The following is a 60,948-nucleotide window of genomic DNA, read 5'->3' as shown; positions in this document are numbered from 1 at the left end:
GACAACATATAGCTTTGACTTACTCGTTTCCCAATTTGGAACCAACCTGTTGTTCCATGTCCAGTTCTAACTGTTGCTTCTTGACCTGCATACAGATTTCTCAGGAGGCAGGTAAGGTGGTTTAGTATTTCCATCTCTTGAAGAATTTTCCACAGTTTGTTGTGATCTACATAGTCAAAGGCTTTGGCGTAATCAATAAAGCAGAAGTAGACATTTTTCTGGAACTCTCTTGCTTTTTCAATGATCCAACGGATGTTGGCAATTTGATCTCTGGGTCATCTACCTTTTCTAAGTCCAGCTTGAACATCTGGAAGTTCACAGTTCACAAACTGCTTCATTGACTGTGCTAAAGCCTTTGGCTGTGTGGATCACAACAAGCTGTGAAGATGAAGAGTTGTGTAGCACTGTACCCCTACGTGCACAGCTGCCTCTGGGGAGTTTTCTCAGGGTTGATGGAGGGCCTTGAAGTAGCAGGTCTGTAAATGCAACTGAGAAGGGGTCCTGCTCCTTAGGAAAGAAAACAGGAACTAGTGGAAATGTAAAAGTCCCAGAGGCATTGGTGGGGAGCAGCAGGGAGACAGAAGTGTCCCTTGGGTGAGGACGTCAGCGGCCTGTGTCTCCAGTCCACTGCCATCCTGGTGTGGGAGGCAAGCGCCCGCTTCCCGCAGACCAGAGGAGGGGGCCTTGAGAGTTGGGTGTGTGTGTGTGGGTGGGACTAGGCTGGGGAGGACTCAGGAGGCTCCAGCCTCAGCCGATCTGACTGTGCTGCCTCTGGGGAGGGTCCCCAGCAAGATCCCAGAGGATCTTTGTCCATGTCCAGGGTCCAGGCCATTGCGGCTGGGAGACCAGGTTGCCCGGGTGGGAATGAGCCTGGGGCTCTCTTGGCCAACTTGTCACTTGGACCTCTTCCGTGGGGTGGCGCCCTAGAGACAGCAGAAATGAGGGATCTGCCTCCTGCCGCACTTTGGCCCTGGGAGGGAAGACAGCAGGTGGACAGCGTTTTCTGGAGTGGGAGGAGACAGGGTCCAGGGTTCACAGAGAGGAGCAGGAGGCCCATGTGGACCTCAACTGAGGTTCTCCGCCCAAGACAGGGCAGAGTCAGCCCTGCCAACATCCAGGGTGTGGCTTCTCCACAGGACGTACTCAAAACCAAGGCCCAGAGTGGGGCTGAGTCTGAACAAAGTTCATAATCATAGACTTTCACACAACAAAGTGCATTTAGTAATATAAAGCTTATGAAAGCGACGTGTGTCGGAGGAAGCAAATTACCTGACGAGAAGCACAGTTCCACCATCCACGTGCTTGCTTGCGCAACCGCTCAGTCGTGTCTGACTCTTGGTGACCCCATGGACTGTGGCCCACCAGGCTCCTCTGTCCATGGGATTTTCCAGGTAAGGATACCGGGGTGGGTAGCCCTTTCCTCCTTCAGGGGATCTCCCCAACTCAGGGATTGAACCTGCATCTCCTGTGTCTCTTGTGTGAGCAGGTGGATTCTTTACGACTGTGCCACCTGGGAAGCCCCTCTACCATCCACAGGAAAATATAAATATCAAGTATTAAACCCACTCTGCTGGTATCTTACTGCATTTTTACTTGGTTGAGATAAAAATGTATACATGTTTACAGTTATGTCTTTTTCACTTAACAGTATGAGAAGCATTTTCTTATGTTGTCCTAAACTCTGGTTTGAAAGCACCATTTTTAATGGCTGCTTAAGCAGCATGTGGATACACCATGTTTGCTCAGGTACTGCTCTACTTTTTAATGTGCTTATTACTTATCCTTCTATCTGGCTGTACCAGGTCTTAGTTGGGGCATGCAGGATCTTTCATTTTTGTGGTGGCATAAAGGATTTTTAGTTTTGACATTTGGGTCAGGGGTCTAGTTCCCTGACCAGGGACGGAACTCAGGGCCCTTGCAATCAGAGTGTGGAGTTTTAGCCACTGGACCACCAGGGAAGCCCTTTCCCTATTATTGATCATCTAAAGGGGTTCTCATGCTGCCCTGGTGGCTCAGCTGGTAAAGAATCCGCCTGCAATGCAGGAGACCTGGGTTTGATCCCTGGGTTGGGAAGATCCCCTGGATAAGGGAAAGGCAGCCCACTCCAGTATTCTGGCCTGGAGAATTCCATGGACTGTATAGTCCATGGGGTTGCAAAGAGTCGGACATGACTAAGCGACTTTCACTTTCGAGTGGTCTATACTTTTTGCTCAAAGGACATATTAATGCATATTTTCAATATTTTGGATTTTTGTTAGGATAGTTTAGAAAAAGTTAATTGATGGACCAAAATATAAACACTTTTTTAGGCTTTAGATGCTTATTGCTGGACTGCTTTCCGAAGAGCCACACTGGTTTCCTCTCCAGGCAGGACTGGAGGAGATCTGCCCTCACCCTCTGTCCTTCACTGAGAGGAACATCCGCGGTGGGCCAGGCCAGGGCTCCTCCTCCTGGCCCTCCCCCCGCAGGAGATGCTGCCTTTCCCACAGGGGCCTCAGGTGGAGGTGCCTGAGCAGCAAGGCTGCTGGATACAAGTTTCGTTTCCCCCAGACCCTTGGAAGGCGGGAATGAGAAGAGGCAGCGTCTCTGGAGTGTTGAAACTGGGAATGCCAAACGAAACCATGAGAGAGAGGGCAGCTTGCTGACGCTTGAAGTGACGTCTGAGTGGGGGACTAGTACGCTCTGACTGTCCTGAGCAGGTTGAGTCAGGGTTAGGGTCCTTCCACCTTCCTCCTAGGGCTTCCCCGGTGCCTCAGCGGTAAAGAATCCGTCTGCCAATGCAGGAGATGACGGTCCCATCCCTTGGTCGGGAAAATCCCCTGGGGAAGAAAAAATCCCCTTGCACTATTCTTGCATGGGAAATCCCACAGACAGAGGAGCCTGGTGGGCTACAGTTCAAGGTCACAAAGAGTTGGACACGACTTAGTGACTAAACAACAACGACCTCCCTCCTTAGGAAAAGTGACCACACTTCCCAGGCTTCCGTGAAGTAAGGTGTGGTGAGGTGACTAGCCAGGTGACTAACCACGGGCGGCCGGGATGCCCCTCCTTCATTTGCTCTCCTGGCTGTCTGCAATGTTGTGATGTCTGGGGCTTGAGCAGCCATTTGGAACCATGCAGTGGATCCATGTGCTTTCGGTGACCAACGCGTTACTAACCAGTCCTGGTAGCACTGCCTCCAGATGTCACTTGTGGGAGAGACAGGCATACAGGCTTGTTTAAGCTGCTACTTCGTGGGGTCTTCTGTCACACGAATAACACATTTGTCCAGACTCCTCCTCCAGTCTCACAGTTCTGTGCTGCCAGTTCCTTCTCTCGCCTTTGCCACCTCAGGGTTCGGTCCCTGCTGCCCTCACAGTCTGCCATGGGGTCCCCCAAACAGACACGTGGGCGGGGCCAGGTTATCCCGGTGGAACCGGGAGGAGCCCTCATCCGCGGGTCTGCTGCGTGGGTTCCCTGGGCTGCACAATGTGGTACTCCAACCTCCCGACCCCCGGCACACCCAAGCGGTCCCTGCTCTCCTCCAGCTGCCCCTGTGCTGCTCAGCATGTCCGCCTCTTCTCTCTCCTGACCCCCTGCCTTGCAGCTGCCAGAGCATGGACACCCTCCCTCCCTGTTGGGGGCAGTCCACTGTCCCCCAGGACAGTCTCCCTCAGGTGGCCCAGAGCTGCCTCCCGCTGCTGCCCTGACCACGGGTGGGGTACGGCCCCTCTCAGTCCTTCATTCCTGACCCCCCACCTCCTCCGGCTAGCAAGTGGCTCCAGGACCCCCGGGCTCCCCATCCTGGCCCTGGGGTGCACACAGCAGAGATTCTGGGTGGAGCAGACTGTTTTCTTTCTGGGGTCTGTCTCATCTTCCACCGTCCCGGCCCCACTTTCTCCTCCAAGGGACTGGACACTAGACTTGGAGGGTGGGAGGCTTGGTGCCCCAGAGCGGCCTGGGGACGGTGCGTCCAGGCGTCCTCAGGGAGAGTGAAGGGAGCAGGGAGCAGGGTTATTGGGAGCCGCTCCCCTCCCCCAAAGGATGCCGATCTAACACTTACGGCAGAGGAACGCCCCTCTGCAGGTGAGCTGGGAGCCTCCGGTGGGCGCCGGAGGCCCCGAAGGTGTCCCTGGCTCCGGGGCTTGGCGGAGGGGTGTGCCTTCCGGCCGGCGGGCACGGGCCGCTCCCGACGGCGGCACAGGGACCCGAGGACGAGGAGGGCGGGGAGAAGGGAGGGGTGAGTCCCACGCGGAAGTCAGGTAGGACCGCTGGGCGGCCTCCAAGCCACACTCGGGTTCCCAGCGGCGCTGGGGCTGCCTCGCCTCGGGACCCTCCGACCCTGAGCCCAGCGCGACCACCGGCATGCGGGTGAGTCCGCGCGAGGCCACGCCCGCCGGGACAGGCCCCGGCCTCCCGCCCCTCCCGCCTCCGTCCCCGTCCCCTGCAGAGCGGGAGGGGGCCGGCAGGGGGTCGTGACCCCCGCTCCCCCGGGGCTGGGGCAGGACGGAAGAAAGCGCTTGCCTCCTGCGCCGGGAGCCCCGGGGAGAGCGGGGTCAGGTGGGGGGCGTGGCCACCCCCGGGCGCTGAGCCTGGAGCCGGACCCCAGACCTCGCGGCTCCGTCCGGCGGGTAGGGGGCTGGGGAGACCCAGGGTGGCCGGCAGGGCCCTCCGCTCCTGGGGGTTCTGCCTGGGCCGGGGTGGGAGTCGCTGAAGGCTGCTGGATTCGGAATCTGGGGGCAGAGCAGGAGAGCGTCCGGGAGGACTTCCTCTCTTTCCTCCGCCAGGGACGAGGTCTCGAGGCCCGGGCAGCCGTGGGTGGCCGGGAGGAGACCCGAGCTGAGGTGGAGAGCGAAACCCGCCTCCCCGTCGCCCTCCTCCGGGCGCTCCCAGGTGTGGGCCAGGCAGGCGGCCTCGCACTCCGCCTCGGCCATTCCAGGGCTGTGGAGCCTTGGCAGCTGAGGCTGGTTCCCAGGCCAGCCCTGTGCTGGGGGGAAGGGAGCCTGGGGCTGGGGTTGGGGGGTGTGGAGGGAGCTAAGGCAAGAAAATCAGCCTTTGGGTAAAGACAGACACAGACAGCAGAGAGCTCCGCCCCGGCGGATCTGAGCATCTCCTTCCCCTGCCCAAATCCCTTCTATTTCCCACCCCCACCCCTGGCCCCAGCTGCAGTCCAAGTTCCACCGCTGCCTGTGCAGCCCTCTGGTCTCAGTTCAGTTCAGTCGTGTCCGACTCTGTGACCCCATGGACTGCAGCATGCCAGGCCTCCCTGTCCATCACCAACTCTCGGAGCTTGCTCAGACTCATGTCCTTTGAGTCGGTGATGCCATCCAACCATCTCAACTTCTGTCGTCCCCTTCTCCTCCCACCTTCAGTCTTTCCCAACATCAAGGTCTTTTCCAGTGAGTCAGTTCTTCACATCAGGTGGCCAAAGGATTGGAGTTTCAGCTTCAGCATCAGTCCTTCCAATGAATATTCAGGACTGATTTCCTTTAGGATTGACTGGTTGGATCTCCTTGCAGTCCAAGGGACTCTCAGGAGCCTTCTCCAACACCACAGTTCAAAAGGCCTCTGGTCTAGCTTCTGCTAACTGCTGATCTCACCTCCTGGTGGTTGCCCTCAAGCCCTTTATGCTTCTGCAGAGCTGAAGTGCTGAGCACCGAGGCTTTATGCTGTCAAGTCCCTGAGTCTCTGTAGCAGGTTCTTGGACACCAGCTGTGTGCTGCCCCTCAGGCCCTGTCCACACTACCAGGGCAAGCTCTGGGCTGCCTCCCCTGCCAAGCAGGTACCTGCCTCTCCAGGCCCGTGTCCACTCACGCTGGGCACTGCCCGTGACGGCTGCACTCACAGCAGGCCGCATCTGGGATGGATGGCCAGACAGACTTGTGATCTGACAAATGAGATGGATGGACAGTGGGAGGCATGGTGGGAAGGAGGGGCCCAAGGGGGGAGGGAGGCAGATGACAGGACTTGGAATCCAAGGGAGCTGGGACTTCCCTGGCGGCCCGGTGACTGGGACTTGGTGCTTCTGCTGCAGGGTGCATAGGTTTGATCCCTGGTCAGGGAGGTGAGATCCTACATGTTTCATGGTGTGGCCCCTGAACGATGAGGAACCAGAGCCAGGTTGGGGGATCGCACGTGTGGGTAGACCTCTCCACGTCTGAGCTTGGTGCTGGGGTGGGCGGTCCCTTTGCTGAGTGATGAAACCACTGCTTGCTGGTAGGGCCTAGCCAGGGGGCCGTGGGTGCTGGCTGGGCTGTGGTGTGACCCTAAGCCTGAGGCGGGCTGTGGATGGTGCGGGGAGGCCCCTGCCTGCTGCGTGTGGCTGGGGTGACGTCGTGTGCTCCAGGTAGGCTGCCCGGCCAGAAGGGTCGGGAGCTGGGGGGCAGGCACACCTGCACAGCAGTCCCTGTGCCCTGCTGGGACCTGCAAGCTGCCTGGGGATAGACAGACAGAGTGTGGATCCCCAGGCCTGGCCCCCACACCTGGGCTGGTCTCCCGGGGAGCTGCAGCCTCTAAAGAACTCAAGCAGGCAGTGGGTGGGTCGACTGGGGCTCTGGCCTGGACTCAGTCCTGGGCCTGGCCCACTGGGTGCGTGGCCTGCAGGGAGTGGGGGCTGGAAGCTCCAAGGGAGGACAACGGAGAGCCGGGTGCCTGGAACCTCCCCCATCCATGTGCACAGACTTGCTGGGAACCTGCACATGGGTGGGGCTGGGACCCCCAAGGCCAAGCGGGCCCGGGGAGCCTCTGACCCTGCCTGGGGTCTGGGAGCCTGATGGGCACACGTGGCTTCCTGGAGGTGGGGCCTGGTGGACGGGGACAGCAGAACCCCCAGATAGCTCACCTCAGGTGCACCAAGCAGTCAGGTTGGCTGGAGGTGGGGGTGACTTTAGGGGAGCCTGGTTCTAATCCGTGAAGGCCTCTCTCCCTGGAGGACAGGTGGGCAATGGACAGCCTGATCCTGGAGCCTGGGGCCCAGGCAGCTGGCCTGGGGATGGGGCCGCTGGGCACAGAGCATGCGGGCACCAGACGTCCGGACGTCGAGTGTGGGGTGGCTTGACAGGATGGGGCGGGGGACTTAGGCCTGGCTACTGCTGCTCCTGTGCCTGCCGGCCCTTTCCCTGGGGGGACCAGGTCATGACTGGGGTGGGGCTGTGTCCCAGTGATGGGGGACAGTGCCTGTGGGACCCCTCTGGTCCAGGTCACACAGCAGCCTCCTGGGAAGGCTGACTCCCCTTTTCCAAGAGGCTCTGGGTAACGCCCCAAAGTCATGTGATGTCTCTGGGGAAAGACAGCTGCCCCAGCCTCATTTCTGGGTCCACTTGAGGGTTAGCCTCCCGCTGCTGCCTTTGGGAGTCCCTCGGGGATGGTCCTCCCCAGGCTCCCTCCTCCTGTCTGGATCCCTGTGCTGTCCCTCCCCACCCGGGGACCCTGTCTCCCCACCCAGGTACCCTGTCTTCCCACCAAGGTACCCTGTCTTCCCGCCCTGGGGACCCCATCTCCTCACTCAGGTACCCCATCTCCCCACCCCAGGTACCCTATCTTCCCGCCCCCGGGACCCCGTCTCCCCAGCTGGGACCCCGTTTTTCCGCTGCTGGTCCTGCCCACTCTTCAGCCTCAGGCTCACGTGAGGTAGCCTCTCTTTTCAGCCTCTGTGGGCCTGCCGGCGAGGGACCCTCAGAGGGTCATCCTGCAGGGGGTCCAGGCCCAGCAAGCGTAGGCCTCCTCCTGGGTCCGAGGTCGAGTACGTGAGGACCCATTTCACTCACGAATTTGTCTCACATGATGCTTCGCTCCTACAGTGGGCAAGTCACAGGACTGGCTGCTGGTGACAGAAATGCGCCAGCGTCCTTCGTCCCCATCTACGTGAGACCTGACTCCCTTTGCTGAGACAGGCCCCCAGGAAAGCGGGACAGAGGGCCAGGCAGGGGCTGCACCGGGGCACAAAGACCCCGGCATCCCGTGCCCTGGAGTCGGCCATTTTGTGGCTGAGACAGAGGGGAGAGAGGGGGCAGACCCAGGCCTGGTTCTGGACCCAGTAGTTCTGGGTGTGTCTGGGGGTGGGGAGTTGGGGTCGAGTCCTGGATTTAGTGAAACAAAATAAAAAACAGGTCCTTAGTAAGCTGAATTTCACACACACAACAGTATTTTTTTTTTTTAGTATAGGTTATGTCCCGTGCAATAATTGGGACATACTTATACTGAATGGTATTTATTGTTTATCTGAAATTCAAATGTGATGGGTGGCCTCCGTTTTCTCTGGCAGCCCTCAAGAGCGGACTGGCTGGAGCAGTCCAGTGAGGCTTTCTGGAGGAGGCAGGAATGTGCAGGGAGGAGAAGGGGAGCGGCGGGGGGAGCCTCAGGGCAGGGGCTGGCCAGGACGCTGGGCAGCTGCGATGCCTGGGGGGGGGGGGGCGGATTGCAGGCTTGTGAGCCCGGCGGGGCTGCCCAGGGGCTGGCGGCGGGCCCGCGGTGGGATGGGGAGCCACCAGGCCCTTCAAGGAAGGCAGGGGGCTCCAGCTGACACAGCTCTCAGTGCCCCCAGGCCCTCATCCCAGGCTTCCTGTCAGCTCCCCGGGGAGCTGCTGACAGGGACACGGCTGGGGGCCTCTCACTGGGCACATGGGCTGGTCAGCCCTTTGCCGGGGCTGCAGGATGCTACCCGCGTTGCGTCAAGCCCCCCAAGGCTGGGAGATGTGGGTTCTTGCCTGAGGGCACAAAGCCTCAGCCCCTGCTGGGCGCTTGGCTCTGGAGGCGGTGTCTTTCCCCTGCCTCGGCCCCTGGGGCTCCCCCTGATGACCCACCTGCCTGCCTGCCCTGGTCCCCCATCTCCTGTGTCCCCCACTCTCTTCAGCCCAGTGGCTCTTCCAGAGAAGGGGCCCTGGGTCACTTTGTCTTAAGCCCTCCTAGCCTGTTGTCTGCTCTTTGGGAATCAGTGAGGCCTTAAGACACCCCTCCCACCTGGATGCCAGTCCCAGCATTTTCCACTCCCCTACTCCTGTGTGTGCTTAGCCGCTCGGACCCTGTGCGGCCCCATGGACTGCAGCCCACCAGGCTCTTCTTCCCATGGATTTCCCAGGCAAGAATACTGGAGTGGGTTGTCATTTCCTCCTCCCGGGGACCTTCCCGACCCAGGGGTGGAGCCCACGTCTCCTGCATTGGCAGGCAGGTTCTTTACCACTGTGCCACTTGGGAAGCCCCCGACTGCTACTTGTGCAGTTTTTGCAAATCTGTAAGTTTTCCTAAAGTGTCACAAAGACAGTGCAGGGCCTGCCGTGCCTGTTGCCTGGGGCACTGGTGCAGGTGAAGAGCCTGACTCGGCCTGGACTCACGTCACCGGCTTTTCCGAGTGTATCATGCAGGCCCCCCACGGCATCATCGCCGCATCCCCACGGCCCCTCCCATCTGTGATGGCCTCTCCGTCCCCCTTGTCCTTGGCTGCCTGACTCCGGGGTCTGCTCGCTGGGGCTCTCCTCCTGCTGGGATGGGGCCGTGGGCTTTCGGGACCACGAGCTGCTGCGTGCCATCGCCTGGGCTGTCATCTCCCAGGTTGCGGGCCTCTGCCAGGGTCTCCTCTGTAAAGTGACTTGTTTTCTGTTTCATACTTTCCTTGTTAGTCGCTGAGTCCAGGCCACCCTCAACAGGGAGGATTTCACCTCCCGGAGGGAGGAGCATAGAAGGACGTGTGTTCGTTAGGGAAAGTGAAAGTGAATGTGTTAGCCACTTGGTCGTGTCCGGCTCTTTGCCACCCCATGGACTGTAGCCCACCAGGCTTCTCTGTCCATGGGGTTTCCCAGACGAGAATACTGGAGTGGGTTTGCGTTTCCTTTTCCAGCGGGTCTTCCTCACCCAGGAATCCGCCCACGCCCCTGCGTCTCCTGCGTTGGCAGGTAGATTCCTTACCGCTAGTGGCGCCTGGGAAGAAACTGATGAGAGTTTGGATTATTCACACAATTCTGGTATGAAATGTGCTAGTGTGAGCACCTTTGTCTGACTCCAAAGGGGGCCAGGGGGCAGGTCTGCGAGGTTTCTCAAACGCAGGCGCCAAGGCGCGCACAACAGCAGCACATGGGGGTCCTGCTGAGCCACCCTGGCTTTTTTTTTCCACATAGCTTATTTTCAATATTATGATTTTCAGGTGATGTACAGTATTATGTCACATTCAATATTTTATAGATCACCAGGTTTTTTTTGGTCGCAGTGTGCTTGCAGCGTCTCAGTTCCCTGACCAGGGACTGAACCTGGGCCCCGGCAGGGAAAGCGCCGAGTCCTAACCACTAGGCTGCCGTGAACTCCCACACCTGGATGGTTCACACTGTCTGACTGTAAAATGTTTGCTGCCAAATGGGTGGACGGCGATGCCTCCTTGGTCACCTAGCCTGCATTTTCCAAACGGTTTCACGTTCGCGTTCCATGTTTTCACCTTCTGGGTGCTCCTCTTCTGTGAAGTGTCCATTTGCATCTTTGGCCCATTTTCACTGCGCTGCCTGCCTTTTCTTATGAATTCAGGGTGCTCTTTGTATGTTTCCAAACAAACCTTTGCCAGCCATTTGTGCTGCATGCACGTGGCCCCACCAGAAACCATCCCTTTGGTGCCAGAGCACCCAGCCTGGGAGGTGCTCTATTGCGGCAACGAGTGCCAGCCTCTGTTCCGCATGTGCTTCACCCCCAGGGAGAAGAGAGTCTCCGGATCCTGGTGCCGACGGAAGGTGAGAGCCTTCCACTGATGGACATCAATACTTGTGAGGTGAGCCTACGTGAGCCCCTCCTGGGCTTGGTCCCACTCCCCCACGCCCTGCACCCGGCCTGCTCTGGTTGCCAGCCCTGGGCCCCATGCCTCTTTCCTCTAGACTGAGGCCCCTGAGCTATGGGACTATGTCTTTGTGGTCGATCGTCGCACCCAGAGAAACCCTCGGCAGGTCCAGCGGCAGCGGCAGTTTCTGGAAGAGCTTGAGAACCAGGGCTTTCGCTACAAGGTGGGAGGGCTGAGGGCCCTGCCTGGGTGCAGCAGTCACAGGGGGCTGGGTGGGTCCCAGGAAGGAGTCTGGGGAGGTTGCCTGTGGCCTCATGCCAGAGTTGGAGGGGACAGACTGTTGGCCTTGGATGAAGGGGGAGGGTCCCAAGGTGGAGCAGAGGGTCCCACGCTGCCCCCAACCCTCAGGCAATGGAGGACCAGGAGAAGGAGTTCTTCGGGATCCGAGCTAACAATAGCATGTTTGACCGGTACTGGAGACTTACGGAGACCGAGGACACTGTCCCCAGAGGGGAGCTGTCCAGGCCAACTTCCATCCGAGCCACCAATAGGTGAGAGGCTGGCCCACGGCAGAGCCAGGTGGACCCCTGCCCACCTACATGGTGGTCCAGACAGGCAGCAAGGCTCCCAGGTGTGGTCCTGGGGCAGAGGGCACAGGGGGCAACCATCTGTGCCTTACTTACCATGCCTGTAATACTGGAAAATGTGCTTGAAGGTTACATCTGTGACTGTGTCCCCAGATGCAGACCAGAAGCCAGCCTTAAAGGGCGGGTGGCATTTGGAGAGGCTGGGAGGACTCTCCCGGTTGTCCCTCCTGGGTTCTGAGGTCGTCTCCCTGGATTCAGTCTCCACTTCTTTTCTCCAGACTGAATGCCCTTCTCTGGACATCTGTCCCTGCCTCCCAGGCACCCCACACCTCCTCTCTCTCTCTAGGAACCTGCTTCTCCCCACTCTGATCCTTTAGCCCACCAAGCCAGTCCACCTGCCCTCCCCACACCCTGCCTCCAACACCTTCCTGGTCCTAGCCCCAGCCCTCTGAACTCACCTGGGGCCAGTCAGGGAGGTCAACAAAGAACACTCTGGGAGTCTGGATATGAGGCAATGGAGGGGGGCTTCCTGGGAGCTCAGAACTGGCTGGTTTAGGAGGACACATGCGTAGAGGCACCTTGTTGGGGCCTGGAAGGAGCAGGCTGTGGGGAGGGCCCTGGGACACTTGGGAGGCTGTGTCTCATAGGAGGTGTTCCAGAGGAGCAGGATCAGATGTCTGGATGTGCCACCTCCTGGCTGTGTGGCCTTGGCCAAGTTACCCTCTCTGAGTTTCAGTCTTCCATAGGCAAAATGGCTCACAGGGGTGTAAAGAGGATTTATTTGTGCACATAAAGGGTGTGCTCTGAACATGTTGGGGCTCCAGGTGGGAGGTGTGATTGGAGGTGGGGAATCCTGGATGAAGCTGGACGGCTGATTGTAGGGCTGAGCATGGAGCCCTGGGACGAGAGAGACCACCCTGAGGGCGGCCCACCTTGCAACCACGGTACAGCTGAACCCTGGGAGGATTCGAGGAGCTGTACTCCCAGATGAGTCCTGGATTCTGAGCTCTGGTCAGGCAGTCCCAGCTAGTGGTCTGGGGGCTCTGCCAGGTTGAAGAGGGGCCTGGAACCTGGCCAGATAGAGGACCCTCCTGAACCAGCTCTTGTGTTCTAGAATCCGAATTGTCGACTTTGTCCTGAACAGCAAGATGGCAGCGGGTGGTAAGGACTGGATGGGCAGGTGGCCTGTGCTGCAGCCCTCCAGGAGGGGCGTCGCATGGGGAGAACGGGACAGGGTCCTCCCTCATCCCCGCCCCTTCTGACCCGAGAACCCCTCTGACCACCAGACACGCTCCAGGATTTGGTGAAGGATGGGGTCTTTGAGGCCGGGTTCCCCCTGCACAAGGTGAGGGGTGGGCTGGCTGGGAGAGGCCCTGAGGGCAGGACTTGAGGCAGGAAGCTCCCACTGTGTCTCACCTGTGCCCAGGGGGAGGAACACCTAAAGAAGAAATGGGCCCGGTGGAGAAGCATGTTCCAAAGGCAGCCAATTAGTGATATCAGGTACTACTGCCCTCGCGGACACACCTGTGCCCCCCGCAGGCAGGCTGCCCCTCTGTAGATACACCCATGCCTGCAGCAAACAGCTGTCTGGCGAACCATTTAGACATACATTTAGGTGCCCTCGGTACACTCCTTGCCCCCAGCATGGCAAGCCTCACCCAGGCGTTGGCCGTCACCCCTGGTGGGAGTGGCCCTGACGGGACGCTGTGCCCGTAGGGACTACTTTGGAGAGAAAGTGGCCCTGTACTTCGCCTGGCTCGGCTGGTACACTTACATGCTGGTGCCCGCCGCAGTGATAGGCCTCATCGTCTTCCTGAGCGGGTTTTCCCAATTCGAAGCCAGCCAGATAAGGTGGGCGGGGCCAGGGAAGGGGCGGGACTGAAGCTGATGGTGGGCGGAGTCAGGGAAGGGGTGGGCCTGAAACAGGGTGGGTGGGGTCATGGAAGGGGCGTATCTGAAGCTGATGGTGGGGCAGAGTCAGGGAAGGGGCGGGACTGAAGCTGAGGGTAGGCGGAGTCAGGAAAGGGGCGGGCTTGAAGCTTAGGGTGGGTGGGGCCAGAGAAGGGGCGGGACTGAAGCTGAGGGTGGGCGGAGTCAGAGAAGGGGCGGTCCAGGGAGGGGCCCCTCCAGGGTCCACAGGAAAGCCCGGCGGCCAACTCGGTCCCTGCGCCCTCAGCAAGGAGATCTGCAAGGCCCACGACATCTACATGTGCCCTCGCGGAGATCACAACCGCAGGTTCCAGCGGCTCTCAGACACGTGCGCCTATGCCAAGGTTTGCGCGGGGGTGGGGGGGGGGTGTGCCCAGCGGGTCCTCCCGGGGAAGGGGAAGCCTGGGCCGGGGGTTGGGGGGAAGGCCACCCCAGCCCAACGTGCCCCTCCCTCTAGCTCACCCACCTCTTTGACAACGAGGGCACTGTGCTGTTCGCCATCTTCATGGCGCTGTGGGGTGAGTCGCGCGGACCTGGGGCCCCCTGAGCAACACAGGTAGACACGTCCCTGAGGCCTCTGCTTTCTGGCGCAGCCACCGTGTTCCTGGAGCTGTGGAAGCGGGAACGAGCCCGAGTGGTCCTGCAGTGGGAGCTGTACGGGTGGGACGAGGACCAGGTGAGGCCGACGGGCGGCTGGCTCGGGCCCTGAGAGGCTGCTGAGTCCGAGGGGTTCCGTGTCCAAGGGCTTCCCGTCGAAGGTTCCCATGTCCAAGGGTTTCCTGTGTCCGAGGGGGTGTCCGTATCCAAGGGCTTCCTGCTTCAAAGTTTCCTGTGTCCGAAGGGGTTCCGTGTCCGAGGGGTTCCGTGTCTGAGTGGGTTCAGTGTCCAAGGGGTTCTTGTGTCTGAGGGGGTCCTCTGTCGGAGGGAGGTTCCCAGGCCCCAGGGGGTTCTGCGTCTGAGGCAATTCCGGCATCTGAGGCCAGTTGGGTGCCTTCCACAGGAGGAAATGGCTCTGGGGCTCCTAAGCTGCCCGGACTACCAGCCGCGGCTGTACCAGCACTCCTACCTGCGGAGCACCGTCATCCTTCTCCTGTCACTCTTGATGGTACTCCTGGGCTCCCGTGGCTGGGCTGGAGAGCAGCTGGGGCAGTTCCCTGAGCCCTGTCCATCCTGCCTCCACCCCAGATCTGCCTCATGATCGGCATGGCCCACGTCCTGGTGGTCTACCGAGTCCTAGCTGCTGCCCTCTTCAACTCGGCCCTGCCTTTCTTGGGGGAGCAGGTGACCACGGCTGTGGTGGTGAGCGGGGCCCTGGTTCACTATGTGATCATCCTCATCATGACCAAGGTAGGGGTCGGGGCAGGGGAGGGTGCGGGGCAGGGTGCGGCTCCGCCCAGGTCCAAGGTGAGCCCTATCTCCCCTCCTACAGATCAACAAATATGTGGCCCTGAAGCTTTGTGACTTTGGTGAGAGACTGGCTTCTCGGGGAGAGGATTCAGGGTGGAGGTCTTGGAACCCTGGGGTGGGGAAATGGGGCCCACAAGAGGCCAGAGCATCCTGCCTGGGAGACAGGTGAGGGTCCCAGGTGACCCCAAGTTTTTAGGATATGGACAGGCTGGGCGTGGGCTGTCATTGGGGGGAGAGATGAGGGAAGGATGGCCCCACATCTCATTCCAGAGAAACCCAGGACCTTTTCAGAGCGAGAGAGCAAGTTCACTATCAAGTTCTTCACTCTGCAGTTTTTTGCTCACTTCTCCTCCCTTATCTACATTGCCTTCATCCTGGGCAGGTAAGGGCCACCGGCTCTCACATGCCTCCCTCTAACTTCTTTCTCCCACCTTGGAAATGGAAACACATGTTCTTTTTAATTTTTAAAATGAATCAAGCTCAAAACACGTGGAAACCTAATACAGAAATGTGTGAAAGAAGTGCACAGTCTACCCCCAACTGTCCAGTTCACGTCCCCAGAGATGACACTGTTTGTTGCATCTCCCCAGATATTTTTACACATCTAAGCTCACACAGACACACCTATCTTAAAATTCTTATGTGTTTGTTTCGGCTGTGCTGTGCCTTTGTTGCTGTGCACATGTGCTGATCTGAGGCTACTCTCGAGTTGCTGGTGAGGGCTTCTCCTTGCTGTGGCTCCTGTCGCAGGGCGTGGGCTCCAGGCACATGGGCTCAGGAGTCGCGGTGCACCGGCTTCATTGCCGTGGTGGCGTGTGGAATCTGCCTGCACCAGGGATTGAAACTGTGTCCCCTGCGTCGGCAGGCAGATTCTCAACCACTGTGCCACCAGGGAAGTCCCAGATACACCTGTTGACATAAGTGGTTTGTCACATAAATTATCCTCTCTGCCTTACCCTGAAAGCACACAATAGGTATCTTCCATGTCCGCAAGGGTGGTGAGGCTTTGTTTTTAAAACCATACATGAGCATTCCTTTGAGAGATGTTCTTGAATTTATTTAACCACATCAGTTGGTGGACATTTGGGTTAATTCCAGTTTTGAGCTTTGTAAGTAAAGTGGCAGTGGGCATCTCATATACCAGGCACAGGCACACACTTGCTCTCACCTTCCAAATTAGTGAAGTTAACATTTTGATTCAATCAACAGACATTTTCTTGTCTTTTCAGAAGAAAATAATTGCTCCATGTGGTCTCTGTGTTTGCTCAACTTTTTTAAGTTGCATTGTTGTCGTTCAGGCGCTAAGTCATGTGCGATTCTTTGTGATCCCCATGGACTGCAGTGTGCCAGTCTCCCTGTCCTTCACCACCTCCTGGGGTTTGCTCAGACTCATTAACCCCGAACTCTCTAGTGGAACTTTGAAAACAGAAAACCCCTCCCAGTTCATTCAAAGACATCGTGAGGTCCTTGGAGAGGCCTTCCGTCTGTCCCCGTCTCCGGGCTCTGCTTGGCCTTCCCATCCTGGTGAGCCCATCCCCCTCTGCTAGGGAGGACCCCAAGTTTTCCAGTGGCTTCCTGAGAAAGGGTGCGCAGGAGATGATCCGTGCTGAGTTCCTCTGTATTGAGGACCTGACCGAGCGACTGCTAGAGACAGGATGCTAAGTTGGATGTGGTTTTCCTCAGACTCGAGGGATAGCTTTGTTGGCTTCCAGTGTTCCGTCCCACGGACCTGACGGCAACGCGACTCCGACTCTCTGCATCTTCTCACTATCCTCCATCTCCGGAAACTTCTTAGCAGTGTGACTCGGTGGCTCTTTCTCACTGCACGTTGCTGCAGTACTTCATGCCTCTGTCTTCCACACCAGCATCTCTGTCTCTACTGGACGGCCTCCACCACCACACAGACGTGCCCGCATCTCCCTTTCAAACGCCCTTCTCCCTGTCGTGCCCAGTTCCTGGCATCCCCAGCCCATGCTTCTCCCGCCCCACACCAGGGCCACCTCTGGCCACTGACTGCTGCCCTTCTCCTGGCCTCTAAAGAGCACTTGACCCAGAACCCTGGTCCCTCAGACCCCGCTCTTGCCTTGCTCCCTCTGCTTCTGCCCTGCCCTGTCTCAACTCCTGTGCTGGCCAGGTATGCAGAATCCATGCTGATCAAGTGGAAATAAATTACCCGGTGCTCGCTGGGCCTGGAGCCTCAGGTCCTTCCGTTTTAGTGATTTTCTGATGTGTCTGATAGCCCCCTCCTTTGGTTCCCTCTCTTCCCGTCTGGGAAATTCTTTTTGTTTGAAAATCAGATCTTCTGAATTGATCATCCAATTTTCTTTGCTTTTTCCTTCCATCCTTGTCCCAGTTTCTCAGAATTTTTCTTTGAACGCATTACTTTTGCTTATGTTCTTAATTTCAGAGCACTCCTTTCGATGTTTCAGGGTCTTTACAGCCTCCTCTTCGTGTTACCTGGACACCAGGGTTTCTCTTGTCTGAGAACGTGGCCTCTTTTCCTGCTACTCTGCGTTGCTTCTGTTCCTTGCAAGTGTTTTATGCTCTTTGTTGATTGGTCTCTGATTCTGGTGTTAGAGACCGTCCTTAGACGTCTTTTATTCCTGGACACATGTCTTTAATTGAGAAAGGCATGTGCCAGTGTGCTCTGGACCACGTGTCTCCTGGTGGGGCCTTTTGTTCTGTCTGTACCCGAAGGGGAATCCCTGGTGTCCTGCCTGGAGGAAGGAGGATGCCTTTGGTATGCTGGGAGCCCAGCTGGGGGAGGGACAGCGTGGGGTCTCGGTGTCCATTGGCTCAATCCTGAGATCTGAGTCTTTGGTTGTTCAACCTCTTGGAAGTGTCTCTGTCTTTTCGCTTGTGTGGGGGGATTAGAGGTCAGATAGGAGGCCCAGGGGTTCAGCCAGGCCTGCATCCCATCCAGCGGGTGCCCCCGCCCACCAGAGGGGCCCAAGTCCTGGGTGCTCCGGGCGAGGTGGGGCTGCCGGCTGCTCGGATGTCAGCCCCGCAGGTTCGATCCAGCAGGATGTGTCGACTGGGCTGCAGGCCTCTTCAGTTCCCTCCCAGCTCTGAGGTGATGCCTGGCCGTGGGTGTCGGCAGCCAGCCATTTCAATTGAAAGTTGGGAGTGCACGTTCATGTGGAGATGAGCATTGCTAAAGCAACCTCCAGAAACCCTGAGGTGATTCACAGAGACACTCGCTCTGTGTGTGTGCATACCCCCTGCTGATCTGACGAACAGAGGCTTCTCATCTTTCAAGGTGCCTTATTAAAACCTATTAGTGAGAATCCAGCTTCTTCCCAGATATTTATTGGTCATTAAATTTGTTTCTATAAACTGTTCATATCATCTGAGCATCTTCATAATCTCAAGATCAAATGGATTCTCTTTTGACGTTATCAGTTTCTTAAAATCATGTCATATTTTACTTTGCTTCTTATTTGACCATTTCTTTGTCGTAGAGCTCTTTATTTTTCCCGTTGTTTCCAGCTGCCTTTTCCCCCTTGCGTGTCTATGGCAAACTGCTTGTTGCATGGAGTCCCTTTGTCCATGGGACCCTCCTTGGGAGCCCTGCCTTCTCCCACACTGGCCTGGTTGCTCTCAGCGCCTCCTGTACATCTGTCTTCTTGGGACTTGGGTTAGGACCATCATTTCCTGATTCCCAAGCCTCCTGCTTTCTTGATTTTTGCTTTCATTTATTCTGAGAAGGTATATTGGAAAGGTAAATTTTCTGAATTCTTTTATGTCTCAAGGTGTCATGGTCTACCCTGGCACATGATTGATATGGCTGGGTAGAGAAGTCTAACTTCAAAACAGTTTTCCCTTCTAGAACTTCAAAGACATTGCTCCTTTGTCTTTGAACATGCAAAATGGATGATGAGAAGTATGCAGAAAATCTGATTTTTGTTTTTTCCTAGTTGACCTAGATTTTTTCCCTCTGGTAGAGGGATCTTCTGTTTAAAATTAGGGTCTTCTCTTTAAGAAGGGGGACACTCGGGGTGAGTCTTTTCTTCCTGCACTGTGCTGGGCAGTTGTTGACACCTTCCGATGAAAAAATCATGTCCTGCTTAAGCTCACTAAATTTTTTTCTTTTTAATCTCAGATTTTTTAAAAAAACCTCCCCTTGCTTCCTCTTTATGCGAGTCCTGGTCCTCGCGGGCTGTCCCCTGTGCGTCTGCCTTTTTCTCTCATATCGTCCATCTCTCTGTCTCACCTCCTCACGCGTCTGCCTTTTTCTCTCATGTCGTCCGTCTCTCTGTCTCACACTCCTCACGCGTCTGCCTTTTTTTCTCATGTCGTCCGTCTCTGTCTCACAATCCTCATCTAGGAAGGTCCTTTCACTTTGTCTTTTTTGCCTTCTGTTGTTTTCTTCTAAGAATTTTAAGACAAAGTCTTAATTTTTAAGAGATTTTTGGTCTTTTATTACCCTTATAGTGTCCTTTTCTTGTTTCCATAGACACAGTACTTTCTTGAAGATATCAATGTTCTTTTTCCCCTTAAGTTTTTTTCTTTTAAGTATTTGTTTGGCTGCATCACGTCTTCGTTGCGGCCTGTGGGATCTAGTACCCTGACCAGGGATTGAGCCTGAGTCCCCGGGACTGGGGGCTCAGTCCTAGCCGCTGGGCCACCAGAGAAATCCCATTTCCTTTCCTCATCTCATTTCCTAAAGGGTCCATCTTCCTGTTCCTTTACCACAGTCTTTCTCTGTTATACAGCTGCTTTTCCTCACGGCTGAAGATTTGCAGCCCTCCACTGACTTTGGATAATGAAGGACTCAATTGATTTTCCCTGGCAGGATGGAATATGTCTTTATAATAATAACTCATGTCATGGATGCTCACACATTCTATTCTAAGTCATGTTTGTCATCTCTAATCCGCACAACAGCCCTACGAGGTAGGGACTCTAAACCCCATTTCACAGATGGGTTGACGGAGAAGTTACGAAGCTCTCAGGGTGACATAGTCAGCAGGCGGAGGAGCAGATGAGGCCCGACTCGGTTCCTCCTGTGTGCCGTCCCTGCACGCTGTGCTTCCGGGTGAGGAGGTGAAAGCCTAGGCGATCTCTCGTGTTCCTGTGAAGGCAGTTTACAATATTTTTAAACACTCAGATCTTTGATCCACAGGAACTGGTTCTGCTGCAAGGGGCACGGGAGGGAAGCTTGTTTTGTTTCCAAGTGACAGCCAGCTGTCCCCAAACCATCTGCTGACTGTTCCATCACCACCACCACCTTCTGCACACACCAAGTCCCATCATTTGCCTGAATGTTTCGCCCTTTCTGTGAATTCTGATCATTTTAGTCTAGTATTTTACTGTGTAATTATTACTCTGTTATGCTTTACTATCAGATAGGACTAGCATTAATTTTCTTTTTCTCTTCTTTTTCACTTTTCCTTTTTTGTAGTTATTTACATGTTCATTCTTCTAGGTGAACTTTAATTTTTGTGAAACTCCATCAAAATTCTGTGGGATTTACCTTAGGATTGCAGGGAAATTATACATTCTTTTAGGGAGAACCGGCATACATACTGTATTAATTTTCTTTTACCACAATTTAGTGGCTTTAAACAATACACATTATGGACAGTTCTAGAGGCCGAGTCCAAAAAGGGTCTTGCTGGACTAAAGTCAAGGTGTCAGCAGGGCTGCGTTCTGTCTGGAGACCCTCGGGGAGAATCCACACTGCTGTTTTTTTCAGCTGCTAGACGCTGCCTGATTCCATGGCTCCTGGTCCCTTCCTCCTGTGTCTGCAAAGCCAGGGGTGTCAGGCTGAGCCCCGTTCATTTTGTCATGTCTCCGACTCTCCTCTTTCCTCATTTAAGGACTCTGGTGATTAAAATGGGCACACCTAGATCACCCAGGATTCTCTGTCCATTTTAAGGTCAGCTGATTGGCAACCTTAATGCTGCCATGTCATATAACATAAGCCAGGAATCATGATGTGGACGTCCTTGGGGGGCCTGTCGTTCTATCTGTCTCAAGCATGCAATCCTAATTTTTTGTATCAAAGAACAAGGCTTCTCTATTCAAGTCTTGTTTTGATGTTCTTTAGCTGTCATGTGAGCTCTGATCTCAGTTCCGTCGCTCAGTCGTGTCCAACTCTTAGTGATCCCATGGACTGCAGCACGCCAGGCTTCCCCGTCCATCACCAACCTCCAGAGCTTGCTCAAACTCATGCCCATCAAGTTGGTGATGCCATCCAAGCATCTCGTCCTCTGTAGTCCCCTTCTCCTCCTGCCTTCAGTCTTGCCCAGCATCATTTTCTTTTCTAATGAGTCAGCTCTTCGCATCAGGTGGCCAAAGTATTAGAGTCTCAGCTTCAGCATCAGTCCTTCCGATGAATATTCAGGACTGATTTCCTTTAGCATTGACTGGTTGGATCTCCTTGTAGTCCGAGGGACTCTCAAGAGTTTTCTCCAATAACACAGTTCAAAAGCATCAATTCTTCAGCACTCAGCTTTCTTTATAGTCCAACTCTCACATCCATACATGACAGTTGGAAAAACCATAGCCTTGACTAGACGGACCTTTGTCAGCAAAGTAATGTCTCTGCTTTTTAATATGCTGTCTAGTTTGGTCATAGCTTTTCTTCCAAGGAGCAAGCATCTTTTAATTTCATGGCTGCAGTCACCCTCTGCAGTGATTTTAGAGCCCCCCAAATAAAGTCTGTCACTGTTTCCATTGTTTCCCCATCTGTTTGCCATGAAGTGATGGGACCAGATGCCATGATCTTAGTTTTCTGAATGTTGAGTTTTAAGCCAACTTTTTCACTCTCCTCTTTCACTTTCATCAAGACGCTCTTTAGTTCTTCTTCGCTTTCTGTGTCATCTGTATATCTGAGGTTATGGATATTTCTCCTGGCAATCTTGACTCCAGCTTGTGCTTCATCCAGCCCAGCATTTTGCGTGATGTACTCTGTATAGAAGTTAAATAAGCAGGGTGACAATATATAGCCTTGACATTTTTCTTTCCCAGTTTGGAACCAGTCTGTTGTTCCATGTCCAGTTCTAACTGTTGCTTCTTGACTGGCATACACATTTCTCAGGAGACAGGTCAGGTGGTCTGGTATTCCCATCTCTTGAATTTTCCATAGTTCATTGTAATCCACACAGTCAAAGTCTTTGGTGTAGTCAATAAAGTAGAAGTAGATGTTTTTCTAAGTAGAATTAGATGTTTTTCTGGAATTCTCTTGCTTTTTTGATGATCCAACAGATGTTTGCAATTTGTTCTCTGGTTCCTCTGCCTTTTCTAAAACCAGCTTGAACATCTGGAAGTTCATGGTTCACATATTGTTGAAGCCTGGCTTGGAGAATTTTGAGCATTACTTTGCAAGCGTGTGAGATGAGTGCAGTTGTGCGGTAGTTTGAACATGCTTTGGCATCGCCTTTCTTTGATTGGAATGAAAACTGACCTTTTTGAGTCCTGTGGCCACTGCTGAGTTTTCCCAATGTGTTGGCATACTGAGTGCAGCAGTTTCACAGCATCATCTTTGAGGAGTTGAAATAGCTCAACTGGAATTCCATCACCTCCAGTAGCTTTGTTTGTAGTGATGCTTCCTAAGGCCCTCTTGACTTTACAGTCCAGGATGTCTGGCTCTAGGTGAGTGATCACACCACCTATCACGACGTTATCTGGATCATGAAGATCTTTTTTGTACAGTTCTTCTGTGTATTCTTGCCACCTCTTCTTAATATCTTCTGCTTCTGTTGGGTCCATACCATTTCTGTCCTTTATTTTGCCCATCTTTGCATGAAATGTTCCCTTGGTATGTCTAATTTTCTTGAAGAGATCTAGTCTTTCCCATTCTATTGTTTTCCTCTATTTCTTTGCATTGATCACTGGGGGAGGCTTTCTTATCTCTCCTTGCTATTCTTTGGAACTCTGCATTCAGATGGGTATGTCTTTCCTTTTTCCCTTTGCCTTTCGCTTCTCTTTTCTCAGCTATTTTTAAGGCCTCTTCAGACAACCATTTTGCCATTTTGCATTTCTTTTTCTTGGGGATGGTCTTGATCACTGCCTCCTGTACAATGTCACGACCCTCCGTCCACAGCTCTCCAAGCACTCTGTCTGTCAGAGCTAATCCCTGGCATCTGTTTCTCACTTCCACTGTGTAATCGTAAGGGGTTTGATTTAGGTCAGAACCTGAATGGATTAGGTGGCTCAGACAGTAAAGCGTCTGTCTACAATGTGGGAGACCCAGGTTCGATCCCTGGGTCGGGAAGACCCCCTGGAGAAGGAAATGGCAATCCACTCCAGTACTACTGCCTGGAAAATCCCATGGACAGAGGAGCCTGGTAGGCTACAGTCCAGGGGGTTGCAGAGTTGGACACGACTGAGCGAATGTTATTCTTACCCTTGAATGGTCTAGTGGTTTGTGTGTGCAAGCATGTGCCCACAGGCGTGTCTGGGCACAAGGCTCACATCCGGCCGCTGCTCACCTGTGGGGCAGGTCTGCTTCCTTCCCCTCCAGGGCCCATTGCGCCCCAATTCCCACTCTTGTCCTGCCACCTCCCTCAGCCTGGCTGTCCTTCACAGGATCAACGGTCACCCCGGGAAGACGGTGCGCCTGGCGGGGCTGTGGAAGCTGGAGGAGGTCAGCCTGTCCCGGGTGCCCTACTGCCCTCTTCCCGCACTGCCCCCTCTCCTGGCCTCTCCCAGTGCCCCATGCGCGTGCGCACCTCCCACGCTTATCCCTGCAGTGCCACCTCAGCGGCTGCATGATGGACCTGTTCGTGCAGATGGCCATCATCATGGGTCTGAAGCAAACGCTCAGCAACTGCGTGGAGTATCTGAAGCCGTGAGCACCCCCTCCCCTCCGGGCGCCGCCCACCGCAGGGAGTCCGGAACCGCAGGACGCCCCGCCCCCCCCCCACGCCCAGCCCCGCTGCTCCTCCCCGTTCTCCCCCCGGGTTCTCCTGCCCCTAGGTGGCTGGCGCACAAGTATCGCTCCTTGCGGGCCCCGTCTCAGGACCCCGAGCTGGGCCTCTGGCAGCGCAACTATCGGCTGAACCCAGTCTACACCTTCAGCCTGTTCAACGAGTTCATGGAGATGAGTACGTGGGGTGGGGCTGGCGGCCGAGGGGCTGGCGGAGGGGCTGGCGAGGACGCGCAGGGTGACCGCCCCCGCCCGCAGTGATCCAGTACGGCTTCACCACCATCTTCGTGGCTGCCTTCCCGCTGGCTCCGCTGCTCGCGCTCTTCAGCAACCTCGTGGAGATCCGCCTGGACGCCATCAAGATGGTCCGGCTGCAGCGGCGCCTGGTGCCACGCAAGGCCAAGGACATCGGTCAGGGGCCGGCCAGGAGCGGGGCGGCCAGCACGCCAGTCTCCCTGGAACCCCAGCTCTAAGCCTTGGGGGGCAAGAGGGGTCCTCACCCCGCGGTGGCCCCCAGCCCTTCCCAGGGTCTGCCTGGGTTGGGGGTTGAGCCCAGGCCCCAAGAAGAGGAGGGGCTGGCATGCCCCCACTGCCCCCCATCCCCAGTCGGGGAACTGGGAAGCAGGTGCAAAAAGGCTGGACTCTCAGAGCAGGAAGCTGGGGGAGAGATGTCCAGCAGCTGGGGGCAGGGACTCGGTCATCTCGGCTGGCCTTGCCGGGGCGGATGGGGTCAGGGATGAAGCAAGGAGATGGAGTACTGGACAAGGCAGCAGGAGAGAGGAAGGCCTCTGTCCCAGGACCAGTAAGGGGGTCTGCCCCTGCCCTGGGTGGGGGAACCTAGGAGGCAGAGCAGGCCTGGGGGGCAGCTGAAAGGTTCAGGCATAACATGGGGGATGGAGACCTGGGCCCCTCCCTGTCCATGTCAAGAAGCAGGGTGCAGGAGAGTGGCGTTTGCCCTCTGCTGGCCTTGGCCCAGACTGTCCTCATCGGGGGCCCGGCAGTCTCCACAGGCATAAGTGTGACAAAGCCCTTGGCCATCCGGGCTCCCAGCCTTGGGGAATCAATGGGGCCAGGGGAGGAGGCTCGTAGGCAGACCAGGCCTCTTTCCCTCCTGCGGCCCAGGGACCTGGCTGCAGGTGCTGGAGGTCATCGGTGTGCTGGCGGTCATTGCCAATGGGATGGTCATCGCCTTCACGTCCGAGTTCATCCCCCGCGTGGTGTACAAGTACCGCTATGGCCCCTGCCGGAGAGGGGCCCAGTCTGAAGTCGAGTAAGGGGATGCTGCCATACAGCCCTGGAGGGTCTCAGACTGTCCAGAGGCCCCTGCAAAACTGGCCCCACTCCAGGGGAGCCCAGGGCAGGGCTTGATGCTCCCAGTTTCTCCTGGGGTGGTCTGCTCCCGCCCTGTGCCGACCTAGAGACCCTGGGTGGAGGCTGGGAATGCGGACTGGACCCTAGGAGGGCATTAATGTCCCAGAGCTAGCCATCTTCTGAGCAAGCGCTATGGGAACAGCTCCCCTTCCGAAGTCAGACGCTTTGTAGGGTCTGCACACTGTCCTCATCCAGCTCTTCCAGCCCTGTGGGGGACTGGGTCTCCAGGGGTCTCTCCCAAGAAGGCTCCCCCAGCCCCTGCGAGTCCCTTCAGCCTCCCTGAGGGCCCGTCTCCCATGTACAGAGGTGGAGGAGAGGGTCTGCACTGTGGCCCACCCTGATGGCCCCCACCACATTAGGCCAGATTCGAGCCAGCACCCCGGAAGCCTGAGGGGCCACACCAAGCTCCTGTCCTCTGCCCACAGCTGCTTCACCGGCTATGTCAACCACAGCCTGTCTGTGTTCTACACCAAAGACTTCCAGGATCCTGCCGAAATCGAGGGCTGGGAGAATGTGACCGAGTGCAGGTTTGGACCCCCACCCCCTGCGAGCACCCTTTGAACTCCTGACCCCTGACCTCATCTGCTCCCCACCCCAGGTACCGGGACTATTTCTCTGCTCAGGACTCCAACTTCTCAGAGCAGCAGTGGTTCCTCCTGGCAATCCGCCTGGCCTTCCTCATCCTCTTCGAGGTGAGTCAGCACGGCAGGGACCCTGGAGTGGGGCAGCTCTCTGACCCTTGGCGCCCCTGTGCAGCCCTCCTGACCTCCCCTCTCTGCCGTCCCCAGCACGTGGCTTTATGCATCAAGCTCATTGCGGCCTGGTTCGTACCCGACGTCCCACAGTCGGTGAAGAACGAAGTCCTGAAGAAGAAGTACCAGAGACTGGAGCAAAAAAGGTGGAGAGGCGGGGCTGGCTGGGAGCGGGGAGGGCTGGGGTGGAACCACTCAACCCGTTTCCTGCCTCCAGCTGCAGCCCCAAGAGCACAGACGTGTAGGGGACCTGGAGCAGGTGGTGCCCGGAGCCCACGACTCCGGAGCTGCCACCACCGCCTCCCGCCCCAGCCTGGCTGGCTGTGTGTGGGGAACTTTAAGAAGACCCAAGTGTGTGGGGGGGCCCTGGGAGCCCCTGTGTGTTTGGGGTGTCTGCGAACTGCACCCTTGTCCGTGGTCTGTGAGGCCTGTTCCATGTGTTAGGTCTCAGGCTTGGTACTGCCTGACTTGAACTCTCAGTGGCTCCTGCCGGCCCTAGAAGGGGAGGGCGGGCAGGGCAGAGGCTCCTGCGCAGCCACAGTGCAGGGGGGCTGGCCTCTTTCCTGGGCTGCCCTCTGACTTCTGGGCCCCAGATCTTGCCCCACCCCCTGGCTCCCTTCAACCAGCAGAATTTTCTATAATAAAATAAAAATTTTCTGTAGATTTCTGGGTCTCTCTGATGGATTATGTTTGCCCTCAGGGCTAGCAAGTTTATACTCAAATCCTTTCACATGCTAGCAAGGTTATGTTCAAGATCCTTCAAGCTAGACTTCAGCAGTACATGAACTGAGAACTGCCAGATGTACAAGCTGGGTTTTAAAGAAACAGCGGAACCAGAAATCAAATTGCCATTTGTTGGGTCATTAAGAAAGCAAGAGCCTTCCAGAAAAACATCTACTTCTGCTTCACTGACTACGCTAAAACCTTTGACTGTGTGGATCACAACAAACTGGAAAATCATTAATGAGATGGAAGTACCAGACCACTGTACCTGCCTCCTGAGAAATCTGTATGTAGGTCAAAAAGCAACAGTTAGAACCAGACATACAACTGACTGGTTCAAAAGTGGGAAAGGATTCTATCTAGGCTGTATACCATCACCCTGTTTATTTAACTTATATGCAGAGTACGTCATGCAGAATGCCGAGCTGGAATCAAGATTGCCGGGAGAAAAATTAGCAACCTAAGATATGCAGATGATACCACTTAAATGGCAGAAAGCAAAGAGGAACTAAAGAGCCTCTTCCTGAAGGTGAAAGAGGAGAATGAAAAAAACTGACTTGAAACTCAACATTCAAAGAACAATGGCATCCAGTCCCATCACTTCATGGCAAATAAAAGAGGAAAAAGTGGAAACCGTGGCAGATTGTATTTTCTGGGGCTCCAAAATCACTGCGGATGGTGACTGCAGCCATGGAATTAAAAGATGCTTGTTCTGTGGAAGGAAAGCTATGGTAAACCTAGAACAGAGTATTAAAAAGCAGAGACATTACTTTGCCCACAAAGGTCCACACAGTCAAAGCAATGGTTTTTCCAGTAGTCATGTATGGATGTGAATTGGACCATACAGAAGACTGAGCACTGAGGAAGTGATGCTTTCAAATTGTGGTTCTGGAGAAGACTCTTGGATTGCAAGGAGGTCACACCAGTCAATCCTAAAGGAAATCAACCCTAATCACACCAGTCAATCCTAAAGGAAATCAACCCTAAATGTTTGTTGGAAGGACTGTTGCTGAAGCTGAAAATCCAATACTTTGGCCACTTGATGCGAAGAGCTGACTCATTGAAAAAGACTGGTGCTGGGAAAGATTGAAGGCAGGAGGAGAAGGCAGCAGATGATGACATGGTTAGATAGCGTCACTGACTCAATGGACAGGTATTTGAACAAATTCTGGGAGATAGTGAAGGACTGGGGAGCCTGACTTGTGCTGCAGTCCATGACGTAGAAAAGCGTGGGACCTGACTTATCGACTGAACAATAACAGGGTTAGCTGGGAAACTGAGGTCCAGATGGGGAAAGGCCTGGAATGCAGTAACCTCCTGCTCTCCTCTGGTTTTCCGTGGGCTTCCATGGAAAAGTGAGGAGTGCCTGCACCTATCAGGGGCAAGGGTCAAGGCAGGAGTTAAGGCAGGCTTCCTGGAGGAAGAGGAAGAGGTTGGGCAGGGGGCCAGAACTGCCGCAGGTGCCCCTGGGGGCGGCGGAATTTCCGAGGAGTCTCTGGGGCACCAAGGCAGTCCGGGCTGGTTGGGCCGGTTTGGCCTCTGCCCCTAGGCCCGGCGGCCGCGACTCCACGGGGCTGAGCGCGGGACATTCTTGAACACCAACCAGCCTGCGGGCGCAAAGCGAAACTCTAGGGTCCGCCCTCGCCCCGGCCGCTGGGCGGGGCCGCACCTGCCGCCGTCGCTGGGGCTGTCGCCGCTGCGCACCTGGCCCAGGTGAGCCGCTCCGCCCTCGCGGCCGCGCGAGCCTCGAGTCTGGGCCGCAGGTGAGTGGAGATCGCTGCTCCTGTAGGCGGAAGTGCGTGGCGGTTTTCGGGTCCCAGGAGCCAGGACCGAGCCTGGAGCCTAGGGGTGCCGAGGCTCCTCTTGGCCCGCGGAGCCTCTGGCCTGTGACCGGTGCGGTTCCGCAGGAAGCGACTCGGAGCCGGGCCCGCTGCGCGCGTCGCCGGAGCTTACCTGAGGCCTGGCCCCTCGGGGTTGCGGGGGCGAGGGCAGCTCTTCCCGCTCCGCCCGCGGCCCTTGGCCAGAAAAGGGAAAAGGAGCACCACGGCGAGCGGAGCCCAGGCCCGAGGCCTCCCAGGGCGCCGCTGGCCGGGAAGCCTGCTGGCGCCGCCGCGCACCTGTCTCCGGGCGGAGCTACCTCCGGCCGCCCAGCCCCGCGAGCCCGCCCCCCGCGCCCTCCAACCGCGCGTGCCCCGCCTCGCCCGGCTCACCGCAGCCAGAGGACCGGGTATGGAGGCCGGCCCACCCTGCGGAAGGCGGGGAGTGCGAAGTCGGGGGCGCGGGGCGCAGCAGGGGCCTCTCGGCTGGCTGGCGGGGCCGCAGCGCTTTGTGCGGGTTCTTTCCTTCGGGAGAGACGTTAGGGAAGGAAGCACGCTCCAGGCGCAGAGGGCCGCCTGTCCCAGATGAGGGGGTCGCTCAGACCCTCTGGGTGCCAAGCAGCCGGCTAGACGGCAGAGCGTGGGGACAGGGGGCGGGCGCGGGCCGGGCCTCCGGGCCGACGTGGAGCCCGGGGAAGGCGGAGCACCCGCGCGAGGCCGGGCTTTCTAGGAACCGCAGGGCGCGCGGCCGAGCGCGGTGGGCGGTGCAGGGGGCGGCCTCCGGCTCCGCGGGCTGTTCTCTGGAGCGCCTGAGGCGCGTGGGTTTCTTTTCGCTCTGGGGAGGGGGCCTGAGGGACGCGGCGGGGAGGCCGGCCGTGAGCGGAAGCGGCAGGGCGCCCAGTCGAGGGTGTGAGGTGGTGACACCGGCCGGCTTGTGGGGCGGCAGGCAACCTGGCAGGAGCTCTGGGAGGCAGCAAGGCTGGTGGGGACACCAGGGACTACCTAGTTCTTTGCCTCCTCCTGGGTGCTTCTGGGCAGGTCGCTGACCGCCGGAGCCCATTAGCCTGTCCATCAGGTGCCTTTGTTGCTCACTCAGCCTCAGGGCCCACCGGGGAGCTGCGGCTTAGTGGGGAGGCGCCCAGGCAGGGTCTATGGGACCTGAGACCAAGATGCACCATTATCCAAAGGCCCTGAGGGCCACGGGGTTGGGGTGTTTGAGCAAGGCGCCTTGGAAAGGGTCAGATTAAGGATGTAGGATGAGAATGCTCCAAGGGAAGGCCCTACCCCAGTGGTGAGGGCAGGGACAGGGGCCACTAAGGACCCTGCCTGATTTCCATGAGCAGCGCCATCAGCCACCAGTGCTGGGCTGAGAGTGCCAGGTCAGTCTAGGATGAGGGTGCAGAGGAATCTGTGGTGACCTCAGGCTGCCCCCGACCTGGGCTCAGATCTGGGAGCCTCGCTGAGGCCTCCTGACTGCTTTCTTATGTAGAAAAGGGGGCTAAGGTCCACGTGATAACCCAAGCCCCTTGTAACTGCTCACCGTTTGGGGGCTACACCTCAGAGGTGGCCAGGGTGGGGCCCAGAGAGCCCTGCTCAAGGTTCCGTCATTGGCGAGAGTTTCCACGGGAGCCGCACCACCCCCAGCAGGTCAGAGATGCTTGCTGGGGCCAGGGGAGCTACACGGAGCCTGCCCTCTCCAGGTCCCGGGACCACAGGGCTGTCCGGGAAGCAGGCCATGCTGCCCGGCTCCTCGTTGGTGTGCAGGACAGGCCTGAGTGGGGGTCTGCTGGCCAGGACCCCCACGTATCACCGTGGGTCCCGGCCTTCTAGACCTAGCTTGAGAAGGGAAGGCCCGGGCCGTGGTGGACTGGGGCGGGCCCCGGAGGAAGGAGCCGCTTGACTCAGAGTTACAGGAAGACTGGGGCAGGCGGGGCTGGCGGGGAGAACCACCAACTGCCCGCCAGCCCGCCGGGGAGGGGTGCCTGGGTGGGGTTTAGGTTTAGCAGAGGATGTGACTGCAAAGCCAGGAAGCTACGGGGAAACTTCTGATTAAAACACACAAACAAGAGCCGGGTCCTCGCCATGCTCAGCGATGCATCCGGGGCTGCGGTGCTGCTTTAGGCTGGGCCGGGGGCCCAGCTGAGCAAAGCGATCGCACCCAAGCTCGAGCCAATGACCTCAGTGACGGGCATCCCCTCCTCAGGAGGAAAGAGCTGGAGCCAGGTGACTTCATGCCTTCCCTGCTTAGCGTGAGTCTGCGTCCCTGTCCTCAGATGCCTTTCCCGGCCTGAGGCCTGTCCTCAAAATCAGGGCTGTGTGAGGGGAGGCCTGCAGAGCATGCAGCTTGTGTGTGCACGTGTGTGCGTGGGGCAAGTGTGACTGAGAGAGGGTGAGGGGTGATGGGAGGCCGAGGGTGGGCGTGAGGAGCAGTGTGTGTGGTGTGGGGTGTACACAGATGCTCTTGGCGGTGTGCCCTGGGGAACTTGGCAAGTGTGTGCTGTGTGCCAGGTGTGTGGACCGCCATAGCGTCAGGCATGTGGGGAGTGTGCACATGTGCACGGGGGCCAAGCGTGTAGGCACGAGTGGTGCGCAGGGGCTGGGGGTGCAGCACAGAGGCTGTGCGGAGGAGAGGGAATGTCACAGCGGGGCCACTGGGCACGGTGTGCAGGGGGGCATCTGCCACCTGGCCTTAACTTCCAGGAGGCTCCGAGGGTGACTTTCCAGGGGTCAGAGGTGTGTCAGCGTGTGGAGGCCAAGGGGCCATGACTGGAGTTGCCCTGGACCTTCTGCTCTGGGCTGGGGGTGCGAGCTGCCCAGGCCCTCACAGCCCTCGTGGCTGGTTCTTCTGCTTCAGGGACCTCCCAGGCTACCCTCCACTCCAGATGGCTCTTGGCAGGACCCTCTGCCCTCGCCCGCTGGGAGGGAGCCTGTGCTTCACCCGTTTGTGAGGAAGTCCCAGCCCAGCCAAGGCAGGGGCTCCAGCCGACCCTGGGTCCACATTGGGTCCCCCCCCCCCGTGCAGAAGGAGTCGGGGGAGCTCATCCCCGCAAAGCCTCACGGGCCCTGTGGGCAGGGAGGGGGCCTGAAGGAGGCCAGTGCGTCCACTCACAGGGAGGAGGGAGAGGACTGGATGCCTAGTGAGAACCTGCCTGGTGCCAGGGAGCAGGTGCCCGAGGCCCGGGAGCCAGGAGGCTGTCCTCGAAGGCTCTGAAGCTCGGGCTTCACTATCCCGCCCGCAGCCCAGGTCACTATGGAGCTTTCTGTGTCGAGAAGTGTGTATGTGTCGCTGCTGCCGTCTGGCGGGCGGTGGTCCTGCCCTGCGTGGAGAGAAAGGCCGCCTGTGGGTCGGTGGGGGTTTGCCTTGGGGAACCGACGGACAATGCGGACGAAAGTCTGTGGTCTGAAGATGACAAATGCACTGGACCTGGAAGGAGGCTGCCCCCGAGACCAGCCTGAGCCCCGCGTCCCCTTCTGTGTCGACACCTTGGCCTCGAGTGCTTTGCTCTTGCTGCATCCAGGCTGGGAGTGAGGCCCAGTCAGGCTGCCGGGCACTCACGACCCCCAGCCCCTCGGAGCCTCAATACAGGCTGAGTCCGGCCGTACATAGCCCCCGTCTGTATGTGGCAGCCTTGTCCCCGAGGACCTGGGAACCAGGCCAGCTCCTGGGCTCAGGAAGGGTGCCAGGGGTGCTGCCCACCCCGGGCCATCAGGTGTCCCTGGGGCAAACGAAGTTCAGTCCAGGCCATGCCCGGTGCTCTGTGGCTTCGGCAAGACAGCTGGGGCAGAGGCAGTGCTTCCGAGGCCAGAGTTACACGTTAACTCATCCTGTTCTTGTTTAACTTGCTCCTGGGGATGGCGGCAGCCTCTGACCCGTCCTGGCGCCCTGACTGACCAGCCACAAGGACAGAGAGTGAATCTTGCTCAGCCCTTGGGGGATCAGTCTGCTCGGCCAAGGAGCCCCGTGGCGCTGTGGGTAGCACCAGTGTCCAGCCTGCCTCGAGGAGGCCCCGGCCAGACCATGGCAGGTAGACGGTCAGAGAGGGGTGGGCACGGGCTCCACTCCACCTCCTGCCCCAGGCTGGCTCCACACTGCAGTGTGGTTAAGATGGGCCCTCCCCATCTCCTGCTCATGGGGGGTCAGTAAAGCCCAGGGATACTGGGAGTGGGCACCGGTGGGGGCCACTGGGGATCGGGTGGGTAGATGTGGGCTACTGGGAGACCTCACTGCCAAGATGATGGCTTTCTTCTCTGACTGCCGGCTTGGGCTTATCACCCCAATTTAAAGACAAGGAAGTTCAGGTCTCAGGGAGGTGAGAATGCTTGCCCATGGCCAGAAATAGAGGGTCCTGGAACTCTAACTTTCTACCAGGTTGAAGGTGCTGGCATGTCCAACCCAAGTCTCCCAAATCAGCACTGTCCAGCTGAGGGGCCAGGGCCTGACGTCCCAGAGTGGGCCACAGGTGCACACAGAGCACGTGTGCTGGCTCCTGTCCTGGGCACACAGGCGGCTAGGTGGGTCCTGCTGGGCTGGCGTGGGGGTGGACCTCAGCCATGACTCTGCCCTCCACACTGACATCCTCTCTGAGGACAGCGCAGGCAGAACACGTAAGAACTAGCCGCTGCTGGGAGAAGACGTGCCAAGGGCCAGGCCCTGTCCCCCTGGGACTTGTGGGTGGACACGGTGTGGTTACCGAGCAGCACGTGCCACTGGCCCCCGTGGCATTTTCCTGGCCCACCGACCATCTGTGCACAGTGGGAGGCTGGCATCACAGGCACAGGCAACCCACTGGGTCCTCTTTCTGCAGGAGCCTGCGACAAGGCCCCTGACTTCCTGTCCCCGTCTGGAAACCAGGTCCTGGGGCTTGCCCTGGGCAGCGTGGTCACACTGAACTGCACAGCCTTGGTGGTCTCGGGGCCCCACTGCCCCCTGCCCTCAGTACAGTGGCTGAAAGGTGGGCTGCTGCTGAGCAATGGAAGCCTCTATGACCTCCATGAGGACTCCTGGTAAGAGATGAGGTGTCCAGGGTCAGGTGACATGCTGGATATACCCACAGCCAGGGGCCTCTCTGACCTACACTCTGGTCTATAATCACTTGAACATGGGCTGGGGAGTGACTGGCCAGACACGACATGGGCAGAGTGCCACTCTGGATGCAGACTAAGTCAGTGACTACAGGGACAGATGGCCCCTCTAGACACTCACCTTGTAGACCACCCAGGGCCATGGGTGCCAGCAGAGTGCTACGGCCTGAATTTACTCATTGACTGCTGGGCCAAGCCTGGGATCTGAGTACTTCCAAGACCCGGACCCAGGATCAGGGTGATGTCCCAAAAGAGATCCATACCCTCTTCATGTTCTGGCCATTTCTCTTAGCTTACGGTCTAGGGACTGCCAGGAAGCCCAAATCTGCAGCCTCTTTGGGTGAGTCCCAGACAACTGGGGCTCTGGGGCATCCAGTGATGCTCTCGGGCCCCAGGTGAGGGGGTGGGGCCTGGTCTCCCCAGGGTCAAGACCAACTGGTCAGAGGTGCTTGTGTCCAGTGTCCTGGGGATCAACCTGACCAGACCTGAGGACTTCGGGACCTTCACCTGCTCCATCTGGAACGTCAGCTCCTCTTCCTTCACTCTTTGGAGAGCTGGTGAGGGGGTGCACTGGGGTACAAGGTAGGAGGGAGCCCTGGGGAGACTTGCGGCTCAGAGGGTGCTGGGGTGGCTCAGACAGCGGCTCTGTCCCCAGGGCTGGCGGGACATGTGGCCGCGGTGCTGGCCTCGCTCTTGGCCCTGCTGGCCCTGCTCCTGGTGGCGCTGCTGTACGTGAAGTGTCGGCTCAACGTGCTGCTCTGGTACCAAGACAAGTATGGGGAGGTGGAGATGAACGGTGCGTGGGGCCCGGACGTGGGGGAAGGGGGCCTCACTAGGCTCAGCTCTGCAGGTGGGGGTGAAGAGGCATCTGTCCCTAGAGGGCTCTGGAAGAGGGGTGTCCCTGTGCAGCCCAGGAGGGCATTGGGCGGGCAGAAGGGGGTCACGGTACCCTGGTTCCAGGCCTCTACCCGGAATCCTGTGCTGAGGACGAATCCAGGCGGTGCTTGAGCCGGGATCTGCTGAGTCTCATCTGGGGGGCTTGCCTGGCTTCCCTGGCACAGGGGGGGAGGTTTAGGGGACCCTGAAGGTGGCTGGTCCAGGCCGGGAAAGCGGCCGCACTGACCCGCCGCTGTCCGCAGACGGGAAGCTCTACGACGCCTACATCTCCTACAGCAACAGCCCTGAGGACAGGAAGTTCGTGAACTTCATCCTGAAGCCGCAGTTGGAGCGGCACCGTGGCTACAAGCTCTTTCTGGACGACCGCGACCTCCTGCCGCGCGCGGGTACCGGCGCCCCACCCCTTTCCGCTTGGGCCCCGCCCCCGCTGGTCACAGACCCGGCTTCCAAGGCCCCGCCCCTCAGGTCCTCCTCGGCCCAGGCCCCGCCCCTCCAAGGGCCCCGCCCCGTCGAGCCCTCCGCCCCTTTCCACTGGGCCCCGCCCCTGTCCCGGTGCTCGCCCCGCCCCCGCTGGTCACAGACCCCGCCTTCCAAGGCCCCGCCCCTCAAGTCTTCCTCGGCCCCAGGCCCCTCCCCACCGCGCCTCGGGCTCCGGCCCCTCCCAGGGCCCCGCCCCTCCAGGGCCCAGTCTGTGCTGCCCCCGCTGATGCCCGGGTCCTGCAGAGCCGTCGGCAGACCTGCTGGTGAACCTGAGCCGCTGCCGGCGACTTGTGCTGGTGTTGTCGGATGCCTTCCTGGGCCGGGCCTGGTGCAGTCACAGCTTCCGGTGGGTCCCGCGCTGGGCTGGGTGGGCCTCAGCCGTGCCCGCTCTGACTGTGCCGCCCTCGCAGGGAGGGCCTGTGCCGGCTGCTGGAGCTCACGCGCAGACCCATCTTCATCACCTTCGAGGGCCAGCGGCGCGACCCCGCGCACCCTGCACTGCGCTTGCTGCGCCAGCACCGCCACCTGGTGACCCTGCTGCTCTGGAAGCCCGGCTCTGTGGTGCGGGGCGGTGGGGGGCGGGGGTGCTGTGCACGGGACCCCGTGAGTGGAGGCTCCGTGGCCAGCTGCCCAGAGGAGTGGGCTTTTGGGGGGCGAGGAGGCCAGGGTCTTTATGTGTTGGCACCACCCCCCCAAACCCCATTCATGTGTTCACACACGTTAACTGCCCCACCTTGCCTCCAGACGCCTTCCTCCGATTTTTGGAAAGAGCTACGGTTGGCGCTGCCACGGAAGGTGCAGTACAGGTCGATGGAGGGAGACCCCCAGACCCGGCTGCAGGACGACAAGGACCCCATGCTGATTGTGCGAGGCCGGTTCCCAGAGGGTCGGACCCTCGACCCCGAGCTGGACCCCGACCCTGAGGGGGACCTGGGTAGGCTCACCAGCCCCACCCCTGACCCCGAGAAGCTCACCCTGAGTTGGAGGGAGGCTGCAGAAGGTGAAGGAGCCCCTGAAGGGGCCCAGGTGGTGGGGACCGGCTTTGACTTCCAGCGCCTCCCACTGCCTCTTTCCATAGAGGCGGTTGGACCCGGGGCCTGGGGACCACAAGTGCCATCAGGCGGCAGGGGCAGCAGGGAGTGGCCTGGCAGAAGGCAGGCAGTGTGCAGCCCAGCCTGAGGCCTGGCGGTGCCCCTCCGCAGGTGTACGAGGGCCTGTCTTTGGGGAGCCACCAGCTCTACCACAGGCAAGTGCGGTCTCGCTCGGAGAGGGCCAAGGCAGTCAGGTGGATGTGTCAGACCTTGGCTCCCGAAACTACAGCGCCCGCACGGACTTCTACTGCCTGGTGTCAGAGGACGACGTGTAGCCCCGCCCCCTGGAGCACTGGGTTCTACTGCCTGGTATCAGAGGACGACGTGTAGCCCCGCCCCCTGGAGCACTGGGTTCTACTGCCTGGTATCAGAGGACAACGTGTAGCCCTGCCCCCTGGAGCACTGGGGTTACCGGGGTGCCGGGGGCAGGGCTGGGTGTTTTTAGTCCCACACAGCAGGACCTGTCTTCTTGCAGTCCTGGGACCTCAGGGAAAGAGAGTGGACCCAGCCCCAGCTGTCCGCCTCGTGCTAGAAATAAAGACCTTTTGAATCCCACCCGAGTCTCAGCCTCTCCCCTGGGGCAGGAAGCGGGTGTGCAGTGTCCTGGGCGGAAGGCCCCTCACTTCCATCCTGGGCCCTCCAGGGCCCTGGTTGGTGTTCAGTTGCTCAGTCGTGTCTGAATCTGCAACCCCATGGACTGCAGCATGCCAGCCTCTCCTGTCCTTCACTGTCTCCCGGAGCTTGCTCAAATTCATGTCCATCGTGGTGATACCGTCCAACCATCTCATTCTCTGTCACCCGTCTGCCCTCAATCTTTCCCAGCACCAGGGTCTTTTCTAAGGAGATGGCTCTTTGCATCAGGTGGCCAGAGCACTGGAGCTTTAGCACCCAGGGCCCTGGACCCTGCCCTTGTCTCGCCTCGTGGCCACCTGGCCGGCACGCCTGGCTGCCCCCTCCAACGCTGCCCCTCCGCCCCATGCCAGCTCAGGCACCTCTTTCAGCGCCCTCCTCAGGCCTCCCTGCCCCGGGACGTGACTGCTTCCAGTCCCACCGTGAGCCGGACGGCCCTGGGGGCAGGCCCCTTATAGACTGCAGGTGCTGAGCTTTGCGTTAAAGTCTGTTGTAAAATATCTGTGGGAGCGTCACGACCAAGTGGCCTGACTTGGTGGGATGGGGAGGAGTCCCAGAGCTCCTGGACCCCAAGCCTCAGACAGTATGAGTGAAGCTGTCAGGGCACCCCCAGGGCGGGGCAAGGTAGAGAGACACTGGGGTGCAGGTGCCACGTGAGCACAACCCAGCAGGGGGCACTGAAGTCCGCAGTGGGTACACTGGCCCAGAAGAGGTCATTCCTCTGCACACGTGTCTCATTCAGCTCGAGGCCGCCTCTGCGGTCCTCCTCCGCCCTCTGCCGGCTCTCCTGCTGTTGGGACGCTCCCTCCCCCGGTCCTGTGTCCCCTGACCAGAGAGATCTGTGCATGGGCCCGGGGGGAGTGTCCTCAGGGGCAAGCACGGCTGTGCTTGGGGACACTATTGCATCCTTGGACCTGACCCCAGACCTGACCAGCCAAGGAAACACGAGGGACTGTGTTCACGGCCACCTTTATTCCCACTGCTGGCTGTCCCAAGGCACCGCGGGGCCACAGCCAGCACCACCTCTTCCAGTGTGACCTGGCCACCACCCCACGCATCAGAGCAGCCTCCAGCCCTGCCCCCCCATGCCCCGCAGAAGCCAATTCCCCAGCTGCAAGCCCCTGATCCCCTCCCCCATGGCCCAGGCCTTCACGTTGCATGTGGACAGGGCTCCAGTGAGAGGCCCCTGGGCCATCCTCAACCTTCTCCTCCAGGCCGGCTGGTGAGCAGCCCTGAGCTGAGCCCTTCCCAGGACGCTGGGTCACATCGCGTTCTCCTTCTCCAGGAAGGCTTCGCCTACGGCCCCAGGAAGTCCTCCTTCCGGTAGCCCTTCTGCAATGGAGAGGGGACCCCGAGTCAGGGCTGTGCTGCCCGCGTCCAGTGTGCTGGCAGCAGGCCCCGGTCGTCCAGGCCTCCTGCGCAACGTGGCTCCCCGTCCCTTCCTGTCCCTCCCTCCCTGTCCCTCCCTGCTGTACTTCCCTCCCTGTCCCTCCCTGTCCCTCCATCCCTGTCCCTCCCTGCCGTCCCTCCCTCCCTGTCCCTCCCTGCCATCCCGCCTCCGTGCCCCACACTTGCAGCCCCGCCTGCCCTGGGCCACGGGAACGTACCGCCCGGAAGTCTCGGTGCAGCTTGTTGTACTGCCACAGGTTGGCCAAGAGGCTAGAGGCCGCCCGGGAGGACTTCTCACTGTCAGGGCTGGGGGGTGGGGGGCAGGGGTCAGCGGGGTGACAGGCGCGGCCGGAAGGCAGGGGCAGCGGGGGGGCAGGGTGGGCATGGGGTTTGGGCCCTGACCTGTCCCGCTTCTTCTTGATGAAGACCAGCTTGCGGAGCCCGTCGAAGTAGAGCAGGTCCCGGGCGGCCACGGGACTGGCCACCACGAGGTTGTTGAGGACAGCTATGATGTTTATCAGCACGTCGGCTGGAGGAGACTTCTCACCCACGCTGCCGGGCAGCTTCTCGATCAGGTGACTCACCAGCTTGGTGGCTGCCAGGAGGTCGGGGAGGTGGGTCTCCACCGCCCTTCCCCCCGCCGCGCCCTTGACACCTGCCGTCCCCTGCTCCCCCAGGGAGCTGGCGCGCCTGCCTGTCCACTGACCCCAGCCTCCCAGAAGCTGGCCCCAGGGCAGCAGTAAAGGCAGAATCCAGGCGAGCGCCTGGTCCACAGGGGAGGTGGAACCCAGGCTGTGGGACGGCCGGACTCACACATCTCATCCTTGTTCCTGGCGTTGCGGGACAGGTTTCGGATGAGGCCCGTCAGTGAGCGCAGCTGGTGGTGGTCAGCGGTCCGAACTCGGTCCAGCAGCGGGTTCAGTATGCGCTCCTGCTCCAGAGCCAGCCGGCTCAGCACCCCCGCCCACTGCCGGCAGGAGGAGGGCGGTGAGTGAGGTGCTTGGTGCCCCGAGCTGCCCGCGGGTCAGGCCCTGCCAGCCCAGACCTCCTGGCTCCTCCCTCAAGTCTGGCGCAGAACCCACGTCCTCAGGAGCCGAGGCCCGTGCCGTCTGGGGCGCTGACCCCCTGCCCCTGCTGCCGCTCAGCGGCCCCTGCCTTCCCGTCCTGCCCGGCCTGGCCCCACCGCCTCACCCTGCGGTCCCCTGCGGTGATGTTCTGCAGCGCCCCGGCTGCCGCCTCGGTCGTGTGCCGGTTGAGCTCACAGCGCTGCAGCAGCCGGTTGTACAGCCCCACGATCTGGGGGCTCCACAGCCACTCGAGGCCCTTGGGGTCCTTAGACACCTCAGCAAAGGTAAGCGCGTCGGCCGTGAGGGGCAGCTGGGCAGGAGGGCACGGAGGGTCAGCTGAGGTCGCCCGGGACCACTGCATCTGCCCGCCCGCCCCAGTCTGGGCCCACCTCTCGGAGCCGCCGGCTCTGTGGAGTGAAGCAGCCCACCGCCTCGCCTGGGGGTACCCCCATGTCCTGGCGGCCCCGGCCCTCCAGCCGCTGAAGGGCCGAGGGCGGCATCTCGTCGTACAGGCGGTAGGACAGGTTCCTCAGCACGCACACGGCGTTCTCCACACTCTGTGGATGGAGGGGGCCGCGGTCAGGGCGGGCTGGCGCCCCCGGGGCCCCCGGGCCCAGGCCGACCCTCACCTTATCCTCACACTTGCCCACGTCCAGGGCATGGTTGATGTAGGTGACCAGGGCGTCCACCAGCCCGTGGCACTCACGCATTTTCTGGCGAGTGGCCTGGGAGGCAGAGCTGAGGTTCCTGCGGGTGGAGACAGGTGAGAGGCCCGCACAGGGACCCCAGGCAGAGCCACCCCACAGCGAGCTGAACCCGAGGCTGAGCTCCTGGGCCCCGATTCCCTCCCCGCCGCACGCTGGGCCCGCCCCCAGCACCTCCTGCTCCTGGTCCCTGTTGGACACTGTTGCTCCCACGCTTTTGCACGCCTACCCCCATCCACTCCTCAAACCGTCCGGGGTGGGGGCAGGTTAGAAATGTCAGATCAAGTCCCTGATTTAAAGAAACCTGAGCCTGCAGTCTGTTGACATCTGGCTGGGGGGAGGACACCTGGTTACCCACTCCACTCGTGGGTCAGCACCTCTGCCTTGCTGGATCTGTCCACTTCCTCCAGTGCCCCGTCCCCCGCAACCCAGTGGCTCTGCCTTGTCCCTCAGACCTCAGGGTCCCAAGGCCGCCTGGCGCACCTGAGGAAGCCGGTGGCGTTGTAGAATATCTCGGCTTCAGAGGCGTTCTGCTGGATGAGGGGCGGCCCGCCCGCCCCCGACAGGGGGCTCAGCACCAGATCTGTGAGCTGCTCCAGCGTGTCCCGGGCCAGGCGGTCCTTCAGGTGGTCGCTGGAGGACAGGTTCCACAGGATCCCTGTGGTGGGTGGGCCGCGGTCGTGGTCAGGGACCACCTCTGGGGACCTCCGAGGCCTCTGGCCCCTCTGTCTTCCTCAGGTGGTAGGGAGGAGGCTCCTGACCTCTCCCTGCAGGGCACTGCCAGCCTCACCCACCAGCCTTCCTGGGGACAGCCTGGGTGTGACCCAGAGGGTCACAGGGCTGCGGTAGGGCAGAGAGGACGACCCTTGGGGACGTGAGCCCTGGGGTGGAGGCTGGCTCTAAAGAGACGTGCCAAGGAATGGCTGTGGGGGCCGAGGGAAGAGGCGGTGGGAGGTGCGGGAGTGGGGTGGGAGAGGGGCAGGGTAGCGGGTGGGGACCAGGCCACCTGTGACGTTCTTGCGGAGCTCATCGTCCTGCTCCCGCAGTGCCCGCAGCAGCTCGAAGATGCCGTTCTCCTCCACCAGGGCCAGCTTGTTGTCCGCGTTGTCATAGACGAGGTTGCGCATGGCGCCTGTGGCGTGGCGCTGCACTTCCTGGTTGGCGTGGTTGAAGAGCTTCACCAGCCTGGGCACAGCCTGCAGGCTGCGGGCCTGCGGGCACAGGCATGCGGGTGTTAACAAGCGTGCACACGATGGATGGGTATGTGCAGAGGTGTGCAGGTGTGCGCAAAGGTGTCCAGATGTAGGCGGGTTATGCATTAAAAGATGTGGACGTACATGTGCAAATGTTTGCAGAGGTGTGCAGGTGTATACAGTGATAGGCGTGTGTGTCGTCTATATTCAGGTGTGTGCAGAGGTGTGCAGGTGTATACAGTGATAGACGTGTGTGTCGTCTATATTCAGGTGTGTGCAGAGGTGTGCAGGTGTATACAGTGATAGGCGTGTGTGTCGTCTATATCCAGGTGTGCGCAGAGGTGTGCGGGTGTATACAGTGATAGGCGTGTGTGTCGTCTATATCCAGGTGTGCGCAGAGGTGTGCGGGTGTATACAGTGATAGGCGTGTGTGTCGTCTATATCCAGGTGTGCGCAGAGGTGTGCGGGTGTATACAGTGATAGGCGTGTGTGTCGTCTATATCCAGGTGTGCGCAGAGGTGTGCGGGTGTATACAGTGATAGGCGTGTGTGTCTATATCCAGGTGTGCGCAGAGGTGTGCGGGTGTAGGCAGTGATAGGCGTGTGTGTCTATATCCAGGTGTGTGCAGAGGTGTGCGGGTGTATACAGTGATAGGCGTGTGTGTCGTCTATATCCAGGTGTGCGCAGAGGTGTGCGGGTGTATACAGTGATAGGCGTGTGTGTCTATATCCAGGTGTGCGCAGAGGTGTGCGGGTGTATACAGTGATAGGCGTGTGTGTCTATATCCAGGTGTGCGCAGAGGTGTGCGGGTGTATACAGTGATAGGCGTGTGTGTCTATATCCAGGTGTGCGCAGAGGTGTGCAGGTGTATACAGTGATAGGCGTGTGTGTCTATATCCAGGTGTGTGCAGAGGTGTGCGGGTGTATACAGTGATAGGCGTGTGTGTCTATATCCAGGTGTGCGCAGAGGTGTGCGGGTGTATACAGTGATAGGCGTGTGTGTCTATATCCAGGTGTGCGCAGAGGTGTGCGGGTGTCAGCGTGTGTATTTGGACATGTGTAAGTGCAGCCCTCCCACCCTGCCTGTGCTGGGCATGCTCTGGGTAGGCCCAGGTCTGCCCAGTCAGTTTGGGGGTCAGCGCGGGTGGTCAGGGAGCAGAGGACAGTGGACGCGGGCCGGGGGCGTAGTCGGCGGGGACGCCACCTGCTTCTTGGCGGCTGTGTCGCTGTAGCACTTGTGCTGGATGTAGGCAGCTCCCAGCACCTGCAGGTTGGGATCTGAGGCCATGAGGTACTTGACTGCTGAGGGCAGGTCGATGTCATCGAATCTGCAGAGACAAGAGCCGGGTTAGGCTGATCTGAGGATGGACTGGGGTTGTGGCAGAGGCTACCCCCGCAAACCCGGCCCAGCTCACCCGCTGCTGAGCCTCTGTAGAGTGCGGTGGCCGCCGTAGCTGTCCAGCCCGCGCATGTCCGGCAGGTGGCCCGAGTCACCGAGGCTGAGGCTGCGCACAGAGGGTGCGCGGGTCACGGACTCCAGGACGCCCCCGGGCCCGCCCCCAGCCACTGCACGGCTGCGGTGGCTGCTTTGGAACCGCTGCAGGGTCCGCATGGCAGGAGCACGGATGGTCCGGCTGGGCGGTCCCTCGGTAGCCTCCGGCCAGTCCAGGCCCCCAGCCCGGCTAGAGCTGGAGCTGGCCCGGCGCTCGTAGGCAAAGGCCCTGTAGGAGGACGTGGCCGCCGGCTCCAGCTGCTCAGACACCACGCTGTATCGGTCGTCCGGGCCCCCGGCCCCCAGCCTCAGCGAGCGCAGGGACAAGGTGTCGTAATCTGCCCGGCTGCCTGCCCCACCACGCTCGTGGAAGGACACAGGCCGGGCGGGCACCGGTGCAGCGGGCGGGGTACCCCGGTACCCTGCAGCCCCAAAGGCACCACCCCCGTTGTGGACGGAGCTTAGCCTCCGACTGGAGCTCAGGTCCACGGCCGAGCGGGAAGACCAGGAGGCAGGGCTGTAGGTGGGCTTGGCGATGGGCCGGAAGGTCTGTGGGGCAGGGAGGGGAGGGGACGGCAGTGAGGGGGCATGGGGGCTCAGCGGGCCCCTCCTCCCGACCGCGGAGCCCAGCCCTCCTCGGAACCTCCGCCTCAGGAGTCTGGGCTAGAGGGGCGTCACTCACCGAGGTTTCCCCGCCCAGGCCCTGGGAGCGAGAGCTGAAGCCAGCCTGCAAGGTGTGGTACTGAGCCCTGGATGCACCTGTAGACGGGGCAGGGGCGGCACAGCCCGCTGGGGCGACAGCAGGTGCTGGCCTCCCGCCTCCCCTCCACCCTGAGGCTGGCGGGGCGGCGCCTCGTCACCCCTCCCACAGCCCCCCGCCTCCCAGGGGGGACAGACGCGCTCACCCTGCTGACCTCCTGGCAGCCTGGGGAGTGTGCCCGGCCCCCTTGCCCAGAAAGCCGCACGGCCCCTGCGGGCCTGGCCTGCGCCCTTGGCCACACAATGGTGGCACCGCACTGCTTAGGGACGCGCTGTGTCCGGGGGTTAGGCCCCCGACCCACCTGGCAGGGCATCCCCAACCCTGGCACACACAAGCCCAGGGCACAGGCGCCAGCCAGACTGCATGGTGAGTGGAAAGGGAGGGTGGGCGGAGGGCGGAGGGAAGGGGGAAGCCTGGACCGCCAGAACGTGGCGGGTGGGTGAACAGACTGGCACATGAGTGCGAATCTAGGCCAGGAGAATGGAGGGACGCTGAAGGCACAACTAAACGGGCATGCGGATGGACAGGCAGGCGGCAAGAGCTGAGAACACCCTGTGAGGAGCGGAGCAAAGGTCACACCAGGCAGCACCGCGGGAGCCCGGCTGCGGTGGCTTCACCTGCTGGGCAGGGCCTTTGGATGGGGAAGGGGTTCCTGAGTCCCACCCGCCCAAGGCCAAGGTAGAGAAACTGGGCGGAAGGGACTCAGGGCAGGGGTGAAGGGGAGGGGGCCCCCTCCCAGCCTCTGGCTCAGCTAGGTCTGGGGGGACTCCCCGAACTGGCAGACCCGCCCTGGTTAATGAGGCTTCTGGGCAGGGGCTATTAACCCTTTGATGCCAGGGAGGCTCAGTCTGGGGGGACACACCCCCAGCCTGGGGACCTTACCCCCACCCCAAAATTATAATCCTCTTCCCCCTAATTGCCAGGGTGGCTGGGGTGGTAATTAACCCCTCCCTGCTCCCTCCTCTACCCCATGACCCTTGGGCATCCAGCTGGGCCACCAGCAAGGCTGAGAGGCCCAGGCTGGGGAGGACGCAGGAACCCGGCGGCCCCTACGCTGATTGACCCACATCTCCCAACCGGCACTGGAGGCCAGTACTGGGAAGGGCCCTCGAGCATCTGTCACTGGGGCTTGACCCTGACATCCCACAGGCTCTTCTTCGCGCCTGACCTTGGTGCCTGCTGCTGCGGCCTGGCAAGACGGGATGACATTTCCAGAAGCTCCCTGAGCTCGCTGCAACACTCATGCATATGCATGCCCAGTGGAGCTGGGTCTCTACACGCAGGGGGCTGCCTGGCCCCGAGGGCGTTCCCCGCGGGCTCTTCTCAGCGGGAGTATCTGGGTCACTCTGGCAGGCCCTCCACCCCCCTGCCCCACAATCCCGCAGGGAGACCCTGGCACCGACAGGCGGTGGCTCTCCTCCAGGAGCTCCAGACTCCGCCCCTCACCGTCCTGTCTGCTCGTTCCCAAGGGGCCAGGGGTGGACGCTAGAGTCTGGGCGTCTGTGTCTCTGTGTGTCTGTGTCTCTGGGGGACTGTGTATGTCCGTGTGTCTCTGAGACTGCGTGTGAGCCCGTGGGATGCGGGACGTGTGCGTGTCCTGGCCTTGCCGACCGAGATGGGCCCAGCCGGCTGGCCGGCCATGTGCCACTTCTCCCATGTCTGGCTGGGGCAGGGGGCTCAGGGCACAGGGGGCAGGTGGGGCCCACCCTGGCTCACGCTGAGGACCCCAGGGTCCCTGCTGGGAGGTAGAGGCCACACCCATGGCGTCTCCCACGCCTGGCGGGGCGGGGCGGTGACTCAAGGCGGCTCAGGTGAGTCAGGGAGCTGAACCCGGAGTCGCCCCACTGCGGCTTCCAGCCTTGGCACCACCACGCCCCTGGGGCCACCCCCACCTGCCGCCCTCCGGTGCCCACCTGGCCCGCATCTGCCTACCTCTGGCCGCCTCGGCTGCCCCGTCGGGCTCAGCGGGCCCATTGTGCCGTGGCTGCTGGCCCAGCTGCAGCAGGCGCGCGCGGACCTGCTCCTGGACGCGGGCCGCCCTCAGCCGCTCTGCCTCCGGCCCCTCGGCACCCCGGCGGTCCAGCTGCAGATCCGAGGGCAGCGCCAGGGAGCACACGCCCGCCTCGGGCTGCAGGGCGGAGAGCAGGAAGTTACCGTCCTGCATGGCGGCGGGCACGGGGCAGTCGGCCTGGCTTGGGCCCCGTCGCCACCTCAAGCCCGAGCTGTCTCGCCGTCTCTTCCCGCGCGGCCCTGTCCCTGAAGTCCCCTCCCCTCTGGCCTCGCCCAGGGCTGGCTCAGAGGCCGACACCGCCCAGCCCTGAGCTCAGCGAGGGGCGGGGACACCTGGGCCAGGTGGGAGGGCGGGGCTGCTCAAGGTGGAATTCGGGCGGAAGAGCGGCCCTGGGCGTCTCCCTGCCTTCCGCCCATCCCGGGACGGGCAGCAGGGGTCTGGTCTGTGCCTTTGTCCCCTGCCTGTAAAGGCCACAGCTGCTCCTTTGGGCCTACTGTCCCCAGCGCTGGGAAAGGTCCCAGGGTGGCCACCTCGGGGAGTCAGGGCCAGGGCCCTCCCTGCCTGGGGAACCGGGTGCTCTGGGAAACTCCGAGGACCAGGCAGCCAACCTGAGGCCTGTGGGAGGCCTAGCAGGGTTCAGGCACCAAGGGACAGAGTTGAGGATTGAAGGCTTGGGGTGGAGCTTCTGGGTGAAGAGGGCTCAACAGGGTCCTTGTCCAAGTCCTTGGTGCCCAAGAGACCCCAGAAGCAGGAGGCTAGATGGGCCCACCGCAGGCTCATGACCCTCCAGATATCCATCCCATAGACCCCGGAAGTCACCCCTAACCCCCTCCTCTGCAGAGGCCTCCGAAGGGCTGGCTGGGCCCTCTCTGATCCCCTCCCAGGCTTCTGCCCCCCAGGCTGTGGGGGTGGGAGGCAGTTCCCAACACATGAGTCAGGGCTCAGCTCAGTGGGGGCAGGCAGGGCTGCCCCGAGGGGTTGACTCAGAGGGGCCCTCCTGCCCGGGCTGGGGACGCAGGGAGGAACTGGCAGTCCAGGCCAGCAGGGACCCGGAGGGCTGGAGCTGCATGGACAGGGGCGGCCCAGGAGTCAGAGCAGGAGTGAGAGCCCGGCAGAGCGGGGCTTGCCCCAAAGTCTCCCTGGAGCGTCCCCACCAGCCAGACCGCCTGCTCCAAGGCCTCCTGGGGAGGCTTGGCTGGGATCCGGGACAGGCCCCTGGTGGGCTGAGTGAGGCGAGGGCTGAGCCCAGGAGGGCTGGGGGGCAGGGGCCCAGCGGCTTCGTGTTCTTCCTGGGTTCCCCTCACAGAGTCACTGTGGGCCCACCCTCACCGGCCTTCCTTCCTGTGGGACACCCTTACCCTGGGCACTGGGTCCCTGAAGGCAGGGGACATGGTCCCAGGTGGGAATGGTGGCTGGGGGCAGTGGCCTGGGGGTGAGGTGGGGTCGGGTCGGGAGGCAGCCCTAGGGGTGAGGTCAGTGCTGGGGAGGAGACTGGGGAGGGAGGCAAAAGTCAGTGTCAGGGGTGAGAGGGGTTGAGGAGGGTCTCTGGGAAGGTCCAGGTGATGCCTGGGGTGGAGCCGCTGGGCAGAGGGGATGCACAGGGTGGGTGACCTACCCTGCTGGCGGTCCGGAGACTGCTGGCCTCGGGGCTCACCCCAGAGACGGCTGCTGTGAGCTGAGGAGTCCTGGGCTGCATCCCGGGCCCAGCACTTCTGCTGGGGCCTCGCTGTGGGCCAGGACTGCGGGGGCACCAGGAGGGCGGGGTGGGAACGCTTGCACGCCCAGCCAGCTCATCAGACCGGTTGCTTCCCTGGGAGTCGTGTTTTGTGTGGAAAAATCCCGGGAGACAAGTTCGTGCGGCACTGAGTGCGCTTGGAGGAAGTCGCCTGGCACGGGCCTGGGGCCCGCCCTGCACTCATCCACCTGGGGCCCAGCCCACCAGGCCGCACACCTGGGAAAGCCAGCCTCCGGGGTGGACTGCAGGTGGGGGTCAGGCAGACACCCCCATGGCCTAGTCTTCCAAGCCTGCAGGGTCCCCAGGGCCAGTTCCCTAGAGCTTGCCCCTCCTCTTGGCAGGGAGGGCTGCAGGTGGCCCCAGGCTGTGCCAAGCCTCCTGGGGACCTGTGCGCCCTCCCACCACCCACCTTGGGTCTCTGCCCTTTGGGACTCCCTGTCCAGGGAAAGCCTGGGGACCCAAGGGAGCTTCCTCTAACCGCTGCAGGGCCCGAGGGACCTGCTGTGGCTTTAACCTGTCCCCCCTCAAGCTCAGAGCCCTGACCGCACCGCTGGGACCAGCCTTCTGTTCCTGAGAGTCCCCCCTCTCTCTGGAGCGAGTGCATGGGGGAGACAGCATAAGGATGATTGGTGCCAGCTTGATGGGTCTTCCTGGAGGAGGGCATCCCTAGCGGGCGGGGTGGGGGTGGGGGGAGATTAGAAAACCTGGGAATATGCGTTGGAGATCCCAGGACCTGAAGGCCTGGAAGGGTGAGGGATGCTCTTACTTGAGAGGTGGGTGGTGGGGGAGCCTGGACTCTGCCCTGGAGGGTGTGAGGGAAGGGTGTGAGGGCCCAAGGGGCAGGCTAGCATTTACAGTATGGACTGCCTGGGCTGAGAGGTCGGGTTGGGGCGACTACCGGTGGAGGGGACCCCGAGGTTGGGGATGAGTAGGGGCGGGCTGGAAGGAGGACCCTTTGCTGGCTTTGCTGCGCTCACTGAGAAGGGGGAAAGGGCTGCAGGGTGTGTGCAGGCAGAGCTGGAGTAGGTACAGAGGGCCCGGCACCCCACTCGGTCGAGAGCCTGGAGGAGGGCGGAAATGGGGAGAAAAGGTGAGGACGCAGACAGCAAAATCATATTAACAAGACTCAGGAGCGCGCTGGAGCGCAGAGAAGTTTAGATCGCACGGGCGGCACAGCCTGCGGCGCGGGGCCGGGGCCGGGTGAGGCGCTCACCGGCGCGGGCACAGCGCAGGGCGGAGGGCGGTGGGCGGGCGCGGGGAGACACCGGGCTTGCTGCTCGCGCTCCGGCCCGCGCGTCCCGGCGCTTCCTGTCCGGGAACTCGCGCCCAGGCTCGAGAACCTTCCAGCGTCCGACGGCCGGGTTCCCGCCAAGTCCAGCTCCGGGCCGCCTCCGCCACGACGCCTACCCGGCGCAGCGCTTGTCCCTCCGGGGCGGCACGCTCCGCGCCCCCTGGCGGGAAGGTCGCTGCGGGGACCCCCCCCCCCCACCCACCCCTCGCCAAAGCCTCTTCTCAGCCTCCCATCCGGCGGGCTGGTTCTGAGCTCTTCCCAGGTGTGTGACGGAGACGGACAGAGCGGTCCACACGCAGTGATGCCGGTCAGGACGGTGGGGCAGCCGAGCGCCTCTGGGACAGAGAGGGGAGCCTTGCAGGGCCCCAAAGAGGACCCAGAAGGGAACTGGGGGCCGGAGCTCATGGGTGGGGGACGAGTGCGGGGCATCCTTTGGGTGCTCCAGCGGGGGAGGAGGAGAGTGAGCTGACTGAAGGGAGGCTGGGGAGGCGGTGGCTGGTGCCCGGGTGGCCTGGACCCGGAGGAGGCCCCCGGGGGGCAGGGAGGGTGGAGGGAAGTCTGTGAATCCCGATGCTTCTTCTGGCAGGAGGCCCGCGCCGGGTCCCACGGAGACGCCGGGCACCGCCCACAGGTGCCGGTTTCCGAGAGTGGTCGGTGCTTTGCTCACAGCCTGTTCTCTGTCCTCTCAGGAGCCCCAGCCGGCCGAGCTGGGAGCACTCCATTTTACAGCCCGGGAAACAGGCTCCGCAGGCTAAATAGGTTCCCAGGAGTTACAGAGCTAGTCAGGGTGTGTGGAAAGGTCGCCCTGAGCAACAGCAGGCTGGGCTGGGCTTGGGCACCCGTGGGTGGGGTCTCGTAGAACCCCCGTAGTCCCTTAGCGAGGGCTGGGCCACCTTCTCCACGGGGTTGAGCCAGGGTTTGTTTGCCTTCTCCTGGTGTTCAGCTTCAGCCTTGTCCTGAAAGGGGTTCCTGCCCTCTGGGCCACCTGGGCAGCTCTTCGCTCTCACCATCTGGATCCGGTGCCGGGGCCCCCAGGCCCGGTGTCGCCTTTCTGCTTGAACAGCATCAGGGCTGGGTTGCCTGTCAGCCTCCAGCTCCCTTTCCTGCAGGTCCTGTGCCCTGGGGGTCAGTCGGAGCTGGTCCAGCCCAGGGGAGGACGCTGTGTGCCTGCCTGGTGCCTGCAGGGGCCTGCAGCTCCAAGGCCTATGACTTCCTGTGCACACGTACGGTCAATTTTTTGTTTTAAACTTTCGACAGTGGCCTGTGTTTTCTTTCCTTCAGGAACGTTTTCTTCCGCTGTGTCACTGAGGTGTCTTTTCTCCTTCGTTTCCTGTCTGTTCCGTCTGTGCTCCAGGATCCCTTGTCTCCTCACAGTCTCCTTCAGCTGTCCTTCCCCATCCCCTTTTGTGTGCATCTCTCAAACTTGTCTTCTGTGTTCCTGACTGGGTTTTAACAATAGCTGTTCCTATTCTTTGAAACTCCTAAAGTGGCTTTCATCACTGTAACGATTTTATTTTTCTCATCTGTTGTTTTCCCCATGTATTGTCAGATAGTTTTAATTTTCTTTGTTTCTGTCACTGATTTTTTAAAGGAGACTTTCTTTTTTAGAGCAAGTTTTAGGTTCACAGCAGAACTGAGAGGAAGGTAGAGAGCACCCCCATCTGCCCCTGCCCCCACCAGGCACAGCTCCCCAGCTGTTGCATCGGCGGGCACGTTTCTTGCAGTCGATGATCCTGCACTGAGAAGCCGTCGTCACCCGGAACTCCTGGCTCACATCAGGCTTCATCCTGGTGCTTTACACGCTGGGGGTTTAGACAAGTTCACAGTGACGTGCACCCGTCATCACAGTCCCGTGCAGAGTACGGCCGCCGCCCTGAGCACCCTCCGCTCCGCCGGTTCATCTCTCCCTGCCCCTCCCCCAGCCTCTGGCAGCCACTGATCTTTATGTTTTCTTTGCAGTTTTGCCATTTCCAGAATGTCACAGGTTGGAATGTCACAGTATGTGGCCTTTTCTCGTTTGTTTCTTTCACTTAGTTATACGCGCTGAAGTTTCCTTCGTGTCTCGTTGTGGCCTGACAGCTCATTTCTTTTTACATGACTAATATTCCATTGTCCAATGTACCACAGTTTCTTCATCCATTCACCTATTGAAGGACATCTTGGTTGTTTCCAGGTTTGGGCAATTATGAATAAAGCTGCTATAAACACCCTTTGCAGGCTTTTGTGTGGACATGTTTTCAGCTCCTTTGGGTAAATACCCAGGGGCATGGCTGCTGAGCGCATGGTGAGAGTGCAGTTTGTAAGAAGCCGCCCCGCTGTCTCCACGCAGCTGCGCTGTGTGCACCCCCACCCGTGCTGGATGTGAGCTCCTGCTGCGCCTGATGTCCTCGCTGCACTTGGTTCTGGATTTTGGCCATTCCAGTAGGTGCAAAGTGATATCTCATTGTTTTAAAATGTGCATTTCTCTAAGCACGCAGTGCCTCTTTTCATGTGCTCAGATGCCATTTGCATATCTTCTCGGCTGAAGGGTCTGTTAAGATTGTCTGCTCATGTTTCATTTGGGTCACTCATTTTCTTGTTGGGTTTTAAGAGTTCTTTCTGTATTTTTGAATAACAGTCCTTTGTCAGATATGGCCTTTGCAAATATCTTTTTCATAGTCTGTGACTTATCTTCTTATTCTTTTGGTGCTGTCTTTTGCAGAACAGTTTTTCATTCTAATGAAGTTCTGTGTGACAGCTGAAAGTGAAAAGTGAAAGTCACTCAGTCGTGTCTGACTCTTTGCGAGCCCATGGACTGTAGCCTGCCAGGCTCCTCTGTCCTGGGATTCTCCAGGCCAGAATACTAGAGGGATCAAACCCAGGTCTCCAGCACTGCAGGTGGATTCTTTCCCGTCTGAGCCATCAGGGAAGCCCTTCTTTGTTTTATTTTTGGCTGGCCTGGGTCTTCACCGCACAGGCTTTTCTCTGGTTGCAGGGTGCGGGCTTCTTACCGCAGTGCCTTCTCTCGTTGTGGAGCGCGGTCTCTAGAAGTGCCAGCTTCAGTGGTTGCAGCTCCCAGGCTCCAGAGAGCAGGCTGAACGACCGTGGCACGTGGGCTTGGTTGCTATGTGGCACATGGGATCTTCCCAGATCAGGGATCAAACTCCAGGTGGATTCTTTGCCACTGAGCCACCAGGGAAGTCCTCAATTGTTTCTTTTATGGGTCAGCCTTTCGTGTTGTATCTACAACATCACCACACCCAAGGTCATCTAGGTTTTCTCCTGCACTGTCTTCTAGAAATTTCATAGTTTTGTGTTTTGCATTTAGGTCTGTGAGTCACCTGGTGTTAATTTTTCTTGTCCAGTTGTCCCAGCACCGTTTGTTGAAAAGACCACCTTTGCTCCACTGTACTGCCTGTGCTTCTTTGTCAAAGATCAGTTGACTGCATTTACATGCGTGTTAAGTCACTTCAGTCTTGTCCAGTTCTTTATGACAAGAATACTGGAGTGGGTGACCATGCCCTCCTCTGGGGGAATCTTCCTACCCAGGGATCAGACCCGCATCTCTCGTGTCTCCTGCATTGGCACGCAGGTTCTTTACCGCTGGTGCCACCTGGGAAGCCCTGGCTGCTTCTATGTGGCTCTGTTTCCAAGTTCTCTCTTCTGTCCCACTGATCTGTCTATAATCTTTTGCCAGTACTACACTGTCTTGATTGCTGCAGCTTTATAGGAGGGCTTGAAGTTGGATGCTCTCAGTCCTTCAAGTTTATTCTTCTCCTTGAATATTATGTTGGTTATTCTGTCTTTTACCTCTCCAGGAAAGAATCAGTTAGTTGATTGGTGGGATATTGTTTTTTAAATAATTGGAGGAGAAGCTGCGCTTATCTGACTCTGGTAACAGAGCAGTTTCACTTACTTATTTAGCTGTGCTGAGGCTTCATTGTGCCATGCTGGATCTTTCTCTGCAGCGCATGGACCCTAGTTATGCTGCACGGGCTCAGTAGCTGCGCTGCCTGGGCTGGCTTAGTTGCCCCACCACACATGAGATCTTAGTTCCCTGACCAGGGATTGAACCCACATCCCCTGCATTAAGAGCTGGGCTTGTAACCACTGGACCAGCAGGGAAGTCCCGGTTGGTGGGGCTTTGATTAGAATTGTATCAAATCTACAGAGATCACATTGGGAAAAACACATTGTGACCGTACTGAGTCTTCTGGTCCATGAACATGGACTGTCTCTCCATTGATTCAGGTCTTTTCTTTCGTCACAGTCTTGCAGTTTTCTTCATATAGATCTTATATATGTTTTGTTAGATTTTTACCTGGGTATTTATTTATTTTTGGGGGTGCTAATGTAAATGCTATTTATTGTGTTTTAAATTTCAAATTTCAAATAGTTCATTGCTAGTATATAGGAAAGCAACTGACTTTTGTAATTAACCTTGTATCCTGCAACCTTGCTATAATTGATTATTAGTTCCAGGAGTGTCTCTCTTTTTCTTCTAGGCTAATTCTTTTGGATTTTATACATATATGAGTATGTCATCTGCAAACTAAAACAATTGTATTTCTTCTTCCTCAATCTGTAAACCTTTTATTTCCTTTCCTTGTCTTACTGCATTAACTAGTTCTTCCAGTATAATATTGAAAAGAACTGATGAGAAGGATTGAACATTGATTTCTAAAAATTTGCTCAAATGTCAACACTGACATACACCCTCCCCTCCCCTGTGTCCTTGGCAGACTCGCCACCACCTCAGGGCTTTGCTGGGATGTCAGTGTCCCAGACTTTTCCTGACCGCTATTTACCATGGCAGCCTCACTCAGACTCACTGTTCTTTTTCCTGGCTTTATTTTTCTCTACAGCAGCTGCCACGCTAGTACACTAGACATCTCTTGGCTGTGGCCATCGTCTGCTCCCCCTCACCCTTCGCTGGAATGTAAAGTCTGCAAGGCAGGGCTTCGTGTCTGTCTCATTCACCAGCGTCAGTACCTGGCACATAGCGAGTACTCAGTAGTTGTTGGAATGGGCTAGTAAATCATGGGATGTATGTGTTCTAGATTAGATGAGTGTCTGAAATGTTTTTTTTTCTGCTTCCAGAGGTAATTATTTTTCTGATGTACATGCTTCCCCTGGCTGTTACATTCCCTCTCCCCCTTTGGCAAAGTGATTGAGGAGGCCTTACAAATAGTTGAGAAAAGAAGAGAAGTGAAAGTCAAAGGAGAAAAGCAAAGATACACCCATCAGAATGCAGAGTTCCAAAGAATAGCAAGGAGAGATAAGAAAGCCTTCCTAAGTGAACAATGGAAAGAAATATAGGAAAACAATTGAATGGGAAAGACTAGAGATCTATTCAAGAAAATTAGAGATACCAAGGGAACATTTCATATAAAGATGGGCACACACACAAAAAAGATGGGCACAATAAAGGACAGAAACATTCTAACAGAAGCAGAAGATATTAAGAAGAGGTGGCAAGAATCCACAGAAGAACTATACAAAAAAGATCTTCAGTACCCAAATAATCATGATGGTGTGACCACTCACCTAGAGCCAGACATCCTGGAGTGTGAAGTCAAGTGGGCCTTAGGAAGCATCACTATGAACAAAGCTAGTGGAGATGGTGGAATTCCAGCAGAGCTATTTCAAATCCTAAAAGATGTTGCTGTTGCACTCAATATGCCAGCAGATTTGGAAAACTCAGCAGTGGCCACAGGACTGGAAAAGGTTGGTTTTCATTCCAGTCCCCAAAAAGGGCAAAGAATGCCAAAGAATGTTCAAACTACCACACAATTGCACTCATTTCACATGCTAGCAAAATAATGCTCAAAATCCTTCAAGCTAGGCTTCAACAGTGTATGAACTGAGAATTTTCAGACGTACAAGCTGGATTTAGAAAAACCAGAGGAACCAGAGATCAAATTGCCAACGTCCGCTGGATAATAGAAAAAGCAAGAGTTCCAGAAAAAACATCTACTTCTGCTTCATTGACTATGCTAAAGCCTTTGTGTGGATCACAACAAACCGGAAAATTCTGAAAAAGATGGGAATACCAAACTACCTTAGCTGCCTCCTGCAAAACCTGTGTGCAGATCAAGAAGCAACAGTTAGAAACAAGCATGCAACAGAGGACTGGTTCATGATTAAAGGAGGGCATCACGGCCGCATGCTGTCCCCCTGCTTATGCGACTTCTATGCAGAGTGCGTCATGGCTGCATATCGTCACCCTGCTTACTTAACTTATATGCAGAGCACATCATTGGAAACGCTGGGCTGGATGAAGCGCAAGCGGGGAATCAAGTTTCCCAGGAGAAATATCAATAACCTCAGATATGCAGATGACACCATGTTTATGACAGAAAACGAAGAGGAACTAAAGAGACTCTTAATGAAAGTGAAAGAGGAGAGTGAAAAAGTTGGCTTAAAACTCAACGTTCAGAAAACTAAGATCATGGCATCCAGTCCCATCACTTCATGGGAAATAGATGGGGAAACAATGGGAACAGTGACAGACTTTATTTTGGGGGGTCTGGGGCTCCCCACTCCAGTACTCTTGCTTGGAAAATCCCATGGACGGAGGAGCCTGGTAGGCTGCAGCCCATGGGGTCGCTAAGAGTCGGACACAACTGAGCGACTTCACTTTCACTTTTCACTTTCATGCAGTGGAGAAGGAAATGGCAACCCACTCCAGTGTTCTTGCCTGGAGAATCCCAGGGATGGTGGAGCTTGGTGGGCTGCCGTCTATGGGGTCACACAGTCGGACACGACTGAAGCGACGGGGTTCCAAAATCACTGCAGACGGTAACTGCAGCCATGAAATTAAAAGATGCTTGCCCACTGGAAGAAAAGCTATGACCAATGTAGACAGCATAATAAAAAGCAGAGACATTACTTTGCTAACAAATGTCTGTCTAGTCAAAGGTATGGTTTTTCCAGTGGTCATGTATGGATGTGAGAGTTGGACCATAAAGAAAGCTGAGCGCCGAAGAATTGATGCTTTCAAACTGTGGTGTTGGAGAAGGCTCTTGAGAGTCCCTTGGACTGCAAGGAGATCCAGCCAGACAATCCTAAAGAAAATCAGTCCTGAATATTCATTGGAAGGACTGATGCTAAAGCTGAAGCCCCAATACTTTGGCCAGCTGATGTGAAGAGCCGACTCATTGGAAAAGACCCTGATGCTGGGAAAGATTGAGGGCAAGAGGAGAAGGGGGCAACAGAGGATGAGATGGTTGGATGGCATCATTGATTCAATGGGCATGAGTTTGCGCAAACTCGGGGAGATTTTGCAGGTCAGGGAAGGCTGGCGCGCTGCCATCCGTGGGGTCACAGTCAGACGCGACTGAGCGGCTGGATGACAATCCTAATTTCACTGCTGGTTTTTTCTTGTTACAAATATCTGTAACTGGGGACAATTCCTTCTGAACTAGACAATTAGGGAGGAGTGGACTGTATGAGCTGGGGCATCTGGTAGCTTGAGGAGGCAGGTCTGCTGTGTCCTCCACCTTGTGGGCATTCGCCCTCTATGAACCAGGAGGACCTGCGGTGAAATTCAAGTCACAAGTGATTTAATGTTCACACACACCCATTGGCTGCCCTGGTCAGCAGCCACAGAGCTGAGTGCTGTGGGCATCCCTGGGGTCTTCCCAGGGCCTGATCCCTCTTTCATTGAAATCCTCCCCATGATGAGGTAAATCTTGAGAGAATTGTTTCGAATTCTGGGCAGACATGCTGCCTTCCCACGGAATAAGGACATACACAGAGTAACAGCCCCAAAGATGTCCATGCCCTAATCCCCAGAACCTCTGGCTGTCACCTCCATGGCAAGAGAGACTTTGCATGCTGGATTCTTAACCACTGGACCACCAGGGAAGTCCCAGTCGGTGGGATTTGGATTTGGATTGCACTGAATCAAGTGGGGAAACTGACATTGTGACGGCATCGAGTGTTTCCATCCATGAAGGACGTTCTTTGAGATGCAGCAATTGTCCTGGGGTATCTGCGTGGGTCCAATGTCATCATAAGGGTCCTTATAAGCGGGAGGGTCAGAGTCAGAGGAGACATGGCGATGGCAGCAGAGATGAGAGTGATATGAAGATGGTAAGCGGATGGCTTTGAGGATGGAGGAAGAGCCCATGCACCAAGAAATCCTGGTACCCTCTAGCAACTGGGAGAGGAAGGGAACAGATTCATTCCTAAAGCCTCCAGAGAGAATGCAGGCTGGAAACCTCGATTTTAGGACTTCTGATGTCCAGAGCTGTAAGACAGGAAATTCCATTTTGTTCTTGGCAATCTGTTTCAGCAGCCACAAGGAACTCATATGGGCAGGTGCACCCAGTGCCAGGCAGCCCAGGGAAGAGCTGCCTGTTGACAGCATCGTCCAGCCTGACTCCCCAGGGGCTCCCGACCCTGAACGAGGGTTACATGAAAACAGTCAAACAAGCAAACCTCTCATTATACTTAAAGCAGTTTGCACTGGGGTCTCCATTCATGGCAACTGAATCCTAACTATATCCCCCAACCCGGTCATAGGACACCCCTGCCCAACCCCCCGCCCCAGTCCCAGGTGCTGAGTGCTCCCGTGTCTTTGAGGAGGATGAGGCAGGACTCACATCCAACGTTGTTTTCACTACAAGCGAGACTGAGAACATGGTCGGATGTTATTTGTTCGTGGGTGGAAAGGCCCTGTGCCTCGCCCATGACCGCTGGCTCCATACACAGGGTGGTGGGAGGAGGTCCAAAGCCCCTTCTCCTCAGGGCCCGAAGCTCAAAAGGAAGATGTTGGAGAGGCAGGAAGCCGCGAGGGTGGAGGCAGGTGGGATCAGCACAGTGTCCCACGCTCAGGGCAGGAAGGGGTGTCAGGAGCAGGCATAGCGCCCAGGCCCCTCTGCCCCCCAAGATAACCAGGCACAGAGAGCGAGTCAGAACTAAAAAAAATATTTCATTTCATTCTGAATAAAAAATGGAACAGACAGAACTCTTGGAAATCCTGAAAACAATGTCATCGCTACTGCAAAATTTCACAGAAATCATCGCACGGGGCGTGGGGGCCGAGCCTGGGCCCCGCCCGCTACAGAGGCCGCCTCTCTGGGAGGGGCCGGGGGCGCAGTGGCCTGGGGGCCCGAGCGGGCAGGCACCATGGTGGCTGTGCCCCGGGATGAGCCCGCCGGGTCCCCGGGTCCAGGCTCTGGGCCCGGCCTCCAGCTGCCAGCACAGGCCGGCGGGTGAGGCTGGGAGGGGTCACTGGTCCTCAAGGGGCCTCTTTTTGGGGGGCCTCCTTTCGGGCGGCCTTGCGGCTGCGCGCGCCCCACATCCCCCGCTTGGAGTGGAAGTGGTGGTAGAAGTTCCGTACGCGGAGTCGCTCCACCTCCAGCCCTGCCTGCAGGACCCTGCGGGTAGTGAGGGGTGGTCAGGGCTGCCCTGCAGCCTGGAGGGTCTTTGGGGGTGATCAACACGGGAATGGGGGTAAATGGGGCTACCCTCATTCTGGACCCTGGAGGGGGAGGACATGTATGTCCGGGTGGCCCTTGAGCCTACAGAACAGTGGGGTGGGATGGAATGGAAAAGGTCATAACCAGGTCTAAGAGCTGGATGTGGGGCCCTTCACTACTGCAGGACCTTGCTGGGGCCAGGGGGACCCCAGGGCCACCACCAGATCCTATAGGATCTGAGGGCTTCCTTGAGTCTGCAGGACCCTGGAGCTGGGAAGGGGTTTAGGAGAGTTGAAGGGGGGCATCTAGAATCTCTCTAGGCCTATAGATCCTGGGAGTAGGAGGAGGAAGACAGCAGAGTCTTGTCAGCAGTGAGGACCCCGGGCTCCTCCCCACCCAGAGGGCAGGACGTGGACCTGTCTGTCTCTGTGTGTTGGGGGCGGGGGGGGGGGGGTCACCTGTCCAGGAGCTCCCAGTCCTCGCCTCCCCACTGGTCCCGGAATTCCTCAGTGTTCATGCCTCCAATACGGTCAAAGTCAGACTTGTAGATCCCAAACAGGCCAAAGCCATTCACCTCCCAGTAACCTGGTGGGGAGGGGGTGCCCTTCAGACACCAGGTCCTGAAAGGCTGATGGGCTCTCGGGGTCACTCCAAAATGTTGGTCATACCTTGGACCCTGGGCCTGATTTGGGTGCTGAAGGAGGTTCCTAGAGGCCAAGCATGACCCTGGGGTTACTGGGTGGGGGGGGAGGAACTTGGGGTCCTGGGCACTGTGGGGTTCCTAGATGCCACAAGGAGTTCTGGGCATTACAGGGAACCCTGATGGGGCCCCAGGCCTACCTTGCGGGTTGGGAGGCCCCTGGGGAGCCTAGATTTTACCCTGGCATTGGTGGGACCCTGGGCCCTCCTCGGGGGCATCCAGGGCATTACTGTGCGGGTCCCCTGGTGAGCTCCCACAGCCCAGGCGCACGACCACGGGCACAAAGGCATCCTGGCATTGGTGGGACCCTGCGCCCTCCCAGGGGCATCCAGGGCATTACCGTGCGGGTCCCCTGGTGAGCTCCCACAGCTCAGCCGCATGACCACTGGCGCGAAGGCCAGCTTGCCCTCCACGCAGTGCTTGCGAATACCGTCCAGGATGCTGGGGGGGAAGTGGATGTGCAGGTCGCAGAGGAAAACGATGCTGCTGGCATCCTGGGGGCAGCGGGGAGGGCTGAGCCTCGCCCTCCGCTCCAGAAGGGCGCGCCCGCCCCAGCCCAGCGGGCTTTTCCGGTCAGCCCTACCCTGACCACGCACCTCTACTGCGTCCACTCCAGCTTGCAGCCCCGCAGAGCGCTCAAAGTTCCCGGCTCGCCTCAGGTATTGGTATCTGGGAGAAGGGACGAGTGGGTGGGATCACACACTGCGGCCTCTGGGAGCGGGGTGGGGGCAGGAAAACCCACCTCTATTGGGGAGAAGGAGAGATTCGGCCCACCCTCCCCGAAGGGAGCGGGGGCGCAGCTACCTGGGCAGCCGCGCAGCGCGGAGGGCCTGCTCCACGTCCATGTCCTCGCTCTCAAAGTCCACCAGGACGACACTGAAGCGGGAGTCGCCTGTGCGCGCGTGCAGGGCGGCCATGTCTGCCAGGAACTGCATCACCCAGCGCGCCTGGTTTTTCACTGGAGGAGGATGGGGACACTGAGCCCACCTGCACCCAGCCCGGCGGCCCCCGCGCCCCACAGCCCTAGGTGGCGCTGCCCGCCACACCCGACGCACCGGGCACGACGAAGTGCACCATCACGTCTTGGCGCCAGGCCAGGCGCAGTGGCCGGCACAGCTCTGGGCGGCCGTCGGGGCGCGCGGAGGCTGCGGCGGGCTCGGGACTCTCTTGGTCTTCCTCAGTGTCGCCGGCACGGGCCCCGGGCAGGCGCAGGAAGACGTACTCAGACAAGCGCAGGCGGCGCCCGCCGCGTTCCTGGAGCTCCAGTTCCAGGAGGAAGCGGCTTCCTCGTGCGGAGTCCCGGCGCTTCTCCACGTTCACGATGCGCAGAAGAGCGTATCGCCTGGGGGCGGAGCCTGGTGAGCCGCAGAGTGGAGGCCCCCCCCCCCCCAGCTCCCCATCGCCGCCGCAGAAAGGCGGCCACTCAAGTGACTGGGGACGGGGGGTGGCAGCCATGCACCCCTCCCCCCCAGTGGCCAGGTGTCCCAGTCGCCACCCATCCCATCCCCCCTCAAGGCCAAGGCCTGAGGGGCGTGCTGTCTCAGAAGGCAGACCCACATTTCAGGCCTCCTCCTCCCCCGACGCCCCGCGAAGGAGGCGTCTCCACGCCAAGGCCGGTCCTCTGTCCTTACCACCGCCACTGCTGTCTACAGCCACACGCTCAGAAACCTTCAGGGGCACCCGCTGCCCCCAGAACGGGACTCATAGCCTTAATGTCTCTGACTTGTCTCAGTATCTTGTCCTGCAGCCAAGCAAGCTTCCTCTTCTGGGGGGAGGGCTCTGTCCCGGGTGCCCCCCGCCTGGATGCTGGGCCCTATCCTCCCCACCCGCAGTCTCCAGGGTCCTAGATACCTCCTGTGAGAAACCTCCTTTTGGCCTCCCTGGCACAAGCCCAGGGTTACCCTGTTCTCCTGGGAAGAAGCCTCTGGCCCTTCCCCTTCACCCCGGCCCTGAGCACCTCACCTCCACTCCGCCCACAAAAAGTGGTTTCTCCTCCTCCCGGGAAGACAGGGCCCTGCCCTTGGCTAGGCTGCTCTTCTTTCTGCCACATGATTCCCCTGTACAGCCAGTATCACTCACCTGGGAGCCTACAGTATGACCTCCAGGGGTCTAGATTCTTCCCCTCGCCCCATGCCCCTCCCCACCACGGTCTCCCCAAGTGTCAGGGCCTTTCTGCCCCAAAGGCTCTGGGTCAGTGTTTTCGCTCCTGGGGCCACTCACACCCTTGTCCTGCTTGGAGGATGGGGCTGCAGCCATGACCTTTCTGTTGGACAGAGGCCCTCATACCCTAGGATGATGAGCTGCTCTCAGGAGGCTCGGAGCCAAGGGCATGCTGGCTTTTTCAGCCACCTAGAGTCAATCTGCCCCTGCCTCTGCCAAGGGTTCAGGCTGTCCCATCGCTGCCCTGGACCAAGCCTGTAGGTCACAGGCTCTGCCTTCTACCCCCTCCTCTCCAAGGCTTCATCTATGATCCAGATGGGCCAAACACGTGTCCTGCTCTAAACTTTGTATCAGAGGCAAGAATGAGTCCTGAACCCGGCCTTCAATGCCCATGAGGCCTGCCCTCTGCCCACCAGCCTCCTGGCCAGCCTTTGCCTATCCTTTCTGTCTGCAGGTCCTGCCCCTCCTTAAGGGCTCAGCATAGTTCTAAGAACCCCTCAGGGCAAACTGGGGTTCCCATTCTCCAGCCCCACACCTGCTTAAGGTGGAGACAGCATTCAATTGCTGGGGCCTGGGAGACCCGATCAGAGGGCTCAATGGAGCAGGAACCCTGAGCTCACCTCTGAGGACGAAGACCCCAGTCAGCATGGTGCTGGCGGAGGGAGGGAT

At 58.8% G+C, this 60,948-nt stretch overlaps 4 protein-coding genes across 5 annotated transcripts in view; 2 read left to right on the top strand and 2 right to left on the bottom strand.

Annotated features, from left to right (window-relative positions):
- Nucleotides 1–4,344: 4,344 nt before the first annotated feature.
- Nucleotides 4,345–26,041, top strand: ANO9 (anoctamin 9). The gene is made up of 27 exons (XM_055583242.1): nucleotides 4,345–4,350; nucleotides 4,767–4,872; nucleotides 8,535–8,672; nucleotides 9,280–9,383; nucleotides 10,649–10,723; nucleotides 10,827–10,952; nucleotides 11,138–11,280; nucleotides 12,431–12,477; nucleotides 12,603–12,661; nucleotides 12,743–12,816; nucleotides 13,033–13,167; nucleotides 13,493–13,589; nucleotides 13,703–13,763; nucleotides 13,839–13,921; nucleotides 14,246–14,350; nucleotides 14,431–14,592; nucleotides 14,675–14,711; nucleotides 14,923–15,034; nucleotides 23,188–23,245; nucleotides 23,352–23,449; nucleotides 23,578–23,705; nucleotides 23,786–23,938; nucleotides 24,650–24,797; nucleotides 25,324–25,425; nucleotides 25,497–25,590; nucleotides 25,687–25,796; nucleotides 25,868–26,041. The coding sequence occupies exons 1-27, from the start codon at nucleotides 4,345–4,347 to the stop codon at nucleotides 25,893–25,895; spliced, it is 2,589 nt and encodes an 862-aa protein (XP_055439217.1). The 3' UTR covers nucleotides 25,896–26,041.
- Nucleotides 26,042–30,205: 4,164 nt separating this feature from the next.
- On the top strand, nucleotides 30,206–36,295 carry SIGIRR (single Ig and TIR domain containing). Of its 2 annotated transcripts, none has more exons than XM_055580413.1 (10): nucleotides 30,206–30,413; nucleotides 32,053–32,215; nucleotides 32,996–33,194; nucleotides 33,696–33,829; nucleotides 33,928–34,068; nucleotides 34,412–34,555; nucleotides 34,893–34,995; nucleotides 35,060–35,177; nucleotides 35,394–35,583; nucleotides 35,852–36,295. In XM_055580413.1, exons 1-10 carry the CDS (start codon nucleotides 30,363–30,365, stop codon nucleotides 36,013–36,015), a joined length of 1,407 nt encoding a protein of 468 aa, XP_055436388.1. In that variant the 5' UTR covers nucleotides 30,206–30,362; the 3' UTR covers nucleotides 36,016–36,295. The 2 variants fall into 2 exon arrangements, with proteins under 2 accessions (XP_055436388.1, XP_055436387.1); XM_055580412.1 differs by having other exon boundaries at nucleotides 30,207–30,413; nucleotides 35,060–35,210.
- A 1,028-nt stretch (nucleotides 36,296–37,323) lies between these two features.
- On the bottom strand, nucleotides 37,324–46,682 carry PKP3 (plakophilin 3). The gene is made up of 14 exons (XM_055580411.1): nucleotides 46,602–46,682; nucleotides 44,908–45,103; nucleotides 42,898–42,974; nucleotides 42,139–42,764; nucleotides 41,928–42,051; nucleotides 40,537–40,741; nucleotides 40,014–40,188; nucleotides 39,456–39,573; nucleotides 39,216–39,383; nucleotides 38,951–39,136; nucleotides 38,573–38,726; nucleotides 38,162–38,354; nucleotides 37,978–38,065; nucleotides 37,324–37,702 (listed from the first exon to the last, which is right to left on the bottom strand). The coding sequence occupies exons 1-14, from the start codon at nucleotides 46,680–46,682 to the stop codon at nucleotides 37,667–37,669; spliced, it is 2,427 nt and encodes an 808-aa protein (XP_055436386.1). The 3' UTR covers nucleotides 37,324–37,666.
- A 10,245-nt stretch (nucleotides 46,683–56,927) lies between these two features.
- The window catches only part of B4GALNT4 (beta-1,4-N-acetyl-galactosaminyltransferase 4), an 11,806-nt gene continuing 7,785 nt past the window's right edge, over nucleotides 56,928–60,948 (bottom strand). The window contains exons 15-20 of the mRNA XM_055583258.1: nucleotides 59,175–59,461; nucleotides 58,924–59,077; nucleotides 58,716–58,788; nucleotides 58,460–58,613; nucleotides 57,878–58,004; nucleotides 56,928–57,377 (exon numbers count right to left, since the gene is read on the bottom strand). Coding sequence (XP_055439233.1) covers nucleotides 57,239–57,377; nucleotides 57,878–58,004; nucleotides 58,460–58,613; nucleotides 58,716–58,788; nucleotides 58,924–59,077; nucleotides 59,175–59,461 — 934 coding nt within the window. The 3' untranslated portion in view covers nucleotides 56,928–57,238. The remainder of the gene's footprint in view (nucleotides 57,378–57,877; nucleotides 58,005–58,459; nucleotides 58,614–58,715; nucleotides 58,789–58,923; nucleotides 59,078–59,174; nucleotides 59,462–60,948) is intronic.

The sequence above is a fragment of the Bubalus kerabau genome, chromosome 5 (assembly GCF_029407905.1).
Source record: "Bubalus kerabau isolate K-KA32 ecotype Philippines breed swamp buffalo chromosome 5, PCC_UOA_SB_1v2, whole genome shotgun sequence".
Lineage (NCBI taxonomy): Eukaryota > Metazoa > Chordata > Mammalia > Artiodactyla > Bovidae > Bubalus > Bubalus kerabau.
Note: the sequence above shows the minus strand (reverse complement) of the source record. Positions and strands in the feature narration are given on the sequence as shown.

Coding starts and splice junctions, on each gene's coding strand:
- ANO9 (XM_055583242.1), top strand. Junction 10,724..10,826: donor TGGACATCAATACTTGTGAG/GTGAGCCTACGT, acceptor TCTTTCCTCTAG/ACTGAGGCCCCTGAGCTATG. Junction 23,246..23,351: donor GGCTGTGGAAGCTGGAGGAG/GTCAGCCTGTCC, acceptor TTATCCCTGCAG/TGCCACCTCAGCGGCTGCAT.
- SIGIRR (XM_055580412.1), top strand. CDS start 30,363: ATGACCTCAGTGACGGGCATCCCCTCCTCAGGAGGAAAGAGCTGGAGC. Junction 32,216..32,995: donor CCCCGGCCAGACCATGGCAG/GTAGACGGTCAG, acceptor CTCTTTCTGCAG/GAGCCTGCGACAAGGCCCCT. Junction 33,830..33,927: donor CTTCACTCTTTGGAGAGCTG/GTGAGGGGGTGC, acceptor CTCTGTCCCCAG/GGCTGGCGGGACATGTGGCC.
- PKP3 (XM_055580411.1), bottom strand. CDS start 46,682: ATGCAGCCCAGGACTCCTCAGCTCACAGCAGCCGTCTCTGGGGTGAGC. Junction 42,052..42,138: donor CTACAGAGGCTCAGCAGCGG/GTGAGCTGGGCC, acceptor TTGTCTCTGCAG/ATTCGATGACATCGACCTGC. Junction 38,066..38,161: donor ATCAAGAAGAAGCGGGACAG/GTCAGGGCCCAA, acceptor CCCACCCCCCAG/CCCTGACAGTGAGAAGTCCT.